Source organism: Glycine soja, chromosome 5, assembly GCF_004193775.1.
Source record: "Glycine soja cultivar W05 chromosome 5, ASM419377v2, whole genome shotgun sequence".
Classification (NCBI taxonomy): domain Eukaryota; kingdom Viridiplantae; phylum Streptophyta; class Magnoliopsida; order Fabales; family Fabaceae; genus Glycine; species Glycine soja.
Window position 1 is genome coordinate 28,998,403 of NC_041006.1, and position 72,089 is coordinate 29,070,491.

Sequence of the window (72,089 nt, forward strand, 5' to 3'; positions counted from 1 at the left end):
CGTCGTTGCTGGGGAATTTCTTTCCACTTAGATAGTATAATTCAGTTTGGAAACATTTATTCTCTATTCTTTGATTAATTTGTGAATAGATAGTTAGAATTCAATTTTTCTCTTGACTTGGTTAACTGCTGCTCTGTTTAGTGCTTCTTGTATGTGAGGTAATTCTTCAGCAAGGAATTTAGCTCCATTAGATTTGGAGATTGAAGCTACTTGCAGGAGAAACAACGCGGAAAGGAGGAGAAAAGCTTTGCAAGAGAAGACAACACAACTAAGTTCGGAGGGAGCTCATTCGTCTGAATCATCTTCAGCATTTCCAGTAGACTTGAGGGAATCCGAAGTTGGTGCGTCTGAAGCACATATCACCGTAGAGGACCAACCGCATAAGGTGACTCTCGAGGACTATTCTAGCTCTACCGTGCCACAATTTTTCACAAGTATTGCGCGACCGAAGGTTCAAGCTCATAACATCACATATCTTCATTCCTTGATCCAGCTGATTCAAGGAAATTTGTTTCATGGTTTGCCTAATGATGACCCTTACGCACACCTTGCCACATACATAGAAATCTGCAACACAGTGAAAATTACAGGTGTGCCGGAAGATGCAGTGAGGCTCAACTTGTTTTCATTTTCTTTGGCTGAAGAAGCCAAGAGGTGGCTGCATTCTTTTAAGGGAAACAACTTGAAGACGTGGGAAGAGGTAGTAGAGAAATTTCTGAAGAAGTACTTCCTAGAATCAAAGACAACTGAAGGCAAGGTAGCTATTTCCTCATTCCATCAGTTCCCAGATGAATCCTTGAGTGAAGCACTTGAAAGATTCCGTAGCTAGCTGCGGAAGACACCTACTCATGGATTCTCCGAGCCTATTCAGTTGAATATTTTCATTGATGGTTTGAGACTGCAATCCAAGCAATTATTGGATGCTTCTGCTGGAGGAAAGATTAAATTAAAGACTCCTGAAGAAGCAATGGAACTTATTGAGAATATGACTGCCAGTGGTCATGCTATTTTGCGTGATAGAACTCATGTACCCATAAAGAGAAGCCTATTAGAGCTCTTTTCACAAGATGCATTGTTGGCACAAAATAAGCTGCTAGCTAAGCAGCTAGAATCACTTACGCAAACATTTAGTAAGCTGCCAACACAGTAACAAGTGGCTCAAGCTTCTCATTCAGCAGTGATGTAGGTTGGAGGTTGCAGCATATGTGGAGGAGCTCATGAGTCTAGTTGTTGCATACCCCTAGATGATGCTACAAAGAAAGTGAATTATACAGGGAATCAGAACATATAGGGATTCCATGCAGGCGATTTTTCAGGTTACCAACAAGGTGCAAATTTTAATCAGAATCAAGGGCAAGGATGAAGGTCCCATCCAGAGAATCAGTTCAATAAAGACCAAGGAGGACCATCCAATAGACCTCAGAATCAGGGGCCTAGCTTGTACGAGAGGACCACCAAGATGGAAGAGACTTTGGCTCAGTTCATGCAAGTTTCAATGTCCAACCATAAGAGAACTGAGTCAGCTATAAAGAACTTGGAGATCTAAGTGGGACAACTAGCCAAGCAAATAGCTAACAATTCTTTTAGAGGTTTTGGGGCTAATACAGAGAAAAATCCAAAGGAAGAATGTAAGGATATCATAACTAGAAGCAAGAGGGAGACCATGGTGAAGGATGAGAGGAGGATTAGTGATGAGAATGAGTGGGAAGCTGAGAGAGAATAAGAAAAAGAGGAAGATCAGATGAGGGAGAAAAAAATAAATAATGAGGAGGAAGAAAAAAATGAACAAAATGAAAAAAATAGAGAAAATGAGGAAGAGAAAAAGACAGAGTGAGTTGGCCAGAGAAAGGAAGAATGAGGTTGTTCCATGTACAGGGAAGGAAGCACCATACCTTTTGGTACCATCCAAGAAAGACAAGGAACGACACTTTGCATGTTTCCTTAATATCTTCAAGAAATTGGAGATAACTATCCCATTTGGAGAAGCCTTGCAACAAATATCACTCTACTCCAAGTTTCTTAAAGATCTGCTGACCAAGAAGGGCAAATATATTCACAGTGATAACATTGTGGTGGAGGGAAATTGCAATGTTGTTATCCAGAGAATTCTTCCACCAAAACACAAGGATCCAGGGAGTGTCACAATCCCTTGCTCGATTGGTGGGGTGTCAGTTGGAAAAACCCTTATTGACTTAGGGGCCAACATTAATTTGATGCCTCTATCCATGTGTAGAAGGATTAGAGAGCTGGAAATCATGCCAACAAGAATGACATTGCAACTGGCAAATCGGTCAATTACAAGGTTGTATGGCGTAGTTGAAGACGTATTGGTCAAAGTGTGGCAATTTACTTTCCTTGTAGACTTCGTGATTATGGACATTGAAGAAAATGCTGAAATCTCGTTGATTTTAGGCCGTCCCTTCATGTTAACAGCCAATTGTGTGGTAGATATGGGGAAAGGTAATCTTGAAATGAGTGTGGATGACCAGAAGGTCACATTTGATTTGTTTGATGCAGCAAAGCACTCAATTGACCAAAATATTTGTTCTAAGATGGATGAGATTGAGAATGGGATAGCTTAGATGACCAGAGCTAAGATTACACAGGACCCTTAGAGGTAAAAATGCGTCAAGCTAGTGACGTTAAAGAAGCGCTTACTGGGAGGCAACCCAGCTTTTTCTTTATTTTCTCAATCATTATTTTCTGTTCACCATTGCATATAGCTAGGTTTCAATTTATCTGTGATTGCCAGAGTAAGACATCAACATGTTTTTGTATGATAGAGGGGTTGGCAACAGCTTCTATGAAGCAAAGGATGAGGAAAAAACTTAGAAAATTTTTTAGTCATCCACTCGCTCAGCGCACCCTATGCGTTAAGCGAGACATACCTCATGCACTGAGCGAGTATTATCTCTCGCTAAGCGAGCCAACCCCCACCTATTGGCTGAAAGGGTCTTGCTAAGCGAGACAGTTGTGCTAAGCCCAAAAACCTCTCGGGTTGTGCAATTAATGGAATAAGGCTAAGCGAGCAAGCTCGCTAAGCACATCAAAACGTCTCACTAAGCACATCTGTGCGCTAAGCACACATCACTCTCTGCGTGGACCCCCATGTCAATTGGGCTAAGCGGGTCATACCCGTTAAGCCCAAAACTCTCTCTAGAATGGCATTGTGCTAAGCGAGACCATCTTGCTAAGCGTGACCCCACTACTGCATCTTGAGGCATTTAATCTGCTAAGCCGGCCATGTCCCGCTTAGCGAAAGTTACAGACCAATCAGAGCTGCATAACTCACTAAGCGCGCACCTATGCGCTGAGCCCAAAACCTTATCGAGTTTTCTAATTTTCGAATTGGGCTAAGCTAGCATGTCTAGCTAAGCGCATGAGTTTAAATCCTAAAAATTCAAACGTTATTGAGTGGTCGCTTAGCGAGTCACTTGCGCTAAGAGAGACAGTTGAAACTGCCAAAAATAAAACATAATTGCCTTAAGCAGTTACCATTTGCACAAAATATAACTCCCACTCCCATCATTGGCTTTCAATTGCATTGTTGCACTGTACTCATCTTACTACTCTGTTTCTTTGCCTTCATCTTGCTCATCACTTCAATTTTCTACAATCCAAGTAAGTACCCCTTGCTTTTCCTTTTTAATTTCATTTTTGAACCCTAGGGTAGAAGACACTTTACTTTCTCTATGATTTTTGATTTTGTGTTGTTGTTGCTGCTGATTAGTTAGTTGTTTGATGTTCGGAGTTTAGTTTAGCGTATAATGTAGGTTTAATTGATGGGTTTTGCTTAGATTTCCTAGGCCTGAAAGTGGTTAGGGAGTTGAGGCTTCGAAGCCCTAATTTTTTTTTTCTGGAAATTTCGATGTACCGCTAAGCGAGCCTACTCGCTAAGCAAGTTCATCCATTTTAGATGAATTTTTGGGATTTCAAATGAACTCCCTAAGTCGGCCATGTCCCGCTCGGCGCGTTCATCATTTCTGTTTGAATTTATGCTTTTATTTATGAACTCGCTAAGCTGGAATTTCGCGCTTAGCGAGTCAATTTAGTTAGGTCTAAGTCTTAGAGGTTGTTGGTATTCTAATTGGGGCTAAGAGAGCCACGCTCGCTAAGCCACCATGCCTCTGAAGTTTGAATAAGCCTAGGCTAAGCGAGTCTGTCTTGCTAAGCCCAAGGCAATTTAGTTTTGCTGAATTGTGTTCATGTGTTAAGCGAGTTGTGCCCGTTAAGCGCAATTTCTTCTTTGTTTTTGAATAAGGCTTAGCGAGCCTACTCACTAAGCCATTTATGTTCAAGTGGTCAAGTCAGGCTAAGCGCCCACTGGCGCTAATCCTATGTAGTGTGTTGCGCTAAGCGAGCCATGCTCGCTAAGCGCAATTACCTCTCTGTTAGAGAATAAGGCTTAGCGAGCCATGCTCGCTTAACCATTGTGCTATTTTAGCTAAGCGAGGGTGTCTCGCTTAGCCAGAGTCTTTATTTTTCAGTAGTCACGCTAAGCGCACCCTGCGTGCTAAGTGTATCATGTCATTTTTTTAAGACGCACTAAGCGAGCCAGTCTCGCTGAATGCCCAGTCCTTTTTCCTGTTTTATTTTTCTGCTTTCAGTCTTGAGTAAAACCTGTGTAATTGTTTTTCCTGTGATTCTTTTGATTCAGATTGCCTCCAGAAAGAGGAAATCATCCACATCCCAGCCTCAAGAACCCTACGACACGATGAGATTCGTTTCTAAGGTTGCTTGGGAGCGATATGAGCAGAATGCTCATTCCAGGAACATCCTCCCTAAGAGGAGTGTGGACCTCTATGTTACGCAGTATGATGAGTTATGTAAGGAGCTCGAGCGGAGGCGGTGGCATAAAGCCTTGACCAGGCAGCCTGATGGTCGCATTGATGTGGTCCTGGTTAAGGAATTTTATGCCAACCTGTTTGACCCAGAGGAAAAGTCCCCCAGACAGGTTAGAGTACGGGGCAAGCTGAGAAAGTTTGATGGGGAGACGCTTAACGCATTCTTGGAGACCCCGATGGTTTTGGAGCCAGGGGAGCGCTACTCAGCCTACTCCAGGTTTTGCCATACGCACCCAGACCCTCAGGAGCTCGCCGCCAGGCTATGTATCCCAAGGCGCGGTTTTGTTCTTAATGCTGAAGGAGCATCCTAGAAGCTCCTGAGGAAGGATCTCACTACCTTGGCCCAAACCTGGAGTGTCTTGTCCTACTCTAACCTCGCCCCCACCTCTCATACATCCGATCTTAATATGGACAGGGTGAGGTTAGTGTATGGTCTGGTGACAAAGATAGATATGGACATGGGCTCGTTTATTTTAGGCCAGATTTCTCAGATGGCCCAATCCAACTCCTCTCGGCTTGGCTTCCCTGCCCTCATCACCGCTTTATGCATCTCCAGAGGAGTTTTCCCAGACTCATTAACCTTCGAATTCCTCAACCTTGCCATTAATTTGGCATATATCAGAAAGAACTGCTAGAACCCGGATGATCTCACAATCACTTTTCCGGGGACCCGCAAGACCAAGGCTCGGGGACCCTCTAATGCTTCCACTTTTGCTCTCATTACTGCTCCTCCTACTTCTACACCAACTCCACCACCAGTTCCTGCTCCTGCCCCTTATACTTCAGCACCCTCCGACACCTCTGCTCAGAGCTCAAACATTCTGGTGTCGATGCTATAGAGCCTTCACCATGACTTATGCCTAGTGATGTAGAGCATTCATGATCTGGCTTAGCATCAGCCCATCATCAGCATGGAGGACTTTATGGCCTAGGTGGCCTGGCCAGGAGTCCAGCCTTCTCCTGCGGGGGGAGGTGAGGCTCCTACAACCTTGGAACCGACGCCAGACGCCACACCGGAGGAGATGCCTCAGGACACTCCTGCCGCCACACCGACCGAGGCTACTGAGGAGGGAGATAGCACTACAGACACAAATTATGTTGCAGACATGGCAGCAGCACAGAGCACTTGGGATCCCTGGCCTACTCCAGCACAGGACACGTCTTTGCCAGCCCAGGATGCTCCTTCCTCACCTCAGGACGACCCTACACTGGCACAGGAGGACTGAAGACAGGATTCATTTACATTTTCTGCTATTTAGATTCAGTTTTTAAAATTTCAGTTTAGTTTTAGTTTATTTACTTATTTAGCATAATTTATAGTTTTTGGAACAATTTACAGTTTTTAAACTTTATGCAGTGGTAGTTTTTGAAACATGTTTTGGTGTTTGTTGAATTAATTTGAATCCGATTGATTGCATGACTTGAGTGAATTGTGATGTTAGATCACGTGCCTTGAATAAGTATGCGGTAGTTAGAAGAGAAAGAACATGAATTAGGCGTGTGAGTGAAAATGTTAGTTTGTTTGACAAGTAAATAGTGAAGGTAATCATTGGCCATAACCCGGTGAGTTGTGTGAACTTAAATTGTGAGAGAACGACTAGTATCAAGTACCGATTTTTGCATGAATCTTTGAATACTGAATGAATGCATGATTTGGAAATGATGAAGGCCATGATTGATTGATTTATCCACTTAGCCAAATAGCTTTACCCTGTTCATGAATGATGAAACCTTTGCACCCATTTTGAGCTTTAATCTGATTGAATGAATTGAACCCTAAGCCTGTTTGAAATTATAATCTCCATCTACCTTTCTTTAGGTTGTAGGAGAGCATTGTGGTTCAAAGCAAATTTGTACCAAATTTGGGGGAGTGCATTTGGTGATTTTGATTGTGGTAAGGAAAGAAACAACCACAGGAAATTGTTTAAAGAAGCAGTAAGTAAAAACTGCTAATATAAAAAAAAAGAGAAAATTAAAGTTTCAAGAATAAGCAAAGCTTTTGTGTGCTGTTGCTTAAGCTAAGTGTCTTATATGATTGTGAAGCTGGAAATAAAAGGGAAAAGGTGATCTAAGGATGAATGCTCTCCTAGAACCTAAGTTTTGCATCCTAGAAAAACCATGAATTGTTTGTAGCCCAGCCTCATTACAAGCCAAGAAAGTCCTTCAGATTCAATTTGTGTGTTTGTGATTGTTGACATGAGATGAAATGCAAAAGTTGAGACTTGTGTTGGTTGTTAATTTGAAGAATTACCTTAAACACTTGTGCTTATGAGAGAAACAGTTACCATGAGGATTAGGCTTGATGAACCTTCCTTGATACCTGTCTTGCTTGCTAGCTTATTTCATTTGTGCTACATAATGAACATGTTCATATCTTTGAAATATTGCATATCTTTATGAAGGGCTATTGGTTGAAGTATTGCTAGCCACTTATGTTCATGCGATTGAATATTTTGGAGCAAACACATTTTTGGTTAACCACTGTGAATTCTGTCAATTGAGGACAAGTAAATTGTTCTTTCTTTTCTTGAGGACAAGCAAAATTGTAAATTTGGGGGAGTTTGTTAGTCACTATTCATTAGTTAGTTTTATGTTGGATATTTGCAAGGAAATAGCGCCTTACCTCTAATTTATGGTTCTTTTTGTAGGAATTATACATATTTTTATGTTTAGTGTGATTTTATAGACTAGATACTACCATTTTGTGAATTAATATTGAAACCACTTCAGTTTCAGGCAAAAGAAGATAAGGTTCAAGTAGCCAAAGACTCGCTCAGCGAGGCAGATTCGCTTAGCGAGTGACATCCGCTAAGCAAGTCATACAGTTCGCTTAGCGGGTTGGGAAACCCTAGAAGAGAAAAAGTTAGAGATGTGCTTGCCCAACACACAGCCAGCCAGCCCAGCAAGGATGTTGTCTCTTCTCGCGCTCAGCGTGCCCAGTCTCACTAAGCCAAAATTCACTTACTCTCGCTTAGCGAGCCAATCTCGCTAAGCGAGCCTTCAGAAGCTAAAAGGTCCAAGAGCTTTTAAAACATTGAAGTTGACAGAGTTTTAGAAGGGAGGGAGTCGAAAATAGAGCACAAGGAGAAGCTGAAGCGACAAAAAGAGTGCAGCAAAGAGAGCTTAGGTTAGAGGAGTGAAGTTTAGGGTTTAGAGGTTGTAGGAGACATCCTCAACCAGCCTTTGACATTCTCTTTCACTCAAAAATCACATTTCTTGTATTGAGAGCATATTTCTTGTAATGGAAGGCTAAGCCTGTTTGTTGGGGAGTTCTGCTGAAACCTTGATGTAACATTCTTTCACTATCTGTTTAATGTTATTTTTATGTGTTCATTGTTTCTACCTATGCTTATTTTTACATGCTTGTGGCTTGATCACCCATTTATATGTATAGTTAGGATTTTTTGCATTGGGAAATGCTTTAAAGCCTTAGAACTTGGCAGAGCAAGCTAGAAATTTGTATGTCTAAGAATGGAGTGCAGTGATCTAGTTCATATTATGTTGTTGGCTTAATGCAACTCTTTTAGACTAAGTTTGTTGAGGGATTAAGGATGAAGTTTAAAGAGAGTTAAGCTCATTCAGTAGAGGGATCTTGGTTTGAGTAATTTCTTAACATAAGAACACTAGGATAACGTTAGATAGAGAAAAATACATAACAACATCAAGAGAAATTCAGTAGAACGACCCAACGCCTTTTTACTTGATTGTTTTCACTTTCAAAATTCTAGATCTTTAGTTATATTAAATAGACTATAGTACAGAATTCAACTTAATATTTACTTGCTTTTAATCCATACAAATGTTTGCATACTATATGTACAATGTCTGAGTGAAACAAATTTCCTGTGGATTCGACACTCGGTCTTACCGTTTTATATACTACTTGTGTAAATCGATACACTTGCCGACCAGTGAACACTATATGTTTTTGCTGGTTCAAAAGTTTGGAAATCTAATGCTTCGTTCACTCTTACATTTTAATGTGTAAATTGTAGTTATGTCATGCATACTTTTTGTTAGATAAAAAAATGAGTTCAATTGTATGTGACATTAATAAAGATAACATGCTTTATCTTTAGAAGATGTTTTAATGTTTTAGGGGGTGTTTGTTTTAGGTTATCCTACTCTATTCTTAGGAATACAAGGTTAGGAATATCTATTACTATGTTCGTTAAGAGGTAATAAGATATTTAGTCCTGAGTATATTTTATTCCCAGGAAACTATTATACCCATGTTCTATACATTTCTATTATATGCTATTTTGTTTTAAGAAAGTGCTTGAAAAAGCAAAAAAAGTCATAGGATTGTTACGAAAGAAGCTTAATTAGGGAAATACAAGTTCGTAGGATTATTTTCATAAGTGATGTGGCTTGTATTGAGAATACAAGGATGAATAGAGCCACATCCTATAAACTATGCAACATTCTGAAAATCATGGGTGGGTTGCGTCCTTCTAGAGATATGTGTGTTAAAGAGTTGTGGCCACATTTTTACACATATTAGCACATCATGTTAAGAATAAAGTGATAAGAAGATAATTTGTAAGGTTTGGTGAAACAATTAGCAAACACTTTTCAAAAAGATAAAATTATTTTTTATATGTCTTTGGTCATTTGTAACGACCCGCTTCATCACTATGATCATCATTCTAAACCGTGAAAATTTCAATTTTTAAATGAAAATTCCGTTAATTTGCTTATGAAAAATGAAAGTAAATTTTTTGCGATATATATTCACCAAACAATGCGCAATTACTTAAATGAATACATATATAGATATAGTAACTCAGTACACATCATCCACATAATGGAAAGTAAATTAACTTATACATATAATTAAATCTATGATTTACATTCTTAATTTTAAAAAAAAGAATTATAGAACCAACTACGGAGGAGTTGATTAACAAAATACAACTCTTTTCCAAAATAATCTCAATGTCATCACGTCAGCTTGGCAGCTTCACAAAAGAATCACACTTCACGTATTCTACTGTTGTCCTTCTACCCCATGAACAAAGGTTCGTGATCATCATAGGTACCAACTAAATGGTACAAAAATTGCAAGGGTGAGTTTATTATAAAAGAAATTAACACAAAAAAATCAAATAACCATGATTAGTAAGAAAACATTAATAAATAGCATAAGCATGCACAAACATTCATTAGTCCAACTACACTCAACAAGTAGTCATCATCCATCCATAATTCCAATCAATCATGCTCAATATGAAGCATGCACCTGACCTCATCTCTCAAGTGCAATGTGGTACCATTCATCAAGGAAATAGCCTAAGCATGTACGCATGAAACTCTCACTTAGGAAAACTAGGCAGCAAGTGTCGAGGTCACCCTGTCATCCATAGGCAACTCCCCCCCATGATGATCAGCCTGAGTCTCAAGGTAGTTCTAAACCGAGTGACATGCCCCCAAGTACAAGTATTCCCCCTCATGAGAAACTACAAGTACTTACTAACAAAGTTTATACTATTTTCATGCAATATGAAGTATGAAACATGGGCACCATCAATGTACTGACCGTGGATAATAAAAAAATTCTAAACCATCCCCCTCCAGAGATGCTTAAAACTCTTTAACCATTATATTTCCCCCACCAGGGATATCCAACATGGGCATTGTACCCCCATGTACATACACAACATACATAATCACAATGGCATTTTCAACATCATCAACATCTCATCTCAATGTCATTATCAACATGAAAATTGTCTCATCTCAATGTCATTCTCAACATCAACATCATCTCATCTCAATGTCATTATCAATATCAATATTGTCTCATCTTAATTTCATTCTCAACATCAACATCATCTCATATCTACATAATCATCAATAACAACATCATCTCATATCAATATTATCATAAACACCAACATAGTCTTGTATCATCTTCAATAACAACATCATTCTCTATCGACATTATCATAAACATCAACGTCACCTTATATCAATTAATATCATCAATAACAATATCATTGGCAAATCATATTCTTCATATACATACATATATAGTTCATGCCTGAGATTCACACTCCCCAGGTCTTCAGATAACACAAGTTTAATAAAAATAATAATGTCATCTATCAATAATAGACGTATCGCATCCCATTAGTCAAAAACATTGTTTTCTTGAAAACTAGCGTGCAACAGGGACAAGCATACATCCCCATAGTTAGGTTCCCTGACCCCAACTATGGTATCAAAAGCCGTAAATTATAATAAACTCCCTTCACCTATCATGAGTTGTCTGTCAATTCCTCTTTGCGTCACTCAGAGACCTCTCTCGTTCATGTTTGTCAATCCAAATGCAAGGTTCTATATACCAAATTGAAGGAAATTTAGTATAGATTTCAAAAACAAGGTTAATAACAACATTTAGGATCAATTACCCCTGTCAAAACATAAAGGGCTAAAGGGCATTTCAGATTCTACTAAAAGGAGATGTCATTTTGAAATTTCGATCATGCCAATGTGACTGAGGTTTAGTTAAGGTCACAAAAATAAAATTAATTTTATAAAAAGATAACTTTTACAACGTCTCATTTTCAAGGGTTTTTAAAGGAAGTATAAAAACACCCTATTACAGTACCAAAAACACAAGAGACACTAAGAGAAACTCAAACTAACTAAGGGAAAGACTTAGAAGTCATGATTACCTCAGAGAAGCTACGAAAGAAAGGATTGGGAGATTTTTCTCCACCGAATCCTTGAGGTGGATTCTGAGGGTTCCTCTCCGATTAAAATGTTCCTCTCGGTGTGGGAGTTTGGCGACAAGCAATGGTGGCTCATAGTGGCCACCAGTGGTCGTGGGTGGTGGAGGAGGAGTTTGTAGGGTGGTTTGGACAAAGTTTTGAGAGAGAGGCTTGAAATTGTGTTTCTCATGCTGAAAAACGTATTAATAATTTGCATATCTCACTAAGCAAGAATCCACTTTTGGCACTAAGCGCGAATTTTCGTGCTTAGTGCAATTCCTCTCAGGTTGGGATTTGTGCTGAGTGCGACAATTCATGTTAAGTGCAATTCCTCTTGCGCTAAGTGCGACAATTTTCGCTCAGCGCAATTCCCTCTAGGGTTGAAATTGCACTTAGCGCACTTCTCGTGCTAAGAGAGAGGTTGAAAGTTATTATTTTGTAAATCCCAACAGTCAAACCGTGGGGAAATATCTTTGGAATCTCTAGTCAAAATTGAAGATGATCCAACGGTTAACGAATCCAAGATCATGATTTTACTAGAATAGGTTTAGGTAAAATTTGAAATCTCATAATTTCAACTTAGGTCAATAAAACTCCACATAACTCAACATCCACATCAATCAAATCACACATGACTAATTCCCACCATACCTAAACTCATTCAAGTCAATCATATAATCAAATAACACGATAAATACAATTAAACATCGATTTATAATTAACGATATTTCAGGGTGCTACATCATTGCCTTGTTAACTTTGGGTTATACAATGTGTACTGTCATTGTATTAATGCTCATTTGAAAATGATTTGGTCTTATGAGAAATATAAACCTTTTATTCTCATCCAATGGTAGTGTTGCAACCAGAATTGAGAAAAGGGAAAGGGGGAGATTTTTCTATAAAAAGAAACTTTTGTTCAAATATTTGGAGGGAAGTGAAGGGGAGTCCATAGCGTCTACCAATTTTTCCATATCCCCCTCTTTCATCTATACTCAATACCATTATTTTCTTGAATTATAAATGATATTATTATTTATACATTCATAATTCAATATATATAGATATGAATGGGATCAAAATTATTTTCCTCTCATTTTTATTCCTAGTACAATTCTAGGAGGCTTAACGTCCCAAACTTCTGCCTTATGATAGATGGCAATAGCACCAATCCAACCCACTCATGACACAACCTGTAAGGAACCAACATTTGCAAATAATTCCAAATATTTACTTGAGGCTTTGTTTTGGTAAGTTAGTTTTATGAATCTCAAGACAACTTCTTGTAACACTTTGCAACAATCTATACACTTGATGTTCGCCAAGATTAGTTGTACAATCATATGATCAATTCCCTTCCCCATCAATACTAAATTCAGTCTGATAAGATGTATAAAATAACTGTAAGTTTACATGACTACATAACTTAGTATTTTTCTATACACAAGCATTAAACCTCAGGCTTTGTTGCAGACAAGATAACATGTTCGTTGGTTAGATACTTAGATTAATGTACAATAAAGAATGTGATTGTAAGCGCCAACTCTTTCCAATTTTTGTAGCTAACACTCAAAGTGCCACCTACTAGAGCATCCAAAACATTTTTAGCAAAAAACATACTTAAGCCAACTTAAGCCACATACTTAAGCCAACTTGACCCACAAACTTAAATTAGTTAGATAGTCAACCTGCAAATGGGTCAAAAACACTTTGAAAGCTAATGGTGGTTCCAAGCTTATTTTTGTCTAGATTTTCCTCCTTTGATTGGTTAATCTTCACTTGGAAAACTAAGAAGCTAAAAATTTTGTTATTTGATAATTGATTATTCAATTGCTCTCTGCATAGAATGAGTTTTGGGATGAAACCATTTCCCACAATTTTGTATTACCAAAGTGTAGTTCTCCACAAAATTCCATAGCCATCAGACTTATATAACTCATTTCAAACCCCTAAGTTTATTTTGACCCAAAACTAGTTCATTTGGTGATCCGAAAAGCCTAGATTTTGATCTGGGATGAATTTCAATGTGAGACCAGGTTCTGCAATCCTATTTTTAGGTGCACAAAATCCATTTTGAGGATTTACAAAATTTCTTCCCTCGGATTTTAAATTCACCTTTGAAAACCACCTATTTTCTAAATCGTTTTTAACCCAAACTTTAAATGGATGCCATTTTCAAACTACTTGAGCTTTTCAAGTGAAACCAAAGCCCACAAATTTGTTTTGATACCTTATAATTTGTTTTGATACCCTATAAAAAAACCTGTTTTCTCGAAACTTGATAATAATCTAAGTGGAGTTTTAAAACCAATTTGAAATTTGTAAACTTGAACTGTATTAAATTTCTTTGATTTAAATTGATTTGATATTCTCTTTCTTGACAACATTATATGTCTTTGATTTTTTATGTTAAATGGGAATTACGTGGTTGACCTGAATGGTTTTAGGGAAAAATTTGTGTGGACTTGTGTATACTCCTTTTTAGTAATAAAAGATTCAACATTTATAATGTTTAGTAAACATTTGAAAGCATGATTTCAAAGAGAAAGTAAAATTAGTTACAATGTGAAGCAGACTATTTAGTCAAACCATTGATCAAGCCAAAGTCATTTAGTCATATTTAATGCACACTAAATCTATTTTCTAGTTCCAAAATGTTGAGTTTTGTGCTCAAACTTTGTGGATTACGTATTGACACGAATCTTCCCTAACTTCAATGATTTAGTGTGCATTAAAATACACACACACACACACACAGATAGATATATATATATATATATATATATATATATATATATATATATATATATATATATATTCTTAGCTTCTTGATCTTTATAATTGGATAGCATTACTATATAAATTTTAGGCACTTTAGAATGTGCATTTGTGAGTCTTCACACCTTTCAATATTAAAATATAGTGTAGCCATATACTGGGGAAGAGGGTTTTTGAATCTCTGGCTTAAATTCTGATTCATAGAACATAACAAATGAAGGAGAGATGTTGACCCATAGAGAATAAATATATATGCATGCATTTTTTTGCTTTTGATCATGCTCTTCAATTTTCATGAGCTCAAGATTTAATAATATATAGGAAAAACTTGTAATTTAAACTTATGGACAAATATTAAAAAAAAATAGGACAAGACTTGTTTATTGAAATAGAAAACAAAATAAACAGATTAGTGTTATAATTGATAAGAAAAGTGTGCAAAGAAACATTTTATATATGACTTAAATATGTTTTTGATCCCTGATGTATACCCGTTTTTGACATTTGGTCTCTAATAAATTTTTTCTTCGAATTGGGTCCCTAATATTTTAAAAGTTTTGTTCGAGGTCTTTGCCGTTAGTCAGGATCCGTTAACTACTTATGTGAATGTTAACTGGCCATGTAGGCATGTCACATGTGATGCCATGTGTAATATTTATGTGAGTGGGATTCCACGTTGAATTTTTTTTAATTTTTTAAAAGTAGAAACAACATCATTTTTTATTCCATTTTGGTTGTTTGTTTCTCTCTTTCTCTTTCCCTGCTAGGTTCAGAAATCACGCTCTATCTTTCCTCCTCAACGAAATTATAGTTGGCGATCGATGTGCTCGATGAATCTCCACCATTCGTCAACTGTTGCATGAACCACCAACCAAAAATCAAACCTACGTTGGAGGTACCGTAAATCGATCAACAAACCTAAACTTAGGAGGAAAAAATCCAAATCTTAAAAACCAGGTTGCAGTTGTGGTGTGTGACAGGTTTAGAGAAGAAGCCGCAGGCAAAGATGACAAATGTGTTGTGTCGATGGTCCTCTTGTAGTGTGTGGCCTCCATATGCTCTATGAACTTGGGCTCATTGGAGAAGTCGAGGTAGTCATAACCCACGACGGTGCATGCGACCATAACGGGCTCACTGTGGAGGCGGAAAGGGACTACACAATTAACGAGGGGAAAAAGGGAGAAAGCATGTAGAGTTTGGGTTTCAAGCTATTGTTGTTGAGTGGTTGGGGTTGGCTTTCACAAAGGAGGGATCAACTTGGACGAAGGTGGAAAGTTTGGGTTCCAACCCCCTCGGTTGCATCGTCGCCTTTACCGTCGCACCTCAGCTACCCGGACTTCGTGGGCGGTGACACACACATCATCGTGTCTGAACATGCTGCCTCACTCGCAGACCTTTCCATGTGCCTCTCGAAAACTTTCCTGAAAGGAAGACCCTTCACGCTCAAGTACCAACTTCCCAATGAGGACCTCGATTCCCTCATCTTTGTCACCACCAACAAGGACCTCGAGAACATGACCGTCAAACCCTCCCGAATCCACCTCTTCCTCTTCCCCACCAAACTTGAATCCACTCACTCTATCCTTCCCCAAATTCATGACACGTTAGCCAAATCAGATGATTGGTTTTTGAATGCGTTAAATGACATCGTTTAGCATTAAACAAATTTTAAAAGAAAAAATTCCAATGTGGCATCCCACTCACACAAATATTACACGTGGCATGCCTTTTATATATTTATGTTATTATAACCTGGTTCCTAGTTATTTGTAAGCTATGGTTTTATCCTTCATCACATTTTGTGCTTTGACAAGTTAATAAATTTTTTTTATTTGACTTATCAATAAAAAGATATTTTTTAAGTAAAAATATGTTGGGATTTCCTCACAAATGATTATATAATACAAGACATCTCAATATTAAAGGCCAATGAAGTTATAATAGTTAGTTGTGAGATCATGCCCATGTTTAATTTTCTAAATCAAAAATAAAAAATAAGAATTTGTTGCATAAAATTAAAAGGAACCATAAGTGTAAATTGTTAATAAAAGGATATTAATAATTGATAAATATAAATGATATTAAATATTAGTTATAATTTTTTTCTAAAATAATTTATAAACATAAAGGAGTATTAATTATAAAATATGTATAGTTGTAATATTTATTTTATTTTTTATGTATTATAGTAAAAATTAATATCTTTTATATAATAAGGGCATTTTGATAATTATAACATTTATTCCTAGAAAAATATATTTGAACCCAAACACATGTTTAATGCTACCTGGGAATATAAAAAAGATTCCCATGAATTTACCAAACATGTTTTATTACAACATTGGAATGCTATTCTCGGGCACATTATTCCCTAGAATGTTATTCCTGAGAATAAAAATAGATAACTTAAACAAACACCCCCTTAGTTACTGAAGAAATCTTATTCAAGGAAATATTGGTTCTTAATTTGCTTGGGGATTATTGCATCAAGAATTGAGGAACTATTTTCTCTCTGTACTCCGCATAGTCTCTATATATATTTTTATTTGAATAGTAATATGAATCGTGATACTTCTTTTTTTATTTAAAAGTTTAGCGGAAATATATTTTTGATAGAAAGAAAAAATAGGCATAAGAATTGTCATAGATACAATGATGAGCACAAAAATTCTAAATTATAAGAACAATTATATATAAAAATTTGTGGAAGTAATAATAGCTTTTTACATGGTACCCTTTTAGTGTCACATGATACCCTTATGTTAATAATACCATTTTGCCAAACGAAAGCTAATATGCCCATGCTAAAAGTGTGACACCATAATGGACCAATTGTGACAAATTTCAAACAAAACTAACCACAAAATTCCAACAACCACATCATGAATATTTCATTGTATTTTACCTCATAATTTGACCAAATTCCAAATGCATAAGCCATAACACAATATTAAACATATAGTTTTCATGTATCAACTACAAAGTAGCAAGACAATCTCATTTGCTCTAAAATGGACAAAACTACCTCCACATTGTCTACACACAATGAAATAGTGATAAACCATTATTTGACTGAGTTTGAGCCCCATATTTTCCCCCAATTTATCCTTTTCTTTTTTACTGAATTTCTTGCCAGAGCCCATGTTTTGATGTAAGTTTGTGTTAGACAGGAGATCAAAGTCAATTGAGGGGGAAAAAACTGAAAAAAGGAAAAAAAAAGTGCACTATGATGAAGAATGGTCGTGCTCATTTGAGCACACTCGTGCTCTTTGAAAGCATGGTTGTGCTCGTTCCAGCACACTTATGCTCCTCCTCTCGAGACACACCTATGCTTTGATTGAGAATTGGAAATTAGTGTCAGATTTTTTGAGAACGACCGTGGTCCTTAGAGCACGATCGTGCTCATCCTAGAACATCCACAAGATGATCCCAACACACCCATGCTTTGATTTTTTTAAAATTGGAAATTAGTGTCAGATCTTTTGAGAACGACTGTGGTCCTCATAGAAGATCGTGCTCATCCTAGAAAACCCACAAGATGACTGTTCTCCAAATTTCATAAAAGGGTCCTTAGCGTCAGTAGTATTTTCTGAGAATGGTTGTCCTGTTGTTCAACACAGTCATGCTCCCTTCCACGTCGAATTTTTTTATGCATTTTAATTATAAATTGGAAGGGAAAAGGGGAAGAGGGGAAAAGGGGAAAAGGGGAAAAGGGTATCTTTTACTCATTTTTGAACACTAGAGGGTTCTTGTGCTTAGGAGTGCGCAAGGGACAATTGGAGTCATAATCTATAAGGGTTTTCGATCTCTTTCATTCTTAATGATATTTCATACATTGTTTGGTTGTATTATGACTATGATTGACTAAACCCTTAGGTTCAAATTCTATATTTTAATTGATTTTTTTGATGTTATTCAACTAATCGTATCATTTTATTATCTTAACTTTCATATTGGACCTAATCACTCTAATTCATAGTTGATTGCATGTCAGTGATCATCTTTTCATAATCAACTAATTTGTAGAATGATAAAGTTCATAAAAACTTGCATGATTAAACTAGTGGCTTGAATCCCTTTATGAATCTCTATATTATTCATCATTAACCCTAAATTAAATCCCAAATGACCAATTGAGGTTTAATTTAGGGGGAAAAGTATTTTCAAACCTTGACCATTGGTTGGCAATTAATTTAACAGGAAATCAACAGTTACTTGTTAATTTAGGGTTCTTAGTTATAATTAGAATCAGGGGAAAACGGGTACATGATAATTCATAATTTGACTTATCTCCATTCACACATTTCTTTCTCAAAAACTTTTTGCTTAGCTTAATTTATTTTTTTTAGTACAATTGGTGAAACAATATCAAACACAAGATAAAATCCCAAAATTATTTAGTTTGTGCAAATTGGATTATTTAAGAACACAACTAGTTTCTAGGATACTTTATCTAATCTTTCGAGTCCAGAATACTATTGCATAGAGTACACTTGCCCTTTAACAAACATTTTACTCATCAATTAGAACACTACAAACTCCCCCTTTATTTGTCTCGTAACCACAAAGGCACTTTCAAGTCTTTTGAACCAATTTTCAAGTTCCTTAAACTATTTGAAAGCATATAGATTGCATTTCTTATGAGCCTATTGTTTAATTGGTGGCATTAATTTTTTTATTTATCATGATATATTTTTTGGGCTTTTGTTTCTAACTTTTTCTCATTCAGGCACCCCAAATTAATCATATAATTAATATAATAATTATTATTCTTATGTTTTATATGTATAATTCCATAGAAAATCATGAAAGTTATAAATAGAAAAATAACAAGAACAATTCCCCTTCTTTCACTTTTACACATGCATGCTAGTATTCAATTATCTTAAAATCAAATTACACTAGCATCCCTTGAGTTTTTTTTTTTTTTTGTTTTTTTTCAAATTACACATAATGTCACTTTTTTTCTATTCCAACACTAACCTCATTTATGTTTTAAAACATTACACTTTATTTGGGTGAGACAATTGTATAAGTACTTTATTTATTACAAAATTACAGAAAAAACCTTATAAACATGATAGAATCAATATACAAGTATCAAATACAACCCCTTAACCAAGTACTGTAGCCAAAAATTAAGCAGAGCAAATGAAAATAACCTACATCATCTTATGAGCTTGTAAATCAATTTAGCATGTAAAACAAAGCTACCAATCAACTCTCTACATGTAAGTTCCCTTCCTCTATAGAATCATGCAACCTTTACATCACATCCCTATATTATTTAATGCATTAGCAAATTTTCCAATCCATTGTTGCAACACATCATTCAATACCTGCAAACATTGGAAGTCAATCTCAAATTTCCCAACTCATTACATTTGAAACCAACAAAAAATAACAAAAGCAAGAAATATCCCCATCACCCTTCTAAATAATAATTATGTATCTTTGTACTAAATACTAACATTGTGAGCATTAAATCATGTGTACACTAATAATGTTTTAGTATAAATCACCAAAACAATTCAACCCCTTCACTATTGTCATCAAATTGATGCAACCACAAAAACCATAAAACAAAGCCTCACTCCTCTTTGGAGCATTTTATCAAACAACTTTTCTATTACATCCAAATACATGCATTTCCTAAACACCATGAGGGTGGCATTATAGAGAATTTCCTCTCAGGTGGGTCTAATCCTACGCTGAAAGTAATTAAGAACAAAGGGTACAACATGGGATTGGACGTGCCTCACGTATAAACCTACCCCCTAAATCCTTCAAAACTATAGACATGTCTTCTTGAGAGGGATTGCAAGAGTCCAAGGAATGTGCGACATTGATAAGAGAAATGTAAGGCGAGGATTTTGTGTCGAGTGGTTGATGTTCGGGAATGGGCGTGTGCAAGGACTAGGAGACATGGAGAAGGGTTTTGGAATAGGAAGTAGGAATCGTGTGTTTAGAAAGAGGGGCAAAATTTTTCATTTTGAATTTTCTCTATGACATTTTTGTCCAAAAGTTTCATTAAGACATCTCATTGTGTTTCCCTAGATCTGCTTCCGCACCTGCTTATTTTGATAAACAACTTTGATAAACAACTCATTTTATCTATTTGCATCATTAACATCTTTTAACAACTTTGGCTAGAAGAAAGTATAACTAACCAAAAACTAAGGTCATAATAAAAGCATTTACCATTTTTCTAAAAACAATTATGAGAAAAATGGATTGCATAGGCATCGGGGATGGATCCAAGAAGGCATGAAAGGCGGCCAAAATGTATTTTTTAAAATAAAAATAAAATAAAATAAAAGAAGAGAAAATAAGTTTGGTGGTTAAATAAAGATAAAATAGAAAGAAACTAACAATGTAACTCCCCCCACAATGAACAACTTTTATTTGTTAATGCTCAAATTAAGGAAAATAATATAATCGAGTAATTGATATTTTCCTAACCTGCATTATAATTCTATAACATTCTTTTGAACAATGAAAAATTAAATTTTATTAGTAAATGTCATAACTTTGGTACAAGTTGTGCCAGAATGACCAAAATACAACAATACAAAAGAAACATAAAGTCAAACGACTATAATTCAAAAGATTCCCCTCCCCTCAAAACATTAGAAAATAATACTACCACACAATGAGCCGCTCTCTATATATGAGTGCCGATCCACACTTAAAAATAGATAACTTGCACAAAAATAATGTACTAAGTCACACTGTGATGTGTCCATAACCAACAAGGGAAAAAACCAGGCCTCAATCCAAGTTAATGAAGACCAAGTTACTGTTACTACTAGGCCCAATAGGATTATAAATACACCTAAGAGTTGGACTAATTATATAATTTACAAATAGGGAAATTATGAATCACTACTACAAAAGGGTTTTTTAAGTCGGTTTTATGAGATATTTAACGACGGTTTTTAATCGTCGTAATCTGTAGTGTCGTAAAATGGTATATACTTTCTACGACGGTTTTTGAACCATCGTTGTATAGATGGGTGTCTAAGACGGTTATTCGAATAACCGTCTTAGAATGTATCATTTATCAAAGGCGATTTTTGTGTTATGTCCGTCTTAGTATACTAGACTTTCTAAAACGGTTATCAATAGAACTGTCTTAGAAAGTTAGACATATTAAGACGGTTCTATCAATAAACGTCTTAGATTCCCAAGTCTATGCGAGACATACTAAGACGGTTCTTTAAATAACTGTCTTAGTATGTGTTGCTTTCTTAGACGGTCCTTCTAATACCCATCTTAAAAAGTCCAGTTGACATGAGACATACTACAACGGTTATTCCAAGAACCGTCTTAGTATGTCTCACAATCTAAGACAGTTTTTCTTATAATCGTCTTAGAAAGTTTAATAATTTTTTTATATTTTGCAACGGTTTTATTTTTTGTAATATTTTTTGCTATTGTTTTATTTGTTGTAATTTCTTTAACTAATACAACACTAAACATTAATTTGAAGCAAAAGTATACTTATTATTTTAAACAATTGAAAAATCATTATATTACATAATACAAAAACACTAGAACACAATTCCTTAGACGAGAAATCAATGCATCATAATTCATACTTACCAGGGAAGGAAAACAATCTTCAGCTGCTCGATGAGGAACTGAGAATCCACCATGAGTGATGGTGTCTGAAGCTCTAAGAGTCTTGCAGAACATACGGGGAGTTGTTGACTTCACCATAGCTCCAGTATCCTCCTCTTCCCCATCAACAACAATCCTACAATAAAAATTAACAATAAGAGAGCTTTCTGTGCATCTATTTCTCCTAGATAACATCATGTGGAAAGGACGAGTAACATGGATATAGAAAGAAAACAAAACTTAGTTCACCACATAGTCTATTTTTAGTCTACTTTGGTTTCCAGAGCCATGACATTCTGCTTTTGCTTTCTATTTATAGTCTCAAACAAGAAGAGGATCACCTGCTGCATTTGCTTTCTAGATAAAAGGGCAGGCAACATCTAATATGTAAGTCCTATACAATGCCCAGTCCATGTAATGCATTGCAAAAATGAAAAGTTCCGTTGTTCTATCCTTAAAATTGTCAATGGTTCTTAACAAAGACAGTAAACTAATGTCATTCATAAGGAAGGAACTTAATCTCTGTTTCATTTACTTGGTGAATGAATTTCACACTTCTCAAAGCAAAAATGCACATTCCAAGATAAACAGATTCCCTTGTTTGTCTACCATGATTTATTATTCCAATTTGCATTTTTTTGAAACTATAAATGTCGATAACAAAAATATTATTGGAATTTAAACAACCTGAAGTAAACACATAATTAGTTATTGTATCTAATATTGGTGGTTGATGTATTAAAGTCTCACCCTCATCTATAGCCCGTGACAAAGAACTTTAAGAAAAATGAAAATGAATGAATGTATAAAGAGAAAACAAAGAGGGAAGCAATATTTATTTTTTTCTTTTTATTTAAAAAAGAAGAACAAGGAATTAGCCCCTCTTTTGTTGAAAAAAAATAGTTACAAGATTTTTTACTCCTTCAAAAAATCTGTTCAAACTCTGTTATTAGGAGTGAAATTATATTTAGGTCACCTCAAGTCTTGTTAACCTTACCTACCTATTGTAATTTCAATAATTTCTTCTTCTTTTTTTTAAAAGAGTAAAATTTTATGGGTAACTTATTTGGGGCCTAAATTTTACTTTAGGTCAAGGCCGGATTCTCTTTTGTTAAGCTAGTTTTTAAAAGTCTATAAACTTGATCCAGTTTTAATATAGCATTAGTTGTCCATAAAGCAAGTCTTCATTTAAAACATTAGCGTGAAGATGATAGTTATTTATTTATTATTTATTACTTTGGTGAGAGCGTAAAGAGGATTGTCTAGGAAATGAATTTCATGACATTGATGAAATTAAATAAAGTTAACTAACATTTTTTACTATTGTGAATTTATATTTTTTGGTTTATATTCGAGGCCAAAGTAATAATTTTTTTATTGAAAAATATTTTAATTAAATTCAAAATTAAATAAGATTTTTTCTAATTTAAAAAAATCATGGTTGAACCATCCTAAAACTAACTAACAAAGAAACATAACAAGGCATGGAATACAACAAAGCATCAAACATCCCTTTTAAGCATTCTATAACTGCAGATATACAAGTAAATACCATACCTGTCTCAATCACAACAGCTGCAGGATCTTCCTTGATTTGAGGTCCATGGCATTAATACTGGAAAAACACAAATTACATAATTAGAGGTGGTCAAGGTTGGAATACTATTTGAGCGTGTAACACTTCTGCCTCCAGTGACAGCATTGATAAGGATTATTTAAACAAATAACTATCTCAAAACCATGCAATATGTTTGGTTTCTCTAAACTGCTTGAAACATCATCTATCACATAATTTAGAAAAATATTTTAGAATGCATGAATTATTCTCTAAACTGCTTGATACCACACTATTGTCAAGAGTCTAAACAATATTTTAGAAAAATCTAGAATGCATGAATTATTTCATGGAATATTCAGCCCACACTATTGAGAATAAGGATTTACTGGGACACTTATGAGTTTAATTTTCATCAGTAAAGATTTTTATAGTATTGCTAAATAATTATTGTAGAAATTATTTTAGATGCTATAATTTTTAAAATAATTATTAAAAAACCATTTATTTTATCATACATAATAATTTATAATTAGATGATAATATAATTTTTTTAAATATTATGTATGTAGTTTAATTAAATTCATTAATTATATATATACTTATCGTGATGGGCATACACTAAAGTTATTTACTGCATCAAAATATATATATATATATATATATATATATATATATATATATATATATATATATATATATATATTTTGTTAAATTAATACATTAAGATCAAATAAGCAGTATTCAAGCAACGTTAATTAAGGGACAATAAAATGATACTTTTATTATTAAATATTAAACGTTTACTATTATTTATCTTAGGATACTGATTTAAAAATAAAAAAACTGAGTCTTTTTTTTAACAGAAATGGAGTTTTTTAATTAAGTTAAATAGACATGAAAAATAAAGAAATAAAGAAATTTCTCCCTGTTTCTTTAGAGGTAGATGCAGAGAGTAAGTCAAACATAAATAAATTTTATAAAATGGTTGTTATACTAGTTAAAAAATTCAATTAACTAAAAAATAAAATGGAAAGGTAATTGATAATCATGGCTTAATAGAAAATGATAGTATGTCACTATATATCACCTTATCCATATAAAATTTAACGGCATAGCATCAATATTAATCAGAGTCTTATCAGGTTCCCTTGGCTGAGGAGAACTACTTTGTTCATATTATTTTAGAAACTACTTTTTTTCATATTATTTTTGTAAATAACTGCTTGAAGCTGCGTACGTCTATGTCAATTTTGTTATTATAATTTTCTCCTGTTAAGCTAGAGTTTTACGTACTTCAGTCTCTGGGATGACTTTGGAGAAAGAGGAATAGTTTTCCTTTCGGAATAGTTCATCAATATTAATCATTACAGCATTTAAAAACTACTACTTAATATTGATAATACAACATAAAAAAAACTAATAATTATCCAAATTAATAAGATCCATGTTTTTTGTTTGGTATTTGGATTGATAATTAACTTTCTACTAAATTATTGGAAGACCGTCATTAACAATTAGTAATTGTATATAAACACACACTTAAGCTAAAACACACTTGATCCTGTAGATATATATACCTTAGGAAGAGCACTACATCACCGGAGACAAGATTCTTTTGACTGACAAAAAATGCTCCATCTAGTAGTGAGTAGATGCCGCCTTGGCTGACCTGACATGTTACCACATTGATTTTGTGTACCAATTAGTGTATGCTTAGATTAGATTTTTAGTAAAATTGATATTGAACACTTGGACATGATTTAGAGTTGTAGCCAGAGATTTTATATTCGAATGTTGTACAGTGTAATAATTTGATTGTTAATGTAAACCAAATGGGGCCTTGGTCAATATATGAAGTCACACACACAATCACACCTCACACACTACAAGAAAAATGACATATACCTACGGAGACTTTTGCCTACACACATAAATTAGTGTAGGTAAAAGTCAAAAAATACTTATACCTACAATTGTTTATCATAGGTAAAATTTAAAAATTTGTACGGAGACTTTTGCCTACACACATAGTGTAGGTAAAAGTCAAAAAATACTTATACCTACAATTGTTTATCATAGGTAAAATTTAAAAATTTGTACTTACTATTATTTGGTGTAGATAAAACTCAAAATAACTTTTACTTACAAATGCTTAATGTTGATAAAATTTCAAAAAACTTATACCTACGATTATTTGGTGTTGGTAAAATCCTATAAAACTTATACCTACAGTCCATTGGTGTAGATAAAAAGTTTCTACCTACAAATAATAATGTAAGTAAAATACAATAAAACAAATACATATTAAAATAATTATTTTAAGAAAGTTAATCAAAAACTCAATAACATACAATATTTTCACTATTTTTCTCATTTTAAAATAATTCGGTTGAACTAAATAGATAAATCAAAAACAAATTAGGGCCTGGAGCCCATATAGTGAAGCCTAATATGATAGAGCGTGAGGATCATGCCCATGGAATGAAGTAACTAACCCAGTCCCTTGACTTGGCTCGCTAGTTCGATTCGATTCGATTCTCGGAGATGAAGAAGGGCTTGTGTTGGCTTTGAGTTTGTGTTTGGGTTCATCATCGGAGCAATTAAATTCGCGAGAATGCGAGAATCTCGGTTTCATCGGACTTGTCTTGTGCTCCGACTGCAACACTCTCTCTGAGTACGTCAAGGACAAAGGTTTATTCCGTTTTGAATCTCTCTCTCTCTCTTAATTTTCATTCAGAAGCAATTTTATTGTTCTATGCCTTTTCGATTTCACTGTTATTATGTCGCTCGAGGAAGCGCGATTATCAAATTCGATTTACTAAAGAAATATTTCAAGATTACAAGTATGAAGTATCTTTTTTTTGTTCATCTTTTTTATTTCTACCTTGCCTCTCTTTATTACTTTGAATAAACTAATAGCAAACAGTGATTGAATACTTTAATGAACTTTTTTTCCTATTTTAGATTATTTGTTTGACGGTTGGTATTCCTTGACATGTACTAGTGATTATTTGAATCGTCTAAATCAATATCGCCAGAGGGTTTGGACTTGTAAAATTACTGGAAAATCTGGCTTGACTTATGAAGAGGCTCTGGTGTCAGAGAAGCATGCTGCTGAGAAAGTTCAACAGATTCCGGAAGAATTAGTGGCACCTGCTCTAAGGATTATCCATTACAATAAGTACTGTTTAGTTCTAAGATGAAGAATTTTGTGTGTTAATAAAATAAGCGTCTGTTTCTTCTTTGAAGTTACATGGTTTCATTAATTTGTTTTTCAATTTACTGAGTTTATAAGAATGTACAATTGTTAAAAGCTTAATATACAATAATATAAACACACGTGATAGAAAGTAAGATGCTTGTGAAGAATATGGTGTGCAAATGCACATGTAAATATGTAATAGGATGTGTATGTTGAATGCTGCAGTAGGGTAGTCACTTTAAGTTGGAACATTGCTTAATTGAATGGTTGAACAAAAAAGTATATCATGCTATCCACAATAATATTTTGAAAGAGAATGACTCATTATTGTCTAGGAGTAGTTTTAAAGTGCCTACCAAAGAATTAAGTGTTCCATTTTTTATTACTGAAAGTCATCTACCAATTTGTAACTTAACAGTTCAATGCATGCATTATATAAATTATTATATTTACACTTCCTTCTTTGTGTGTCTATTTATATAACATAGTGTTTATGAAATTTTTTCTGAAAATAAACATAGATTCTTTTGTTTCATTCGTTTCTCAACACCATTTAATTATTGTTGTGCAATTAATAATTAAGGAAATAAGTCATTCTCCGTAATTCTATTGTTTTCCGTTGGCATATTGTCACAATTTTTGCTCAGTGATTTTCTTTGATAGCTAACATATGCAACTTTTTATATATACATGTGAAAATTTTAGCACTGTGAAATTTAACATAAGATGATTCCCTGTACCCAGTGCTTAAATGCGTTAAGGATTTAGTACACTATTTTTTGTAGTCATTTTTTCTGTTTCCTTTTGAGAATTAAGCCACTTAAACTCAATCGAAATGATCATGTAGTCATTTTTTCTGTTTCCTTTTGCTAATTTTAAATGGATTTATTCGTGTTCTTATTTATCCTCCCCTGTTTTGGTGTTCAAGCTTTGTTATCATCATGGTCTAAACCTTGGTCACTTTTTCATAATTTGGCTGCATTTTTTTTATAACTATATAGACATAGCACATAGGGTTATAATATGTGTGCGTAAGCAACTGGCCCGTGACCTACCCACACTAACTCATAATTGAGTCATATGATGATATACAAAGACCCGCACTCCAAATCAACAAACAAGGTTTTGAAATTTCACGAGCACTTTCTATGTTGGTTAACTATTTAGAACACCCGTTCTTAATTAATTACCATTAGTGCATGGCCAAAAAAGTGAATTCACATTAGTGTGTAATTTTCTAGGGAATAGAAAGAATCAGAGTCATGACACCGGCAAGAAAGAAAATCGTGAAGTTCAATGCAACAGAACTAATCATCTCAATATATGCACTGAAAAGTGGAATGACATGCGTTGTCCAGCTCTCTTTGTTGGGTTCAATATTGTCCAATATGTTACTGGTGCTTGGGTGTGCATTCTTATGTGGTGGGATTGTTAATCACGAGAAGGAGCAAGTGTTTAACAAGGTAGACATGTTAATTTCTGCCTTTTTTATTATGTTCCTTAGTTTCATTTTGTATTACCTGTAGCTGATTCAATTTACCATGTAGGCAGCTACTTCCGTGAACTCAAGATTATTGCTAATGGCAGTCATGGGCATACTTTTTCCTGCTGTTCTACACTACACTCACAGTGAGGTCCATGTTGGGAAGTCAGAGTTGTCACTTTCAAGATTCAGCAGCTGCATTATGCTTGTGGCTTATGTTGCATACCTATTTTTTCAGTTAAAAAGTCAAAGAAATCTCTACGTCTCTGTGAACGAGGTTGGCAGTCTTATATCCAGTTTCCTTTTTGTTTCCTCAGTCATTCTTTTGTTTGTGGATATGTGGTATGCCATGTGATATTATTGATTTTCTTATGTAATCACAATTATAATTTTGTTATGAATAGGAACTGTGACACATGCTTATTAATAGGTTTTGGACCGAATGGATGCTCTTTAATCTAAACGAGCAGACAACAAAGTGATATTTAGATTCTAGACTTAGATAACCCAAGTTTGATGTATATCAATCAAGATTTTGTGAATCTTCAGATATTTCTAAATGGGAAACAACTCAAATGATGATGAATCTTCAGATATTTCTAAATGGGAAACAATAATCTGGCTTTCGGTTATGACTGCTTGGATATCAATCCTGTCAGAATATTTGGTTGGCGCTATAGAGGTGGGGATAATATTCACATTTTTTGTTAGAAGGTAGTTAAATTGAAATAGATTCCCTTCAAAGTTTACCTTTCAGCCTAATAATATATTTCCTACTCAGTATATCATGTTTATATATTTATGCAAGTCTTAAAAAGCTGGCCTGGCAAGCACTAAGTTGTGTGTCATCGTTAACAATGTCCGAAGAACGAGCATGACCCATGTTTGTCAGCATTAGATAGGTAAACTATTTTTGTCCACTAGGTGATGTTGATTTTGTGAGAGGTTCCCAAGGGGAGAGAGATAATCAGAATTGCATGAAGAGAGAAGTGAATATGCAATTCAATTGGGAATAAGGAGAGAGAACTCTTCTAGGGAGATGTCGCCTTATTATTGGGTAGAGATCTGTTATAGCCTTTACGATTTAAGAACCTACTACAACATAATAACTGTCAACCTAACTGATTTCTAACAAGTCCAAATACTCACTCCCATTTTCTGACAAGAATCTAAACCTTCCAAATTCTAGCTGTCTCCGGCTATTGTCCTTAAGCGGTTCAAGCAGTTTATCTTGTTCTTCCTTCATCCTTGCCTTTGTGCTTACCTATTTGAGGTCATTCAGGTTTTTGGCTTGCTTTTCAAATGAAATGCCATTTGTCCTTTGTATATTTTTACAAGAAAGATAACTTCTCTAAGGTATCATTAAATGTTTATTATTATATGAAATTTATTATTTTTGTTTTGTTCTTTTTAGGACATTTTTCTAAGAAATAAAATTTCTATTTGTTACAGGGAGCATCTATGGCATGGGAAATTCCAGTAGCATTTATTAGTGTCATATTGCTTCCACTAGTGGGGAATGCAACTGAACATGCCAGTGCTATAATGTTTGCCATGAAAGATAAACTTGTGAGGTTTCAGTTCTTGTATTCACACATGTGTTCCCATATATATTCATATTAATAAGTTTTATTCTTGCAGGACATTTCCTTAGGAGTAGCAATTGGGTCATCCACACAGATATCTATGTTTGTGGCAAGTATTATATATTTATATTGTATGGATGAGATTGAATTACTATATAGAATTACTGTTGCTATGGTAAATATAAAATGCTTTTTCTAATTTTAGTTTTCATGCAAGTATGTGTGACAGTCTTTGCTTTCTTATGTATCATGCATATATTCAGGTAGAATTAAGGTAGAGTTTTGCACACAGAATTTTAGAGATGCATTTTTCTGAGGAGTACAATATGCTGAAATATTTGCATGATGTCCAAATAAGAGAAAGCAAAATTTAGTAGGAGTAACATATAACATGATAGTAGGATCGAAACCAAGTGATGAAACAACTGAATATATTCAGTTTCTTCCTATATGTAGTAGAAGATGGCCTGATGCAGCATTAATGGACTGTCATCTGGTTTTTTCATTCATAAATTCCTCCTTATAAATTATAACAAAAATCTAGTGTGTGAAATTTCATTTCGTTCACATTTTCCTTTTCATTATGAAGATACCATTTTGTGTTGTTATTGGCTGGATAACAGGGCACCCTATGGACTTAAACTTTCAACTTTTTGAGACTGCAGTACTATTTCTTACTGTTATAGTTGTTGCCTTCATGTTACAGGTTTGTATTCAAACATAAAAAAAACAAGTGAAAATTAAAAGTATGGTATTACGAACCTAAAACACGTAGATAATGACACATGTTAACAACGTCTTGATTATTAGTATGGTGAAGACTGAAGAGACAACACTGTGACATTTATTATGCATTTGCAGGAAGGAACTGCTAATTACTTCAAAGGACTAATGCTTATTCTTTGCTATCTGATAGTGGCAACCAATTTTTATGTACATGTAGATTCCTCTCAATAAGTTAGACTTGTATTAATGAATTGACTTTCGCTTTAAATATACCTTCTCTTGTACATTTAGTTTTCTGAAATGAGGCTGTGAAGATTTTGTTGTTCCCCTGATGCAAATCAAAGAAATTAATTTGTTTCAGTTCTGATTTCCATCTTGGCAGCCGGCAGGTTGGTTGTTCTACCTATTGATGATAGGCACACACATTTACTTGGCAGCCGGCAGGTTGGTGAAAATGCTTTTTTTGTATGATGTTTGACAAATTATTCAAACATGGTTTCTCTATTTTGCATGATTTGCAAACGAAGACCACCAATTTAGTTTAAAAAGGGCCTATAGATATGTTTAAACAGTATATTTACATATTCTTCCAATTCAAATGTCATCTTTCACATGATAATTAAAAAAAGCATATGAATAGGTAAGTAGCAGGGAGCATAGCTAGAAGATTTATTATTATTATTATTATATGGTTTTTACCTAGTTGAAGATGATAGGTATATATTAAAGACTTTTACCTACAGTTAGGAGATGTAAGTAGAAGTTAATGACTTTTACCTACACACTATACATAGTAGGTAAAACCTATAGTGACAGACAATTAACTGTCATTATACGCCCCCTCAAAGTTGACGGAAAAAATGTCCGTAGGACAAAGTCTATCATACATTTACCTACGGATTTTTTGTTTCTAGTGACAGTTTTTGTCTGTAGGCATAGGTCATTTTTCTTGTAGTGACACTTAATTTTTCTAATTACATTACCTCTGTAAATGTGATGAAATTTCCACTCCACACCATGCAGGTCTTTGGCAACAAGCTCTTTTGATGGCCTCTGCTGCTTATAATCCTGTAGTAGTGTCAAAGTAAAAGGAATACTACAGCAATTTAAGCAAGGCTAGAAAATCAAATTATAATTCCGTTTGAATAAACTTCTCCTCTTCCTTTGCTTATGAACATGTGTTTAAAGGATATAATTAAAAGTTAAAATGCACAACCTGTCTATTGATCTATAGCCAATAAATAAGACGCTCATAATTGCCTTAAGTATGCTAGCTATTTTCCTAGCTATTATTATGTTGGAATACATATTAATTTGAACGTGAAAGGCATTAAAAAGTAACAGCACTACTCTTCAGCCAAGGAATACAAGATGGAAAAGTTTAGAATCACTAATTTCAAATATGAATTATTTGTATTCTCAAATCAATATATATATTTTAAAAAATAAAGAGTAGTCAGATAAGTTATTATCTTAAAATCATATAAATAATAGTTTTTAATTAGTTGACAATGTAGTTTTTTATACATGTAAATTAAATTCATTTTTAAAATAAGTCATGTAAATTAAATTAATTAGTTGACAATGCAGCATGACCCTATCCTCTTTCATTCCTCTCCACCTTACCTTCACTCCATCTTAACTCTTAAGTAAAGATTATAGAATAATTCAAAACTGAGATTAAATAAGTCATGTATGTTTTGACCAAAAAAAAAAGCAATGTATGCAAGGTGTATGTTTTGACCAAAAAAAAGCAATGTATGCAAGGTGTATGTTTTGACCAAAAAAAAGCAATGTATGCAAGAACATTTTAAAAACAGAGCTCTCTCTCTCTCTCTCTCTCTCTCTCTCTCTCTCATGTTCAATTCCACGTAAGGATGTACAATTCCCTCTTGTCAAATACAAAAAAGAAGAATAAAATTAGTTGAATATGTTCAATACAATTCATGCTATGAACTATGGGAGAATATTAATAAGTTCATTTGAACTTGATCTAATTTATATAAGGTAACGACTTTAAAACCTGTCAAATTCAACAAGGTATCACTAGCATAAACAGTAGGCATGTCTGGTAAATGCGGATTAGTTCTGCATGGAAACTCAAAATCATACAAACAACAAATTAAGGGTCTGCAAAAAAGCATAAAGCTTGCGGTAAAGTAATAACAAAAGTAGACATTTCCAATAACTCACAATACAAAGCTTTGTTTGATTCTACCAAGAGAAATAATCAAGGATGTGCTTAAAAGACCCACGTCAGGAATGCTGGACCTCTTTCTACACACCAATCTCCCTGTGGCCTCACCGTAATGGGTTAGCACAGAAAATATACAGTCCATGGCAGTAACAACACTTCGCTTCTCATCATCACTCGCCTCACACGACTCTTCTCTCTCCAATTCTGCATCCCACAAAGCTAAAAAATCAGTACAACCCAAACACTAGGACAATTACTGGGAGACCAAAAGGAACTATTACAATTCTGCATCAAATATCAAGTTTAAAATACATTTGAACTTTTTTATTTAGCATAACCTAACATGATAAAAAAGCACATGTATCTACGTTGTCCTAAAATTATTTTTAATTATTAGGGTTGGTGAAGCAATGTTTCAGTACGAAGCACTCACTTGACATGCATGAAAAAGTAAAGAAAAGGAAGGAAAAAAAACAAAACAAAGAAATAAACCTCTAACATCAGGTTCGAGCAATTGCTCCAATGAACAAATGCGATCATCTCCGCCAACGAATCCACGCACACTTCCTTCCGATAGCACCCGAACCCGAAATCCCTTACTCCGGACCCTCATTCCTTTTTCTGAAGCGGTACCTGTACAACAATAAAGTGCACGACAGCGCCACCGTCGCTACTGAAAATAGGGGAAACACAAAAAAGCATCCAAAACGGCATACCATCTCTGTGGTAGTTGAGCAAAATGACCTACGCGTTTCGCTCCTCTCTAACGATTTCATGAATTTTGATTACAAATTTTTGGGATGTTAATGGGCCCGAGAAGATGGCTGCGGGCCAGCCCAGGACTTCGCGGAGGGAGTAGCCCGTGAGCTTGAGGAAGCTTGGGTTGGCGAAGACGATGGGGTGTCCCGGGATGGAGGGGTCGGTGATGGTGAAGCTGTTGGAAGGAAGTGAACTCATGTTGCTGCTGTTGCTGCTTCTTGTTCTGCTTCCGGAGAATTATGGAGTCATGGAAACGACGACGTTTAATGCTGTGAGAAGAAGGAGGAGGAGGAGAATATCTGAAGGGTAGCCATTAACTGGTGTTTGAATTATTGAATGGAAAATGAAAGGGTGAGTGAGGTGCGGCACGATATGAGATTGAAAGCACTATAAAGCTAGGGTTAGTAATAAAGAAACAAATATAAAGGCGGTTTTTTAAGATACCCGTCCTTGTTTAACTCTTTTATAATTACAGAAATGCCATCGTGCCACATTCTAAGACGGTTCTTGATAACCGCCTTAGAATGTGCGTCGTAAAAATAAAAAATAATGATTTTAATTACAAAAATGCCATCGCGTCACATTCTAAGACGGTTTTTGTATAACCGCCTTAGAATGTGCGTCGTAAAAAACAAGTTTTTTAGTAGTGAATATTCTAGAAGAAAGTTTGTTACGATTATGTTAGGGAGAATAAAGTAGACATTATTTTGTAGGATAAGGATAGTTGTAAGAGCTCAGACTCATACATATACATACATACATACATATATATATATATATATATATATATATATGATTGGTAACAAGAATTTAGTTGAGGTCAACTATACGGGAGGAGGAAGATTGGGACAAGCATTTACAACAATATTAGAGGAGCCGACTTGTATTAGATCTCATAGTGATAGCCAACCAGTTTTAATAAGTAATGTTGTTGTTCTAGTGTCTAGATCACCTAAGTTAAAAGTTCTTTGAGATTGTGGTGGTCAATTTGGATGGTGAAGAAGTGACAAAGTAAATATTGTTGCCACTTCTTCACTCCACAAGTGATAAGATGTAGTTCCCTCAAATAAGTATATGCATATGTCACTTGAGGACAAAATAACCTGCTAAAATAAGAAAGTGGGTGCCCTTTTTGCAATAGGACAATACCCATGGCAAACCCAGAGGCATCCATTTGGATGACAGTCAAACTTAAAATGGGAGCCTGAACTAAAGCACATTTCAGCACATCAAAGGAGTTATGGGCAGCGGGGGACCATTTGAACCCATCTTTAGTCAAAAGGGTTATTAAGGGTTGAGCTATGGCTGTATAGTTATGAATGAACTTATAGTAAAACCCAGATAAACCAAGGAAACCTCTCAAAGCCTTAGCAGAACTTGGGTGGGCCACTCCTTCGCTGCTGCTATCTTCCTAGGTTCAGGAGCCACCGTACCATGAGTCACGATATGACCCAAATAGGTAACCTACAACTAACCAAACACACATTTCTACAAATTAAAGAAGAACTAATGTTCAGCCAGTATAGTAAACACTTGAGCTAAATGGATAACATGCAACTTTGGGGAAGCGCTGAAAACCCAAATGTTGTCAAAGAGGACAATAACATGTTTACGGAGCAGCGGTCGGAAAATATAGTTCATGGTGGCCTGGAACATGGCAAGTACGTTACAAAGACCAAACGACATGACCTGGTACTCATTAGTGTGGAAAGTCATCTTATGCACATCCTAAGGTTAAAGGTGAATCTGGCGAAATCTGGAAGTAAGGTTGAGCTTGGAGAAGATTGAGATGACCCCAATTCATCAAGTAACTCATCCACCATTGGCAATGGAAATTTTTCCTTAATCGTTAATGCATTCAAAGCTCAGTAATCTACACAATTCTCCAAGAATCGTATTTCTTCTTAAGGAGGGGAACTGGAGAGGAAAAGAGGCTTGTGCTAGGTGGAATCCAACCTCTGGCAAGCAATTTGGCCACCTATGACTCAATTTCGAGCTTCTAGGCATGCGGGTAGCAGTAGAGACGCACATTCACATGTGAGGCATGAGATAGGAAGGGAATGGAATGATTAGAAAAACGTGAAAGTGGAAGCTATGTTGGGTCGTGAAACAAAGGAGCGAACTCTTGGAGAAGGTGTTGAAGCTCAAGGGAATTAACTAACAAGGAAGAAGAAAAGGTTGGCCTAGCTTCATAAGGCCCAAAAACTCTTAAGGAGAAGAACTGAGTTGATTGGTCACCCTGAACCAATGGCTCCATTTGCCTAAAACTCACAAGTAAGGGGTGTGATTAGTGTCACCTTTTAATTCAATGTAATTTTCCCCATGAAGGAATTTCATAGTGAGGTTTTGATAGTATATCAAAACTAGACCGAACTGTTTCAACCAATAGGCCCCCAAAACTACATCAAACCCATCACCATTGTATTAAAATTCTCTTGTATTATTGATTATAGTTCTTTTATGTCTTGCATGGTTTAACTCCTTGAAATTTTATTTATGTGCTTGTATCTCTTTAGTTATAATTGTGTTTATTTTATGCAAATTTCTTACGTTTATAATTATGATTATTGTTTGATTTGTTGTTATTTAATTAATTGTGTGCCATTTTATTGCTATATGGGTAAGATTAAAATAATTATTAGTTTTGGGACTAGGAAATAAAAATAAAAACAAAAGTGATGGGGTGCAAATAGCAGAAAAGGGAGGTTCTTGAAGTAAAGCTGACCAATTTCTATAGAAGGGTGCAGAAAGTATTTTAGGAGTTACAATTAGTAGCAGAATTGCTATCTTAGTTAATTAAAATATAAACAAAATTATTAAAATAAAAACAAAATACATTATAAATGAAGAGGTGAGGTAAAGAGAAGAATGGACGATCAAATTAAAGGCTTAGTAACCTTAGTCCTCACTTATGAGTTCCCATCCACCATTAGTCTTATTTATCACTAGGTCTCCTAACTTAGCCAATAAATACCATCTCTGATTCTTCACACTTGAATTATTCCTAGAGAGAAGTTAGAGATTAGAGATAAAGTTGAAGAGAAGGAGGATTTTGGATCTCTAAGTGGTGGTGGTGGGTGTGAGCTATAGGAGAAGGAGACTTTCAACTTCAACCAAGCTTAGGAGAAATAAGGAGTCAGATTGTATTTTTCAATGGTTTTTCTTTTCAGGAAATTGTTAGGATTTACTTTCATTTCCATGCTTTGATCTAGTTATTATATGTTGAAGTTCTTGTGTTGTGTGTCAAATATATATTATTCTAATTTATAATGAATCAAGAGTACAATATAAGGAAACATAATAATGAATAATAATCAATATAATCCCTAATTATCAACTGAGATATTTTCCTATTTATTATGATAAAATCATATCTTTAACATTCCCCCTCAAGATGGAGTATATGTGTGATATGAACCAAGCTTGTTCCAAATGTAGTCATGCTGGTAAAAACTAAAGGTGATTCAAGTTTTGTGGTTGCACTGGATAAACATGGCTTGACAACAACCAACGAAGGCCTGCAATGACGATGGAGGCCAATGTGACGCTTGTTAGAGATGCGTCACACGTCATGTGCATGAACTTTACACACCAAGGCCTTGCGGGGAGGGGGGCTTGTGAGTGATGGTGTTTTGAGTTGGTTGTGCACATGGACAACACGAAAATCTTCGACAATGGGCAATAATATGGAAGGCAAGCATCAACAGAAAGGATTCTGAAGTCTGCCAAACAGGGGCCGAGTAGCCGCACGATACTGTTTAATGTGAAGAGAGGATGCATGAAAAAGTAAAACAAAGGAAAAACTAATAAAGTGCGAAAAATAAGACTCGACAAACAAAACATTCCCAGTTATTACTTAGTGATTTCCTTAGAAATATGATTATGAAGGTTTATTATTTTATGTGAAAAGTTTTTATTTTATGTGACAAGTTATTATTATATAAACTATTTTATAATATATGAAAAAGTATTATTTTATGTAATACACTATTTTTTATGCATACTCTTTCATAAGTTATGACTCTCAATCATATAGCTTACATAATTAACTTATGATATTTTTTTATGTGAAAAGGTGTTATGTGATTCTCAATTATTATTATTATATAAATTGTCTCATTTAAATAACTATTTAGAAAAGAAGTTGCATGATTTGATGTTGTCAAATTTTGAAAAATAAATTATTATATATGTTCAATATTCATAAAGAAGGCTAATATTTCATGTGAATTATATTTAAGAATAATTTTTATAAGTATATATAGTATTTTTTATCAAGAAGCAATAACCTTGTTATAACTATTATTTTATGCAGCTTAAAATTGTAACAGTTTTACTAAGATTGTTGCTATATAATTTGGTAATGTGCCAGATCTATATAAAAATAGAAGTCTTTTTTACTATATTTTGAAGTGTGTGATGAGTATATGTATAAATATATTCATTATGAGAATGTGATGCCTTGAAATGATTGATGGTGTACCAAGTTTATGGTTATGAGCATCATGATGCGAATACTAGCATTGACGACGAATACGTATGTCCGCCTCTATCAACTCTTATATCTATGAGTGAGCCACGACCAACATCCTATTAAGTTTGATGATGAGAAAGAAGGGTAGGCTAGTGTCAAAGGGTACTGCTCTGATGGAGTTTGGGTGTTTTATAATGTCATGATAGTTGTTTTCTAGCGACTACCGATGGAATTTTTTTTACCATTTTTGTTCCCTATGTGTTATGGTTCTAAACCTGTAACTGATTTACAAAACCAAACAGAACAACACAACAGCAAGTATATAAAAGCTAATAACATAAAAGAAATTGAATCAAACAAAGATAAGGGATAGAAGATGAACAAAGGACCTACATCCACGGGAAGGAAGCAAAATCGTGTTGGATCGAGTGGCCTCAGAATAATTAAGAAGGGGGGGGTTGAATTAATTATTCCTAAACCTTTACTAATTAAAAAATTACTCTTCTAAGGCTTTTACTTATGTTATTAAGAGAATAAGGAGTAGAAGAGAAACTTAACCAAAAGTAAAAACAGAAATTAAAATGCACAACGGAAAGTAAAAGAGTAGGGAAGAAGGAGACAAACACACAAGAGTTTTTATACTGGTTCAGCAACAACCCATGCCTACATCCAGTCCCCAAGCGATCTGCGGTCCTTGAGATTTCTTTCAACCTTGTAAAAATCCTTTTACAAGCAAAGATCCACAAGGGATATACCCTCCCTTGTTCTCTTTGAACCTAGTGGATGTACCCTCCACTAGAACTGATCCACAAGAGATGTACCCTCTCTTGTTCTCAGTCAAACCCAAGTAGAAGTACCCTCTAATGTGTTAAGACAAAGATCTCAGGCGGTTAAACCTTTGATACTTTGTGAATGGGGGTACAAAAGAATTCTCAGGCAGTTAGTCCTTTGAAAACTTTTGTATAAGGGAAAGGGAAGAATCAAAAGAATTCTCAGATTGTGTCATTTTGAATTCTTTGACAAGGGAGAAGGGAGACATAAAAGAATTCAGGCGGTTAGTCCTTTGTTCTTTTGGAAAAGGGAGAAGAGAGACACAAAAAGAATCCAGGTGGTTAGTCCTTGGCGAATTCTTTTTGGCAAAGGGAGAAGGGAATGAAAAAGATGAATAGCACAAGTTTTTGAACAAGGAACTTTTCTTGGAAGAAAAAGTTTTGAACAAAAACTTTTAGAAAGATGAAGAGAAGATGAAACAGAAAAATTGTTGAAAAAGATGAAAGAAAATATTGAAAGATGATTGAAAGAGATGATTGAGATCATTAATTAATGTTGCATGCCAATGTCACATATTTATAGTTTCTTAATGACTCAAGTCAAAACTTGTAACTCTTGGCAATTCCTTTAAAACTAATCACTTAAAAAGATATGACTTTTGAAAGAATCTTCAGAAACAAGTCACTTGAAGAAATGTGACTTTTGGAAATGAATTTTTCGAAAACAGTCACTGATAATCGATTACCATAAAGGTGTAATCGATTACACATCAATAGATGTGACTCTTCATTTTGAATTTTGAAAATCTTAACGTTTTAAAACCACTGGTAATCGATTACTATAATTTGGTAATCGATTACCAGAGAGTAAAACTCTTTGGTAATGATTTTGTGAAAACTTCTTGCGCTACTCAATGTTTTGAAAAACTTTTTAATACTTATCTTGATTGAGTCTTCTCTTGATTCTTGAATCTTGAGTCTTGAATCTTGATCTTGATTCTTCTTGATTCTTGATTCTTGATTCTTGATTCTTGAAACTTGATTCTTGAATCTTGAATCTTGAAACTTGAAACTTGATTCTTGAATCTTTGCTTGAAAACTTTGCTTAACTCTTGATTCTTTGGCATCATCAAAATAACCTTGGAAGGCATTGCTTCCACAAATAGATCTACTATGGTACAAGAGTTACAAAGATCTTTGAGTACAAATAGAATTTTGCTTGGTCCTTTCGCTATTGAGATAACAACATCAAGGATCCCGAGTTTCACTCTATCTCTCTCATACACCCCAATCTTCCTCTTATTGTGATTAAATGAATGGAACCTCATTGTTGCATCTTACCCATAAGGAAATAATTCTATGTTTATATAGCATTCAAGAAAACAAACTATCAAAGAGAAACTACTAAACTAGAAAAACTGAAAAAGAAAAAAAAAAGATAGTTGTTGGCCACCAACTAACTTATCAGAAAATTGTTTCTAACTAACTTGCCAACTTGCAAACTAATATTAGAGACATATCTTCACAAATCTCCACCTTGTCTCTAGATCACAGTTTGCTTCTTCCCACAAAACTTCTACTCTTCACAGAATCCAATCAAGTCCAAGTAATGCTTGAACTTTGATTGTGGTATAGACTTGGTAAGAGCATTAGCAGGATTTCTTCAGTTAGAATTTTCTCAACCAAAATCTCCTTGGTTTCAATAACATCTCGAATGAAGTGTAGTCGACATCAATGTGCTTGGATTTTTCATGGTAAACTTGATGTTTTGAAAGCTCAATTTCACTTTGACTATCACAGAAAACAATAACATTGTCTTGAGTTATCCTAACTTCACCTACCAACCCTTTGATCCACCTAGCTTCCTTGATAGCTTCTATAAGAGAAATGAACTCAACCTTAGTTGTAGATAATGCCACAATTGATTGAAGGATAGACCTCTAGCTAACAGCAGTACCAAAAAAGGTGAAGACATATATAGATAAAGATTTCCTGGTATCAATGTTTCCAATGACATCAGAGTCTATGTAACCTTTGATAGGTTCTTCACTTTCCATCTTCCTTTAGAAATTTAAACTAGAAGATAATGAACCATTTAGATATCTGAAAACCCATTTCAAAGCTCCTCAGTGTGTTGGTCCTGGATCTGTCATGAACCTGCTAACCATGTTGACGACATAAGCTAAATTTGGATTGTTGCAAACCATGCTGCACATAATGCTTCCCACTTCGTTAGAGTAAGGAATTAATGCAATCCTTTCCCTTTCTTCATCTGAGTTGGGTGCATCCTTGGTTGACAGCTTGTCATGTTGTCCCAAAGGAGTTGAGATAGGTTTGGACTCATGCATTCTGAACTTTTCAACGAATTTCTTCATATAGCCTTGCTGAGACAGAAAAAGTTTGCCTTTTGATACATTCCTACTATCCTCTTAGCCTTCCTAAGTTCCTTCATTTCAAATTCAGAGCTCAACATGGCCTGAGTCTGTCAATTTGATCTATACTAGAACTTGCCAATAAGATATCATTAACATACAACAACAAATACAAAACATCTCTTCATATCTTTTCAGAATGTACACACAATTATCGTAGTTGGATCTATGAAAATTCATCCTCATCATGAAGTCATCAAACCTCTTATACAATTGCCTAGAAGTTTGCTTTAAGCAATATAGAGATTTTTTTCAACAAACAAACCTTCCCATTCTCTTTAGCAAAGTCTTTAGGTTGTTGCATGTAGGCAGCTTCTTCAAGGTCTCCATGGAGGAAAGCAGTTTTGACATCTAACTGCTCCAATTCAAGGTCAAACTGAGTCACTATGGCCAACATTATTCTAATGGAACAATACTTCACAACAGGTGAGAAAATTTCTTTGAAATCAACCCCTTCAACTTGAGAGAAACCTCTTGTAACAAGTCTTGTTTTGTATCTAGCCTTTTCACCACCTTGAACACCTTATTTCCTTTGGAATATCCCTTTGCACCCTAACATTCTCTAATTTCTTGGTAGATAAACTAGAATCTAGGTTTTGTTCTTCTCAAGAGAAATAATTTGTTCTTCCATGGCTGAGATCCATTCTTCACTTTCCTTGTTGTTCAAGGCTTCTTTGAAGTTTCTAGGTTCAGTAGCTTGAATCTCTTCAGCAATTGTCAAAGCAAGGTAGATTAGATTAGCTTGTTCATATCTCCTAGGAGGCACAATGTTTCTTCTAACTTTGTCTTTAGCCAAGTTGTAATCATTAACTACAGTTTAAAGTTGTTGATCATTATTTGTTTCCTCGACTTGACCACTTTGAGTTGGTAGCTCCACCTCAACTTCATTAATGTCTAAGTTGTTGCCTTAATTGCTAGCGTGCTTCATAGCTATTCTGGTTTCAACAAAGATTACATCTCTGTAGAGGATACACTTTGGTTCACCCGGTTCCATCCTCCAAAGCTTGTACCCCTTGATTCCAAGTGGATATCCTATAAAGGCATATTTGATAGCTCTAGCCCCAAGCTTGTCTTGCTTGATATGTGCAAAAGCAAAAGCCCCAAACACTCTCAAATTTGAGTAATTTGCTGGTTTTCCACTCCAAAGTTCTATAGGGGTTTGAAGACCTAATGCAAAAGAAGGACATCTATTGATTAGGTAGGCAATATTTGTAACGGCTTCTCCCCAAAAGGTTTTTGGTAAACCCACACTCAATAACATGCATCTGACCATTTCTAGGATGGTTTCTTCATCCTTTCTACCAAGTCATTATGTTTTTTTTTGGGAGGGGGGTGGTTAGCCACTGTTTTATGCCTTTGGATTCTTAATTTATTGCAAAACTCATTGAATTGCTCTGAAACAAACTCCAGGTCATTGTTTGTTCTTAAACATTTAACCTTGGTTTCCATTTGAGTTTGTATTTGAGTATACCATCCCTTAAATTTTCCAAAAAGTGTCACTTTTATTTTTAAGAACAAAGATCCAAACTCTTCTGAAATAATCATCAATGGTAGAAAGAAAATAAGAGCAACCACCACGAGTCATGGTCCTTGCAGGACCCCAAAGATTAAAATGAACATATTCAAAAGGTCTACGTGTACCATGCAAGCATATTCCAAAACTAGCCCTTTTAGCTTTTCCTAAAATGCAATAATCACATAAATGCAGTTTTTCTATTTTATCACTATTTAGAAGATTTCGTTTTGCTAGTTCAAGTTATCCTTTTTCATTCACATGTCCTAAACTTATATGCCATAAACTGGTTTTATCATGTTGGTTTTGACTAGCAACATCAATTTGTGCTATAACAATAGAATCATCTAGGATATACAAACCATTCATTTTAATTCCCTTAGCAATTATCATAGAGTTTTTAAAGATTTTCATCATGCCATGTTCAATTTGTGTAGTGTATCTTAAAGCATCAAACATATTGATAGAAATCAAGTTTCTTTTAAGTTCAGGCACATACCTTACAGGTGTTTCTTGACCATTGAACATTTTTAGTAAAATTGAATCCATATCTTGGACTTTACATGGTTTGTTGTTTCCTAGCATCACTACTCCACCTTCATTCAAAATCATGGATTCAGAGTAGTCACACCTTGGACACAAATGGAAGGTACAACTAGAATCCATAACCCAATCCTTCTCAATCTTAGAATTTGAGACAACCAGAACATTAACAGTTTCATAACCTGCTTGAGCAATGTCTACATCTCTTGGTTCTTGAGATTTCTTTGAATCTTTGCCTCTTCTTTCAGGGCAATCCTTCTTGTGAGAGTGAAAACATTTGAACTTGCTTTGGGATTGACTTATGGATTTTGATCTGTGCTTGTTTGACTTTGAGCTCCTTTTCTCTAATCTACCCCTTATCACATTCAATCCTTCTGCATTGTTGTCTGTCTTAGATTCTTGTTTCCTTTACATTTCCTTGGTTTGAATTGATGATTGCACTTCTTCAAGGGTAATGGTTTGATCCCTTCCAAACAATATAGCATCCTTAAAATGCTCATAGCTACTTGGAAGTCCATGGAGCAACATTAGAGCTTTGTCTTCATCCTCCATCTTTACATCAAGATTCTCAATATCATCGAGAATCTTGTTAATGTCATCAATTTGATCTGACAACATTCTTTCCTCTGTCATCTTGAAAAAATAGAGTTGTTGTTTCAAGAAAAGTCGATTTGCCACTAACTTTGTCGTGTAGAGTGATTCCAGCTTCAACCATATTGTTGTAGCTATTGGTTCCCTTGCTACTTCCCTCAAAGCTTTGTCTCCAAGACACAAGATTATTGTGCTCTTTGCCTTTTCAATTAAATCTTTCTTTTCTTTATCTGACATTGTTGCAAGGAGAGAAGACTCACCTTTCAAACCATCGTCCAATCCTTGGTGTACCAAGATTGCTTGCATCTTGATTCTCCACAAGCCAAAATCATTGGACCTAGAGAACTTTTCAATATCGAACTTGGTTGAACCCGTGGTTGATCTTCTTTTTTTTTTGTTTCCCACAGATGACGCCATTATGGTTCTAAACCTGCAACTATTTACAAAACCAGCAAAAAGAACAACACAACAACAAGTATACAAAAGCTAATAACAGAAAAGAAATTGAATCAAACAAAGATAAGGGATAGAAGATGAACACAAAAACAATTATGTGGTTCAATCACAAAGAACCTACGTCCACGAGAAGGATGTGAATGATCTACAATGGTGCAAGAGTTACAAAGATCTCTGTGTACAAATAGAATCTTGCTTGGTCCTTTCACTATTGAGATAACAACATCAAGGATCCCAAGTTTTACTCTATCTCTCTCATACACCCGACCCGATCTTCCTCTCATTGTGATTACATGAATGGGATGGGACCTGCATCTTACCCATAAGGAAATACTCATATGTTTATATAGCACTCAAGAAAACAAACTATCAAAGAGAAGCTATCAAAACACAAAAATCGAAAAAAAAAATTAGTTGTTGGCCACCAACTAACTAACTTATGAGAAAACTGTTTCTAATTAACTTGACATCTTGCAAACTGATATTAGAGACACATCTTCACACTATGTTTGTTCTCTTTTAATAATTTTAGTTCTTGAGTCACTTAACATCGATTTTATGATGTAATAGTCACATTCGCAATCCAGTGGCTTGTTACATTATCAAAGAGTTTGACAAAACAATCACATATAATTTATTTTTGGTAAACTATATTTTAAATCTCTCATTAACTAAACTAGTTTAATGTCATCAACAAATATGAGTAGATGGACCAAAAATATAGTTTATCAAACAAAATCTTACATGACTATCACCACTTTTTGATTACATGACAAGTTTTTTTTTTTAAGGCAAAAGGGGGCAATTGTAGAAACTAACAGGTTGTTGTCATCCCAACTATGCTGGCACCATAACAACCATCAACAAAAACCTGCACGACCCGAATTCATTAACCAGAGGAAAAAAAAGAGCCATAGAAACAAGGGCGAGGGTGGGACATAGAATCTAAACCCCTATAGGAGAAGAGAAGGACTATCTAAACTTGTCGTAAGGTAGAGCTTGTCTATCCTATGCAAAAGATTTGTGATAAAAGATGGAATAAAATTCCACCAACAAAAAGTGTGTTAAGGTTGTTCTTTGAGAGATTAACCTATTTGCAAGTGTTAACCTCATGATAGATAATGTGATAAGTCATTAAAATGTCAATATAATTGTTATGCAGTAAAAACAAAAAACATTATAAGATTACAAAGATTAACACGGTTAACAAGAGGAAAGTATAAGAAATAAAAACAGTAATTTTTTTAGTAACTAAAAAGTTAAATTTGCACAAAATTTAGGAAAAAAATATAATTAACCCAAATAAATAAAATACTTATACTGTTATCGCTGCTCAATAGAACGGTGAAGAGGAGGGCACCGTTAACAATTGAACATTACAATGTCACCAAGTTGCATTCTGCACTTATAAAAGTATCAATTTTTTTGTAGTTTTCACAAGATATTTTGAATTTAAAAGGTGGAGGGATCTTTAGGGTGTGTAATACACGTGCGGCTGGTTTATGATAATTTCATATGGAAGTTTGATTAATTAATCATTGAATAATAAACAATTTTTTGTTTTTAAATATGGCAACCGAAGTTGGTTTCCTGATTCCTTTCTTGCCAGCTAGAACGCCAGGTAGCTAACAAGAAAAGGATAAACAATTGTGGTGCAAAGAATCAAAAAGGAAATATTCTGTTATTGAAATAAATTTTAATCTATCACTCAAATATATTTTAATGTAGCGTGTTATAATTAGTAAGCTTGTCAGTTTTTTTTATCATATATTAAGTTCTTTGTTGTATTTTTCAAATCACATAGTATATATTTTTGTAGTTGTTAGTTTCTGCAAGTTTCTATTGATTTTCTATTGGTTAAGATTCCCTTAAAACTATTATTTTATCTCTATAATTTAATGGGTAATTTTATACTTTATAAATATTTATAAAATGAAAAAAATACAAATATTAATAAATAATTAAAGATATTTTTTTAATTTATGAATTTTTTGTTTATTGTAGTTTAAAACATGATTAAAAAATTCATACGAATATTATTAATTATTGTATAAAACAAATCTACGTTTTAGCATGGAGAGATGAGAGGTGTGGAAGAAAAAGAAAATAATTTTGCTCTGTGATTGTGAGTAAAAATCACACTCAACGAAGAGAATCAAGAATATAAATATTGAATCAATTGAGAGAGTGAGAAAAATAACAAACTTATTCTTCAAATTGTGTATTTTAATTTACTTAAAGAAAGAGAAAGTGCTCACAAATTAACAAATAGTTTATGGTTATTTATAAAAATATTATTGACATATATTTAAAATATTATATTAGTGTACATAAAATTCACTTGATAAAAAATAATGACACTAAAGAAATATATCATATATTAATAAAAGTACTAATCATTGTAATAGTTTATGATGATATACAATATTTTAAAAATCAAAATCTTAGTATAATTGAGTTTAATGTTTATGTAGCTTTGCTGCAAAAAAAATTATATAAACCTATAAAAATTTATATCATGACTTTTAAAATATTTATTGTAAATGCTAAAAAATTACCATACATAATAATACGCTATGAATTAAAAAAAGATATAAAAAAAGTTTAGGTGACGTTTGGTTTGAGTGTTTATTTTTTTTTTATTTTTCATTTTTTGAAAATAATTTTTATTTTCACATTTTTAAGATTTAAAAAATAAGTTTTAAGAACAAAGTACTCTAAAGTGACACCGTATTTTCACTTCTTTTAAAAAAGGCTGAAAATGTTGATGGGTTGTTTTTTCAGTTTTGAGCCTATTTTTTAAAATATTTTTAGAGAAAATATTTTCTAAATTTAAACAAACTTATTTTTCCTCTTATTTTCTATTTTCTTTGAAAATAAAAATAAAAAATACTCAAATTAAGTGCCATCTTATATTATTAGTGAATATAATTTGGTGAATATATTTTTATATTGTCAACCAATGAAAAAAATTACCGTTAGCATAATTTTTAAGAGATTTTTTTGTAAAGGATAAAACTCTTACCTTATATGCATCACAGTATAAAACTAACTCATAATTTATTCTCTCTTATTATATTTATATTTATGGTTTCTTTTCTATCTTTTTCTTATACTCCATTATACTCTCAATGAGTGTACAATAATATTTTTATATTAAAATATGACCTTGATGTTTTGGTATAGGATCTCCCGTATTTTAGGTAACATGATAACATCAACCAGCATATTTGTCAGCTAAGAAATGTCAACTAGCTTGGAAAGGATTATATATTTTCCTTTTCGAGGTTTCCATTTGGTTCTTACGAGCTACATCAAGAAAGCCAACTTCTGTCTCCTAAAAAAACAAAACAGCTTCTGAAATGCCTAGATATACGCGCTGTTTAATCTACAAAGATGATGTTTTTTTCCTCTTAAAGGCGAAATTGTCGTTCCATAAGAGATTTTGTGAAGAAGTAATTTAGAAATCAAAATATATTTTATTGAAATTTTTTATAATATACTTTTATCATGATTTTTAATAAATTTTAATGTATTTTTATAAAAATATTTTATTTATTAATTTTTCAGTTGATGTCTTAAGACCCTGAAAAACTCCTTTCAATTATTTTTTGAGTTTATGGTACAATCTAAGGTGTACCACCATCATAGGCATTATGGTGTGGGGATTATGATGAGGAAGACGGTATATGGTGTGGAAGATGATCCACAGTGATGAAAGAGTGAGATTAATCTATGTACTAGAAGCTGTACAAAAAAAAAAAAAAATCTATGTACTAGAAATTGTGTTGCACCATATAACCACATGAAGGAGTGACTCATTGCAGTTTGCGTCTATTTTATTGTATCTTTCCATCAAATTCTTCTAATAATTCTTATTGTTTGATTAAAAAAAAAAAGATGAAAATAAATCTATTTAACATCTTTTTTTTAGAGGAATCTATTTAACATCCCATGGTGCTCGACTGCACGAACATTATTATTAATAAATTGACGCCCACTACTAATAAATTGCATCACCTACCACAATTCAATGGCATACAACCAACTAACATCAATCAATACACAAGATCGATGAAACCACGAGCCCCCATCCCCATTTCTTTTGGTCTTTTCGAAATGGACACACTCCAATTTTATTTTTTTTCTCAAACCCCAATATTGGACTCCCCACACCACACCATCAATCATAGATGACTCTATTTGTTTAAACTTCGAAGAAAATAATGAAATTCGTAAACATTTTCAAGAATTAAAATTAATTCATTCATAAGTTAAATTTGTAAGAACTTTTTCAATGTCTAGTTGCAATGTCGAGGCGAATGTGTTTAAGCAACATGGGAACAACGATATCGGGCGAACTCAATTGCGGCAAATGACCCTCCGTGGACATGACCTCAACGATGGAGTCGCCACCAATGTGTTGGTGGAGGTACTCTGCAACCACAACAGGAACCGCTAAGTCCTTCATGCTTTGGATGATGTGGCATGGGACACTGACGAGGTTCAGGATTTGCCTTATGTCGCTTTGGAAAATGGTCTGCAACACGCTTAGCGCAATGTCAGGTCTCATGTTGAACAATGTTCGGCTGAATTCCTGCACTGCCACCGACTCCATGTCTCCGCCAACAGCCATTGGAGCGAACCCTGAGCACCATGCTTTGTAATTCGCCGCCATAGCGTTGAATAGTTGGTCTAGATCTTCTTGCTCAAACCCTCCAAAGTATTCCATGTCGTTCAGATACCTACCTTGTACAAAACACCAGGTTCCATCCAGATTATTTAACATTATTATTTGTAATAATAATAACTTTTTTTGTTGATTTAGTAGGAACTGAACTTAGATATCAAAAGTTTACCATATCTTACGTGTATTATTCACCTAATTGAGCTAACTAAACTCCCTTAGTGTAATAATAACAAGAACTATTACAATAATATTGAGTTAAAATATAATGAATGTAACTCAATTGACAATAAGGTGAAATTGTGGTGAAAAGTCATGTTTGATTAATATATCCTTCTAAAGAAATAAAGAATTCTATGCGCAATTAAGATACCTCGATGTAGAGTCAAAAACTTTAATTAAGATGTTTGTATAAACAGAGTCTTGAAATAAAATTTACTAGGTAGTTATTACTATTACACAATCATTAAGCTGCAACTTTAAATCATTAGGTATTGATCATTACCTGGGGGAAGCTGAGATCATGATGATTTTGGCGAACAGTTCAGGCCGAGAAATGGAAGCAATGGTACCAATCATAGCGGACACTGAATGACCAACAAAGATACATGAATCCACTCGAAGCTCTTCTAAGATAGCAAGCAAGTCATGGGCATAGCCCTCCAAGGTTGAGTATCGCTCAAAATCGAAGTAATCGGGGTTGGTGGTGCCGGCTCCCATGTTGTCGTAGAGTACGACACGAAACTCGTCGAGGAGATAAGGTACGAGGTGTTTCCACACGGATTGATCCGTGCCAAACCCGTGAGCCAGAACTATATGCCGCGTGCCAGATCCCAAAACCTTCACGTTGTGAGCTTCTTCCACTATCCCCATTCTTTTTTGTTGCTGCTTAACTTAACTTTCTTCCTTTAATTTTGTGTTTTGTGGTGTTTCTCTCTCTCACTCTCTCTTTCTCTCTCTGCCTCGCTCAATGAGACTGACGCGTAGTTTCCCAAGTTTCAGACCTGGTCATCGTATTTGTACTTAAGAAGGCTAGTGATGGCAATGGAGAAAATGACCAAACCAATAAATGATACCCTCACGTCATTATTTCTTTGCATCATCTTTTAAAAAATGAATAAAAGAACCTCTTGAAACGTATTTCTTATTCTATTATTTAAAAATATGAAAAATGTGTGATTAAAATATTCTATAGCATATATCTGTGAAAAGTAGTTAAAAGTAATCCAAATTAAAAATAAAACTGTTGTGGTGTTGTATCTATAATTATAGGTTTTTTTTTTATAAAACAAATTAAAAATATTCCAAATTTAAAACAAAGGCATGCTCTTTCTATCAACAAAATTATATATAAAATCAATTAAAAATAAAATTAAATCCTAAAATGAAAAAATATTGAATATATTTTAATTATTTCTATTAGTAACTATTGTGATAAAAAAAATTTATAAAATGAATTATAAAAGCAAAACTAAATCTTAATATAATATAATACACTATTTTAGAGAAGAAGACTAGCTACAAACACCAACTAATAAAAGAAAAACAGATTGCTTAACTTGTTATGCCTTTTCTAATGTCTTTGAAGTTATGAAAAGAAAACAATTTTCACCACTTAAAACTTACTTCCTTTGCCCTAAAATAATTAGTGTTTAAAAATTTTATCTCAAAATAAAAGTTATGCTAACTTGTTAATGTAATATTAATTGATTTTTTCACTAGCATTCCTGATAACTATCACTTTATCTTTTCAATGTAATATCAATACTAAGGTTAATTTGTAAAAATACAATTCTCTTTCATCTATTTATTAGTTTTTCTTGGACTATGTTAGGCTCACAGAAACAAATCCTTAGAATTTTAAGACTAAGAAGACCTCCACAGAACAAGGTGAGGAAAGGATAATGATTTTCTTTATTGCCTCTCTTGATTCATACCAAAGCTATATATATATATATATGTGCATAATGCTAAATGACAAAATAACATAATGCAATAACAGAATATCAGGCAAGCATATTCCCTAATTTGTGCCAACCAATCATGTAAGGACAACACTGCAATTCTTCTAATAGAATTTGTTATAACTTCTTGAGACGAAATCCTCTAAGTGCTCGAGTGGGGTAATCTTCCTTTTGGGCCTTTCTATTAGACTAAATTTTCTATTTCCCCCCTCAATCCTTGTAAATTTTTGCTTAAGAATTTTGTTACATTTTATTATTTGTTGTCCGTAAATATTGAGCTGGACCAATTTTGGAATGCTATAGAAGTTTTCTGCGTAGTTTTCACGTCTTTTTTAAGAAGGAAAGCTACATTTCTGTTGGTTGTCAGGGTAGAGGGAATTTCGGTTGTGTAGCTTTAATATCCATATAAGGGAAAAGTGGAAATAGATAATCATTAATGAAAAATTGACAGAAACTTTTTAAGTTCATAAATTGCTATTATGCCACTACACAAAAAAGAAGAAAAATTGTTACTAGATTGTCTTGTATAACAATAACAAGTGAATCTCTATAAATTAACTATTGTTTTGATTAAAGATAAGACATTATCTGAATTGGGGTGAGAAAGCACTGCTAAGAAAATAAATGCAAATGAGGGCAGAAGGGGATGGTAAGAGAAGTTGTTTAGAAGGTAAAAGGCAAAAACGGTTGAAACTTATAAACATGAAGAACATGACATACCATTCTTCGTCATATACACTTTCCTTGAATTTGAGGTAATCTGTAGAGGATATAGGTTCAACTGAAAGATCCTCTGAGCTCACGGTTACAAATTCCCAAACTCCAGGATTTGGCCTTACTGCAAAGGCAACATAAGGCGGATCAACAACAGCTTCTTGAAAGTATCAACTGTCCAACATTAAAATCCAGAGGCTAATAATAATGTCACATAATAGCATTCACAGGGTGAATTAAAAAAAGCAAAGTAAAAACCTGTGTACAACTCAATAAGAAGCCAAGGTTCCCCTCCAACAATTGATTCCTCTCAATGTTGTCATCTATGACATGCTCCATTTCTTCCATCAAGTTATGAAGTTTTATGGTCCTTCTCCCCTTCTCAATGTACTTCGCAAAGCACCTCTTCACATGGTACCTACTTCGTCTCATTGCATCATCAGGCATGCCATTGGTTACGAATTCTTTGCCTCTCAAGAGCGGTGCAGAATATCATGCTACTTAGAATCCTGAATTTGATTTCAATCTAATTAAATGCTTGGTAGAATCAGGATAGCTAAGCAGAAACAAACAAAAAAGTAGAAATCTTACTGGTATGAGCAGTGAATTTGTGCACAAAATCACCATCCTCATCCTCTTCTGAAATGGTTTAAAATATATGAATTAACACACTTAAAAACAATACATCTCAATTCTAACATCAATGAAAGTATAATACAGAAAATAACAGTTGAGATTTTTCAAACCTTCCTACAATGTTGATAAAAAAAATAATGTTTACCCAGCAAAAGGATGGAACCAAATTAGTTCAATTCATAGAGGACATACCTCTCCTGGGTCAGAGGACATATCTACTAAGCCATCCCATATTTCAGTTCTCATTCCTCTTCAGGCTAGGCAACTCTATTCATTTTGGCTAAAAGCACCAAATGGGAAACAAATTTCCATAATTGATAAATAGAAATTAAAATAATTAGGAATTTTTCTTTGCTATGTTACAACGGAAATTCATTTATGTCTCGGAATCCATGATTGTCAAATAAGCTCAATACACATAACTCAAAATTTGTGTGTGCAATAGCATTTATATTATGAAACTTAGTATTGAAGAATCATAGAGTCAAAGAAAGAGAGTAGAAATCATATTTGCAGTTAATTAAAACCACCCTTCCGTTTATATTTGCAGAGAGTAGAATCTTTTTGTGCGTTTATATTTATCTTTGATTATCAGGATATAAAAATAATTACTATGGCTGAGCCCGAAGGACTAGACAAGTGTAGGGTCTATGCTTTCATGGTGAAGTCATAGGGATAAAAGCTGTACATTTCTAGGCTAATATTTTTTTTTATAATTTTGTATAAGTACCCAATGTATGCAAATAAGTTTTTCCAGCTTGTTCTCTGCAATAATGAACATTAGATATGAAACACAATGCAAACCTTAAATGACAGACTAAACACCTTTGGACTATTAAATCCCAACTGGACCCTTAAATTAATGATCAACAACCAAATATAACTAAGCAAAGTGAGCATCCATCTATATATGAGTCTGATCCCACTTCCTGTGCCAGACAAGTCAAGGATTAACAATTATTTACCGTCCAGGCATTTCTTGGTAGAACCCAAATTGAAAGCAAAGTCAGGTACACTACTAATCCAAATCGCATAATTATGTGTGACCTTGCCGGTAGAACACAACCAGAGCTAAAAGCCATACCGGTAAAATCAGACTGATTGATCACAAAAAATCACTTGCTTAAAACAGGAAGCCGAAACAAATAATTCAAATATTCTAGCTACAAATGAATCTACTAACAACTGCTGAAATACAAATCATGATTTATATTTGACAAGAACTCTGATATTGACAATAACTGTTGGAACTGTTGTTCCATTAATTGAGCCTTTGCTGGATCATTTTCAGGCCTCTCCAAGATTTTGATAGCAACATCTTCACCATTGTAAGTACCTCGGTAAAGTTTCCCAAAAGCTCCTTGAGCAAAAGGCTCACCCATATTCAGTTTCCTCAAATCAATTGTCCAGTCATAAAAAAAATTTAGCATTTCAACATAATAAAAATTTCAATTACAGCAACAAAAGTAACATTCATGGTATGCATTTGTCTCATTACCAATTGTTGAAACCAGTGCAAAATAAAAAACATTAAAGATACTCCAATTACAATCCGGATTTATGACAAAAGAAAAACATGAAAAAGCTGGTCTAGTTAACGTCAGCAAATAAAAAACACCTCCGATATCCAACACCGTTAGTTCTTTCAAAACTTAGAATCAAATGCATATGAAACAAGCTGTTGAAAAAAAGAAAAAAAACAATTAAACACGCATAAAACGCTCTATATAAACAAATTCCAACAGTGAACCCTCAAAGACCAGATTCACGAGCAATCCCTTGTGCAAATCAACGCATACCAAGACTTCTCTGATACACAACCACTTTCCAAGAGAACAATTAAAAAATTAGCAACAATTAAACAAAAATCATCGATTAGAAGCCACAAACTCTACTAGCTATACATGCCTCGCACATCAAACACAAAAGCAAGCAAAATTGAAAGAGAATTCGTCAAAACAACACACAGTGAGACCGAAACAACGACAAGGCACAAACGAACGCTAGAATTGGAAGAAAAATATAACAAAAGCTATAAATAGAAACTTCGAAACCTCTAAAACCAGCTTCGCAATCAAATCTCAAGTGAATATTCATGAACTCATCACTGATCTTACGAAAAAAGAGCAAAAATAGTGAAAACTTGAACAAACCCTAAAATCTGAAAAAGTCGTGAAACTAAAAAGGTTAAGAAGAAGCAGATATGCATACCTTAACATAGAGGGCTCTAGTTAACAAAGCAAGTTGTGATAAGAGAGTGGTCGAAAGGAAGGTGAAGAGATCGAAGAAAGAAAAACCAAAGGGAAATGGACAAGATTGAGCTCTTCCCATACCAAGGAAGCCAGAGACCAGAGAAGAAGCGCAAAAGAAAATGAAACAGATGACTTTCTTTATGGCTCAAGAAGCGCGGGTTAATGTCGGGGCTCACCTTCTCCAACGAACTCATCTCGCAAGATGAGGGGCTTCATTGCGACTTGACGTGTCTCTTGTACTCGCTTCTCACACTCAGGAAGAAGCTTAGTGTGTGCGAGGTCGATGGACGATGGGTTAGAGAACGACGTTGTTAGGTTTCTTTGCACTTTTGAACACCATAGCCCTAGTCTTTATGAAAGAGTCCAATGAGATAACGACGATGTTTTAATAAAACCCGTCGTAAACCAATACACATTCTAAGGCGGTTTTCAATAACCGTCTTAGAATATATGTGACAGAGAGCTTTTTCAATAAATAATTATAAAAATGCCACTGTTTCATTTTCTAAGGCGGTTCTAAAAGAACCGTCATAGATTGGCTGTCGTAAAAACACCTTTTTCTAGTAGTGAGGTGAAGTTCGATTGTGATATCTTGGTGAGGACTTAGTCCTTATAACAGGTGTGAAAGAGGAGAAGGTACAAGATGGGTTGTGCAATGAGGAAGATGAAGGAGTGTCAACAGTTATTCAATCAATACAATGATGATGTCCAGATAGACCTGTATGTTGGGGATAGGCTATGTTGGCTGAATATAGTTCTGGAGCGAAGAATATGTTTCAGAAGCCCAGTGGGGGTCTTTACCAACTTCATCACGTTGGATAAAGACATAGAGGAAAGGAAAACATTAACTGAAGCTAGTAGTCTCGTGAAGGCTTCATTGAACATGCCATTGGTTCATAACAGTAGTGTTAGAAATAATGGTAAAATTTGCAATGTTCGCCTAATTAAAGAAGTGCAACAAAAATAGATTTCTTGTAAGTGTTGGGAAATCTACAGTTTGGGGGGCTTCCTCGATGGCTAGTGATGTGGGGGTTGAGGTCATATCATCAAGTTCTGAATGTTTGGATGAAAAGGAGCAAGTTTTCGAGAATGAGCACAACGAACAATATGACACACAAGGGGCAGAGGAAGGATTCCAGCGAAGGTTGTCACAGTCATACGCGACTAAGTTTCTGCTGGGTACTAACCAAAAGTCTTGATCGATGAGACACAGACAGAGGACTAACAGTATGGCTAAGGGATCTTTTGTCAGAAATGGAAGATGCACTACAAGAAAAATGACATATGCCTACAGAGGTTTTTTCCTACACACATAAATTGGTGTAGGTAAAAGTCAAAAAATCTAATGCCTCCGTGGACCACTCACCTCCTCTTCCACTCTTCAATTCAATTAATATCTCTCTCTCACACTCACACACACTCTCACTCTCTCTCTCACACACACTCTCACTCTCTCTCTCTCTCTCTCTCTCTCTCTCATACATACACTAAGTTCCCTCTCCAAACATGGCGGCAATTTTCTCTTCTTCGCTCTTCGTTTCCTCGCCTATTCCCGAATCCATAAAGCTCCACAACTTTTCAGGTTCGTAGTCTTAACCTATCCTCGCTCTTTTCGTTCCTCTATTATCAGTTTCATTCTCTAATTTCTTCTTCTCTAGGGCTCGCTCCTTTAGGATAAAGAGGAAAAAGTGATCGTGTAGGATTCATTCCCCTCGAAAACCTCTCCTCTTCACTCTGTTGATAAATCAACTAGTGGAAACTCGATTAACACCTCTGCGTTCGAGAAACGGATTATCAAGGTTGAACAATCGGTGAATATCTTTCTCACGGTAATTTAATTCTCCTCCTTCAATCACTCAACTGAAATTCACCGTCGGAATCACCATATACTGTTGTATTGTTACGCATCCTTATTTATTATTCATCTTTCTAGCAAAACATTTTAATTGAGTTATTAAGTGTATGAACATTCACCAAGCATTTTCAGATTAATCGCGTTACTTGATATTGAGGGAAACTGCAGACAAATGCCGCCGATGCTGTCACAATTGCATTTGTGTTGTCGTCACTAACCATTTTTTAAAACCTTGATTTTACATATAGTTGAAACTTTCTTCACTCGTGGGTTCTGCTTTTGGGGATTTTTATTCCTAGGAAGAAGGATGTGAGTATTTGAGAATGTTGCATTACTATAATATTTGAGAAATAAGGACACATACAAGTTATAATTTAATTGGTGGACTAAGTTCATATATCTCTAAAATCTACCATATTTTTGAAGCAAATATAAGGAAAGTTAAAAAGCACTGAAACACGCATATATGCATTGTAGGAACTAAGAATAAATCTTATAAAGTTGAATTTTATGAAATTTTATTTTATAAAAATTGTGTTTATATCTTTTTCTACATAGAGTCTCAATGTCTAATCAATACTTGCAAATATTCTGTTAAATGTGCATAGGAAAATACATAATCTCGGTCCTTGAGGAGAATTAAATTAATAAATAATGTTTCAATACATTCATAACTTATCATATATGTGTACGTAATATTCACTATTGATTATTTCATCATTAATTGAAATTACATACTTTACCTTTTAAATTCAGAAGCTTACTATAGAAAAACAGGATCCGTTTTTTAAAGTTCCACTTATTTACTTTTCACTTTTATATATTTTGGGTCTTTGCTCTTGGTCTTTTTTGGATACTTTGAGTATATTGTGTTTAAAATCTTCTTTTCAATGTTTTGAAGTTTTCAATATGGAGAAGTTAACAAAAACGACTGCTCAAGGAGATCGACTTATTTGTTTCTCTCAATGAGGACAGGTTACGGGTCAATCAAGCCTTTTATGGTTTGGAGATGCTACATACCAAGCCCATATAAAGTGCCAGAGTCTAACTAGGTTGAGTTTTCTAGGTTTGTTTCATGAACTTTGGAACATTTCCCTGCCTTATTCGGTTATTGTTAAAAAGGAGCTTAAAAGCTGATAAAAAGTAAGAGCTTAAAAAAGTTTATATCTGAACTCTGAAGGATCGGTTAACCCCATTCAAATGTGGTTTTTGGTACAAGCAAATGTAATATACTCATCATAAAATAACTGCAGCAAGTTCCAAATGCTTTCCTAGGAAGATTTCCAAGCAAATGTTCACACAACCCTTCACAAGGATTGCAGGGGTTTCATCTCAACTACAACATTCAGCATATATTTGATGGCATATGGGACCCACATACAGTGATATGGGGTGCAAACTAGCCCTTGAAGACAAAACAAGAGTCGCATTTAGGAGGAGGCAGAGGCATGAACATGTTGATGCATCAAGGCATGCCAAACCTTGCAATTGTTCAAGTTTGGCCTCTCAGCAACAAAAAGGTCACAGAACCAAAGAGAAACTAATTCAATTCCTTTGTAGTAGTTGCTTGCTTTGTGTATGTTGCCCTTTAGCCTGTGTCTGTTGTTTCATCAAGCTACCATGCAGAATCTGTCATCAAGCACTGAGGTGTGCCCGAAAATGGGCATGTTATGGATCAAAGAATAATAGGGTATGTGCTTTAAATTGACTGCATAGGAAAAATCACCCTTTAGGTTTCTTGTTGAACACCATTTAGGAAAAATCACCCTTTTTCTTTTTCATTTAATTCTTTGTACTATGTCTTACTTGGAACTTTTATATAATTGAAGGCTAGTGACTGAAGCTTTGAAAAGGCTATTGTTGTTCCTGTTTCTGTTGAATGTATCTTCTTCTGTAAATCACTAAATCCCTTGTTATTTATTGAATAACTCTCCCCGTTTTTCAAACCTTACTTTTTTGTGCCATGTGATGTTTTAACATAAGCTTGCGCAGAATAGAGATTGTATACTTGTAAATTCGTACATAGATTTGTAGTTTTATGTAAAAAAATCAAGTTTTACTTTTGAAGTCAAAAAGTAACTTCCAAACATGCAATTCTTCATCTTTCTAGTGTTGGATTTACATTTGTACTGAGTTTTATTGCAGTTGAAGAATCCACTACCATTTAATTTATCCTTTTGCATAACAGGTTGGGTTTGTGAATTCCTTGGCTTTTGCAAAATCAGGAGAATTCTTAGTTGCTGGAGTTGGACATGTGAAAATTTTCTCAAACTGTGTCCTGCTTGTATGCTTCTTTTTTTTTTTTGTATACTATTTACTGAAATTTCGCTGGAAACACTGCCATGGACAGAAAAGCTATCTGTGATGTTGGGGGTTAAGATGATTATTTAATGCTTTTCTCTGCTCCTTCAGTCTGAATTTTCCCATTATGGTTGCAGACCGTTGTCCTCAAAGTTGGTATGTCATGTCAAGGGTGTGCTGGAGCAGTAAACAGGATTTTGGGAAAAATGGAAGGTATTTTTATTCCTGCAAGCTATCTCTACTATCAGATCCAAAATGAAAATGATCTAGTAATTGTAGCAACGTAATATCTTACATGTGAATTTTTTTTGTAGTAGTAAACTCAGAAAAATGCAGATCAAACCTGTGTGTTCTCTGTCAATTCCATTGACAAACTAGTGCCTTGCTTCTGTCAGTTTTATCACAATCAAAATATGTTGCATGCTTTACATTCTAAATTTTTAATTATCATAACTATTTGGTTTGTTTTGTTAATTTTGATGTTCTTTTTCATTCCTTTGTATAATTTCTTTAAATCTGTGTGTAATGCCATTTGTAATTTTAAACACCAGAAGTTCCAGTTAATATCTTTTTCTCTTAAACTTCTTGCCATTTTCTGTTGGGTGATTAAGTGGTTTTCCTGTTCACAATTAACTTTCGGACATAATCAAGTATACCCTGCACAAGTCAAGGGCTGTTAAGGCTGACTAAAATTTGCCAAGACTCAGCAAAATAACATAACATGGAGAATGTTAAAAAAATGTGTACTCATAACAAGGGTAGAGGCTGAGGACCACCCGCCGGAGACACCGGAAGAGACTTCTCAGCCTCTGCAGCCGCAGCCATTTGCTTCTTCTTCATTAATAATCTCTTCCCAGTCCTCACTCTTCTCATTGTTTGCAAGTCCCCAAACCTTACTATCACCATCTTTTCTTCTTCTGCATTTGTCCCCATAGTGCTCTTGGCTTCCTCCACAACCATTGATGTAAAATTTATACTCTTGTTTCGAATAGACGAATATAAACAAAAAAACACATTAATTAAGAAAATGAATTAGTACTGGCATTTAGTTGTATTAATTTTATTTAAAAATAAATATTTTTTTTTCTAAACTACCCTTTCTTAAAACTTGATAACAAACAATTTTAAATGAGCATATGAGAATGAGAGTTGCTTTCATATGGGAAAAAGAAATAATCTCAGGCTTTAATGGAAGCAGTCACTTTTAAATTGTTGAGTTGCTTTATTTATTATGGGTGGTGTCGTGATGCAGTCACGTATGTTTGTAATGCAAGCTTTCAAAAACTGAAAGTGCTTTAAATGAGCATGAGTTATCACAATATATAGGCCATCAAATGCAATGATCATCAAATGATGATGCTTTATTTATTAATGAGTTTTGACTTTTGAGACTCTTCTTCTACTTGCACTTGGGTTCTTTCCAGTTTTAATTCCAACATTCTAACTCCAACCATCAACTATGGATGCCACCTCCACTCTTCCAACACCGGCATCACCGACATTGCTTTGCTCTCCTCCAGGATCAAGTCAGAAAAAGGTATGTGATGTGTTACTTGTTGCTTCTAGTTTGCTGTATTTGTCCCTCTTAAGCAACTAAAAAATATTCTTGATTTTTTACTCTTATATAATTAAAGATTTGTTTGTTTGTTTGCTATGCGTCTTCCTTTCAATTCCCATCTCATCCTTAACGTTAAAATCAACAAGCTTATTCACAAATGGTTGATTGGTTTCCATAATCTAGATAGAGGATCGATAAACAAAACTATGGAGATTAGTGTATCTTATAATTACCTCAACAGTGGCCATTTGGAATGCAAAGAGGGAAAGTAATAATAGGATGAAGTATGAACTCGAAAGGAAAGCTAAGAATAAAAGAGAGTGGTTGTGAGTTGATCGAAGTAAGAGAGGTTTAAATATATAGTTGTAGAGTCTTCAACACTAATACCTTCCTAGAGAGTGTGAGGAATGGCCACTTCCAAGAATCTTTTTCAAGCAGACAACTCATGCCACTATATACCAAAAAATTAAATATAATAATAACAGAGATCACCATTTCCAGTTGTAAATGATTTTTGTTTCCTTTCATTTATTTTTCAAAAATATTACTTTGACAAATAACTAGAATAAGAGATACACGAATATATATATATATATATATATATATATATATATATATATATATATATATAATAAATATCACTATTTATATTCATATATTTTAATTTATAATTTATGCTAACATATAAATTAATAAAATAAATTATTATTATTATTATTATTATATTATTTTTAAATTTTTATTATTAATTAATTTAGTAGTAGTATGAACCAAAATTTTAATTCTTTAGAAAAAGACTCAAATAAAAAGATATAATAGAAATTAAAAGGTTATTTAAGCCTTAAAAATATTAACTAAATTTTTCATTAACATAAATTAATTATTATTTTGGCCTAATTATTCAATTTTAACTTTGGACCATTTAAATAAAGTAAAGACATTTAACTCCAACCATCAACTATGGATGCCACCTCCACTCTTCCTTTCAATTTTAACTTTGGACCATTTAAGCTTATTTTGGCCTAATTATTCAATTTTACAAGGAATATACACCAGACATATCTGGACTTTGTGCAATGTCGTGCTGCTTTCCATTTCCACCACTAGGATATACAAACAAGGGATATGAAAAAGAAGGCTACAACAGAGGATGTGGAATTACTGACAAAGGTTAACGTACTTTCCTTATATTCACAGGGTACATTTTGTTTCATTACCATGATTTGGGATGCAAAAATGAAATTTCTTGTCAATTGTGTAGCTCTTAAATATAAGATACATCTTTGCAAATGGACCATCAAATTGTTTTTTAAGAATATACGTGCTATGTGGCTATCAATATAACTCATCCATGATGTGGTTTAATTATGTACATCCCTTTGTTCTGAACCATAGATGAATTGGATTTGCTGAGGGTCCATTTTAATTGTGTCCTTACTCTGTTTTTTCCTTAGAGTTGGGCAGCATTGGCGGAGAAAGTTAGATTGGTGCTCAATGAGTATCCACAACTCAGGCTAACCCAAGGGAGAAAAGTGCTAGAGATCTGTCTAACCATTAAATGGGACAATGGCAAGGCTCTTGAATTTTTGTTAGAATCATTGGGTGAGTAGATAACTATATATATTAATTCATGCAAAAACAACCTTACTTTGATATCTCACCTACCTATGCTACATATATAACATATATTTGTTCTAATTCACTATAATAATACTATTTGCATATTTCTAGGGTACAAGAATTCGAATGATGTATTTCCAATCTATATTGGTGATGATCGAACTGATGAGGATGCTTTTAGGGTAACAAATGTTGCCACGCCTAGTTAGTTAGTTAGAGGTGTTCATGTTAAACATATACCTACAGTTGAAGATGATAGATACATATTAAAGACTTTTACCTACAGTTAAGAGATGTAAGTAGAAGTTAATGACTTTTACCTACACACTATACATAGTAGGTAAAACCTATAGTGACAGACAATTAGCTGTCATTATACGGCCCCTCAAAGTTGACGGAAGAAACGTCTGTAGGACAAAGTCTATCATACATTTACCTACGAATTTTTAATTTATAGTGACAGTTTTTTTCCGTAGGTATAGGTCATTTTTCTTGTAGTGATGTTTTGGGGAAGAAATAATGTCTTTTTTGGTTGTAGGCAGTGATTGAGTGCGAAGAAATAACGATAAGAACACGCGCGACGATGAAATAGATCGATCGTATTGAAAATTTCAAGCTTAAAAATATAGTTTATTTTAAAGAAGAATATTGATGTCTCACTCAAAAATTAAGTGAGAAAGTGAGTGATAATTTATAGTTTTGATTATTACAAGTTATAAACAAATTCAATTTTTTTTTTTACGAAAAACTCAAATTTTTATTCAGATTCAATCTCTCTTAAAACTTCAAAGTTTCTTATATTTATAGACTAGGATTTCCTTTAAATGGCTCACTACTAATTAATTACCACTAAAAACTAAATTTTATTTACATTTATTTTTCATTACGAATAAAAATCCCACTAAAGCTACTTAGAAAGCCTAAAAAACATAAAAAGTGATGAAAAAAACATATAATGAGTCATTCAAAATTATTACATGATAAATAAATATGAAATTTCATAAGAAAATTATAAAATGAGTCTTAATTAATTCTTTAGTCGAAAAATTATATAATCCATCTAAATAATTTTCATCCCACATTTGCATCTTCAGTATAAACTCTTGAGCTCATTGTGTTTTTCATATTATTATTTTAAGTTTGATGTTTATGTTCCATTTCTAGAAATGACACAATTCTTAGCTTGTGAACTTGCATCACTAAGCTTTGGAATGTCTTAATTTTTTTCGATCTTACTTTAGACATTGAATCCTTCATCAATTGTAAAAGATACTTAGAGTGTGTTTGGATAGGGTAATTTAAGTAGGTAATGTTAGAAGCGCACGTTACGTTCACGTTGCACGTTCTTTTTATATTTTATTATTTTGGAAAATTTAGTTATTTCTGAATCTGGTCCATTTTCCATCCACATTCAACCCATATCTTTGCAAATATATTTGCAACCACCTTCAGTAACAAATCACGTACCCATCCTTTATCTCACGTACTGATAACTTCCTATCTCACGTTCTGATAACAAGTTAAGCTCTGTGATGGACAAACTCTATAAATAGGATGGGGTGCTCTCAGTTTTGTATCACCAAACCCACTTCTCTATTCAGAAAAATACACCATCTATTTAGAGTGAGTAAAGGTCTGGAAGAGCAAAACTGTCTTTCAGGTTCGTGTGTGCGCCGCTTCGCGTTCAATTTGCAATGGCTGGAGGTATGCTCGTAATATTTTTAATTTCCGCTGTTTGATCTGAATATGCCATTTAAATTGATTTGCATGTTTAGATCAGTATATGCGTATTTTTACATTTGCTATCAAAGCCTATTTGTACCTCTGTCTTGCTTATTGGGTCGTTCTTATGCGGAGTTTATTTTCTGAGTATATGGGTGTTGTGTTTTAGACCTCCTTAATTCAAAATAACATCAAAATTAGGAATGATATAAGTTTTCTAATTTTTCTATGATTTATAACGTATTTTTTGGTGTCTAAAATGCATATAATGGTGTGGGTTTTTCGAAATCGAGGTAATAATCATTTTTTTATGACCCCCCCCCCCCCCCGCTGGAGGTTGAAGACGAAGTTTTGTGAGTTTTGTATTTAACAAAGCATGACTTAATCCAGTGGTAGATGTGGTTTATATTACCTCTCTAAGGTGGGTTCAAATCTCAGTGGAAGCTTTTTCTTCCTTGTTTTCGTTTTTAATTGATTAAAATGAATGCATAAATGAAACGAAAACACCTTGGGCTTGCCTTGCAGCATGAAAAGACTCCTTTTGCCGCTAAGCTACTACAATTTAATTGTTTATTAGGTGCAGTTCATGTGTATTTATAACTTTTGAAGGATAAATCATTTATGCACAAACTGTTTAAAATTGTGTGTCTCTAAGTTATGCTGAACATGCAATATTATGTTAAATATTGGTATGCATTGGATTTAATCCTTTAAAGTTTATTACATGTTGAATGGATATACGTACAATGTTATTTTGAATTGGTATACATGTAATTTTTTATGATTCAATATTGAGCATATTTGCATTATTAAGTATGTTTATGCAAAAAAAATTTATTTTTGAATGTTAAGTGATTAATATAATTTTATTAAATTAGAGAATAGCCACAACATCTTTAATTAAGTAAAATTATATGCTAAATTTATAATCACATTAGAAATATTAATTGTGATTAATCATATGTAATGTGATGAAATCTACCCACATGAATTTTGTTGTATTTGTATGATTAATTAGGATAAAATATTAAATTATATTTCTTAATTTACCCACAGGAATTAAGGAAAAGAACATGATTTAATAGTTTTATCATAAAGTTGCATGATGAATCTAATTGAATAGGACTTTAGCCCACAGACAAGTTTTGTGTCACTAGATTCATATATTGAGACATGATTTGCATTGGCAAAACATGACATTTGTTTAATCTCAAATTTTATTAATGAGCATGTGTGTTTATTTGCAGTTTCACAATCTATGAATATTTCTTGTGACCTTCCCATTTTGAAAGGTGATAATTATAAGGTTTGGAAGGAAAGAGTTCTCCTTCATTTGGGCTGGATGGATATTGACTATGCTATAAGGAAGGATGAGCCACCGGCTATTACTGAAACTAGCGAACCTGATGTTGTTGATCTTTATGAAAAGTAGGAGAGATCTAATCGTCTCTCCGTTATGTTCATAAAAACTAACATATCTGCTAGTATCCGGGGTTTAGTTGACCAACATGATAAGGTTAAAGATCTATTGAAAGCCATTGATGAACAGTTTACGACCTCTGAGAAGTCGCTTGCTTGCACACTCATTATGCAATTCTCTTCCATTAAGCTTACTGGAACGAGAGGTGTGCGTGAACATATCATGCGCTTAAGGGACATAGTGGCTCAGTTGAAAACCCTGGAAGTTACCATGTCTGAATCCTTCCTGGTACATTTCATTTTGTGCACCCTACCTCAACAGTATACACCCTTCAAAATCTCCTACAACACACATAAGGATAAATGGTCTATTAATTAGTTGATGACCATGTGTGTTCAAGAAGAGGAGAGATTGATAATGGAAGAGGGTGAGAAGGTAAATTTGACTACTTCTACTTCTGGAAAGGATAGGAAGAAGTCTGTAGGCACCAATAAAGGAAAGATTCCGACTCAACCAACAATTAAAAAGGAGTCAAAGTGTTTCTTCTGTAAAAAGAAAGGACGCATAAAGAAGGACTGCCCCAAATTTAAAAGTTGGTTTGAGAAGAAAGGTACATTATTGACTTTCATTTGTTATAAATCTAATATGATTAATGTGAATCATAATACATGGTGGATTGACTCTGGTTCTACAATCCATGTTTCTAATACCTTGTAGGGTATGGAAAGCCTAAGGAAGTCAGTGGGAAGTGAGCAGTGCATCTACTCAGGGAGTAGGATGAGCTCGCATGTAGAGGCCATTGGAACGTGCATCTTAGTTTTAAGTAGTGGCTTTAAATTACATTTGGAGAAAGTTTTTTATGTTCCTAGTTTCTGTAAAAACTTAATTTTTGTTTCTAAACTTGCACCTTTGGGATTTTATTTAAATTTTACAGACTTTGGTTTTAATTTACTAAATAAATCTGAAATTATTGGTTGTGGTCAATTGGTTGATGGTCTTTATTTGATTGAATTGAAAAACGACACTACTTCTATGCACGTTTTTGTTGGGTTAAAACGATGTATTGTGAATGAAGAATCCTCTATGTTGTGGCACCAGAGATTAGGACATATCTCTATTAAGAGAATCAAGCGATTAGTAAATGAAGGAGTACTTAGTACTTTGGATTTCGCTGATTTTGAGACTTGTGTAGATTGCATTAAGGGTAAGCAAACTAAAAAGTCTAAAAAGGGTGCAAAGAGGAGTTCTAATTTATTAGAAATCATACATACAGACATATGTTGTCTAGACATGGACGCAAATAGTCCGAAATACTTCATAAGCTTTATAAATGATTATTCACGATATATGTATCTCTACTTACTTCATTCTAAGAATGAAGCTTTAGATGCCTTTAAAGTTTTTAAGGCTGAAGTTGAGAAACAATGTGGAAAACAAATTAAGATCGTGAGATCAGATAGAGGTGGGGAATACTATGGTAGATACACAGAGGATGGACAAGCACCAGGTTCATTTGCGAAATTTCTTCAAGAACATGGGATTGTTGCCCAATACACTATGCCTGGTTCTCCGGATCAGAATGGTGTGGTAGAATGAAGAAATCGAACCTTATTAGACATGGTGAGAAGCATGAGGAGTAATGTAAAGCTTCTTTAATTTTTATGGATTGATGCTCTTAAGACGGCTGCGTATATATTAAACCGAGTTCCAACCAAGGCTATCTCAAAGACACCTTTTGAGTTATTCAAGGGTTGGAAACCAAGTTTGCGACATATACGCGTTTGGGGATGCCCGTCTGAAGTAAGAATTTATAATCCACAAGAGAAGAAACTAGACCCTAAGATTATTACTGGGTATTTCATTGGATATGCTGAAAAGTCTAAAGGGTATAGGTTCTGTTGTTTATCCTACAACACTAGGATTGTGGAATCAAGGAATGTAAAGTTTCTTGAAAATGACTTGATAAGTGGAAGTGATCAATTTCAGAACATTTCTTCTAAAAGGGATCACTATGAAGCTGAACCTTCTGGGACAAGTAATAGGTTGGTAGTCATTCCCACCCCTCAAGTTAAAATGGGTGTTAGACAACCAGTGATTGAAGTTCCACAAGCTGTTGAAAGTGATCATGTAGATCAAGTTGTTTGTGAGGAACAACATGATGATATTGAACAAACTGGTGAAGAACCAGTTGAACAAGTTCCTCAGCAAGATGACCAAACAACATTAAGAAGATCTACTAGAGTAAAAAAGACAGCAATTCCTAGTGATTATGTAGTGTACCTACAAGAATCAGACTACAACATTGGAGCCAAAAATGATCCTGAGACGTTTTCACAAGCCATGAGTTCTAAGGAATCAAATTTGTGGTATAATGCTATGAGGGATGAGATGGATTCTATGGCATCTAACCAAGTTTGGGATCTCATTGAGTTGCCTGTTGGTGTAAAAGCCATCGGATGTAGATGGGTCTTCAAATCAAAGAAAGACTCAGAAGGCAACATTGAGAGACATAAGGCAAGACTTGTTGCTAAAGGATTCACTCAAAGAGAAGAAATCGATTACAGAGAGACCTTTTCTCCTGTATCTAAGAAAGACTCTCTTCGAGTAATTTTGGCATTAGTAGCTCATTTTGATCTTGAGCTGCATCAAATGGATGTGAAAACGGCGTTCCTGAATGGTGATCTAGAAGAAGAGGTTTACATGAAACAACCTGAAGGATTCTTATCTAGTGTTGGTGAGCACTTAGTCAGCAAGCTTAATAAGTCCATTTGTGGATTGAAACAAGCCTCCCGCCAGTGGTATTTAAAATTTCATGAGGTAATTTCTTCATTCAGCTTTGAAGAGAATGTCATGGATCACTGTATATACCAGAAGGTCAGTGGGAGTAAGATTTGTTTCCTTGTATTATACGTAGATGATATTCTGCTTGCGACTAATGATAAGGGTATGCTATATGAGGTGAAACAATTTCTCTCAAAGAACTTTGATATGAAGGATATGGGAGAGGCATCTTATGTCATAGGCATAAAGATCCATAAAGAAAGATCTCGAGGCATTTTAGGCTTGTCTCAAGAAACCTATATCAACAAAGTTTTAGAGAGATTTAATATGAAAGATTGTTCACCAAGTGTAGCTCCCATTGTGAAGGGTGACAAACTTGCTTTGAGTCAATGCCCCAAAAATGATTTTGAGCGGGAAGACATGAAAAATATTCCATATGCTTTAGCAGTTGGAAGCCTTATGTATGCTCAGGTTTGCACTAGACCTGACATTGTGTTCGTTGTTGGAGTCTTGGGAAGATATCAAAGTAATCCTGGTATTGACCACTGGAAAGCTGCAAAGAAAGTGATGAGATATCTTCAAGGAACAAAGGATTACATGCTCATGTACAGACAAACTGATTGTCTGGAAGTGATTGGCTACTTCGACTCAGACTTTGCTGGTTGCGTTGATTCACGAAGATCAACATCTGGTGTATGGTTGAAGAGTTTCATGTCTAGCCTTAGAGTTGTGGACTCTATTTCTAGGCCATTAAAGTTGTATTGTGACAACTTTGCTGCAGTGTTTATGGCTAAAAACAACAAAAGTGGAAGTCGAAGTAAGCACATCGACATCAAGTACTTAGCCATAAGAGAACGTGTTAAAGAAAAGAAAGTGGTCATTGAACACGTCAACACTGAGTTGATGATTACTGATCCTTTAACTAAAGGCATGCCACCAAAGAATTTTAAGGATCATTTAGTACGAATGGGACTTGGTTCCATGATGTAATTTCATTGTACGTACATTTGTTATTTTCAATGAAACTCTTATTCAGTTAGATATTTTCTCATATGGTTTTGTGCACATATTTATTTATTTCGAGAAAAATCATTCGGTTTAGATACAGAATAAACATATGGTTTATTCATTAAGTTGAGAGCTAGTGTTGAGAGACTTGATATATTGTGGTACATGGAAGATACTACTCATCATCAGAGGACCTATCGCCATGACTCATGTATTAAGTTTCTTGTTACGGTTGATGTTGGGTTAAATGGACCAAGTGGGAGAATGTTGGAAGCGCATGTTACGTTCATGTTGCACGTTCTTTTTATATTTTATTATTTTGGAAAATTTAGTTATTTCTGAATCTGGTCCATTTTCCATCCACATTCAACCCATATCTTTGCAAATATATTTGCAACCACCTTCAGTAACAAATCACGTACCCATCCTTTATCTCACGTACTGATAACTTCCTATCTCACGTTCTGATAACAAGTTGAGCTCTGTGATGGACAGACTCTATAAATAGGATGGGGTGCGCTCAGTTTTGTATCACCAAACCCACTTCTCTATTCAGAAAAATACACCATCTATTTAGAGTGAGTAAGGGTCTGAAAGAGCAAAACTGTCTTTCAGATTCGTGTGTACGCCGCTTCGCGTTCAATTTGCAATGGCTGGAGGTACGCTTGTAATATTTTTAATTTGCGCTGTTTGATCTGAATATGTCATTTAAATTGATTTGCATGTTTAGATCAGTATATCCGTATTTTTACAGGTAATGTATTTTTTTTATCGGGAATTAAATTCTTTTTTTATTAAAAGTAATTGTTTGGATATTTTAGTAAAAGGAATTCAAAATGTTAGAATTTTAAAAGGGATTTTAGTTAGTTGAAAGAATAGAATTTCAAATTCTATCTTCAAGAGGGTGAATTTCAAATTCTGGAAAGCAAGTTTCTCAGACTTTGGCGGCTACCGCCGCCGTGGACTGCGTCTCCACAGTCAAAAGTCAACGTGGCAAGATATGCATTCTCGCCATCAACGACGACGGCATGCGCGGGATTCTCGCTGGAAAAGCCCTCACTTACCTGGAATTAGTCGCGCTGAAGAAGAAATCCGACGACCAGAATGCCACCATCGTAGACTACTTCGACGTGGCCGTCGGTGCCGGAGTCGGCGACATCTTCACGGCGATGCTCTTCTCCATCAAAGTCCTCGCAAACCTGTTAGAGAATAACCACCGCGATTTCCTTCTACTGTTGCGTCCCAACCTCCATGATCTCCACCAGCACCAGCACGCCTCCGGTACTGCCACCAGCACGCTCACCACGTACGTCGACTTGTCCACCATGTTCGACTCGAAGTCCGCCATCAACTCCACCAACACCTTCATGATCCCCGCCTTCACCGCCCTGATCTTGTTCTCCTTCACCATGCACAGCGAGTATAGCGCCGTCGATGTGTCCTTCTTCGCGCGGAACCCCCCACTCTCCAGGAGGCTCACCAGCAGTGGAATCGCGCCGGACCACCTGATCGCCACCTTGCTCTCCTCCACCTGCGAGAGTCTTAGCAGCGTGCACGCCGCGTTCTCCTTCACCGCCAGGCTTCCCGCGTGCACGTGCGATGCTCTTCTTCACGAGGCTTCGACATTTAATAAAGAAATCCAAATACAAAATTTTAAAAATAAAAGAATTTAAATTAGAGCATTTAAAATACTAAGAATTTAAAATTCTTTTTCTCATCCAAACACACTCTTACAGTAATTGGATCTTAACGCAAAGGATTGACGTAGTGGTTTAAGATCCCATTGTGTTGACATAAGTGAGAATAATCTATTTAGTAGGAGATTTCATGTTCGATTTCCACTTTGCATAAAATTTTCTTGGATCATGGACAATCACGCACTACAAATGGGAATAATCACTAATCTAATGAATTGAGAGACACTCATGATATGTAAGCTAGAATAAAAAAGTAATTTCAAATAACCAAATTGGAGAAAGTCACGAAGTATATATCAATTGGGTGGCACGAAACGCGAGGGATGTGGAGATAGCAGGCAATTCAACACTAGTGACAATTACGTTTTGGGTCGAGGGAAGCAAAAGAGGTGGTCCCAGCAGCATTGCCTTACAGGGGACGTGGAAAGCTATGAGAAGATCGGCAATGTGCAAATTGAAGGGGTCACTAGTGGTTCATTAAACGACTACTCGGTTTTGAAGATTTGTTCATCTTGATCTTCATCTCCTTCTTTGGGACAGTCACAAAAAAAAGGAAGCATTTGAGAACTGAATCTCTTCTTCTAAGAAACACCTTGTCAGACAGTGTCATCAAAGAACTGTATATTCTCATTTAACACAGGCTGGAATGGAGTATTTAGAACTTAGATGGGTTCTGGATAGATGAATTTATGCTTCAAGGTTCGACAGAGAGAACAAAGTGGTGGTTGTGATCATGCAGGGAACAAGTAGAGGGGGAAATAAATCACGTCTTATTGGTTTTTGGTTATCGGGCCAATGCTTTTACTTTGTGCTTTTGGTTCTCATTGGTTGGTGTGGGGATTTTATGGCTAGATATAGCATAATGTGTTTTTTTGTAGTAAACTGGTTACTATTTTGTACGTGCATTTATGAGCATAAATTTGTAGTAAAGTAACCAATTTAGAGGATGGGTTATGTTTGTGGTGCTTACCACAAACTTCGTATTTACCTCTTGGTACCACTGGTATTGTTTTTTATTTATACATTTTAACCTTACTGATAAAAAAAATAAATAATAATGCCGGCCCCTTAATAGAACCCAACAAAATCTGATACAAACTCACTGATAAAAAAAAAGTTAGACTTATGAAATATCAGGTACCATGAACTATAGTGTGTGTATATAATGAATTTCTCACAGTATTAATTAATTAGAACGATAATGATGCTAAAATTGAAATTTATTTATATGAATAAATTTACAAAAGAATTTATATTTGTTCTCAATGTAGGTATTGTTGGTTGGAGGACATTCAAGTAGACCTGTATAGCCTAATTACAATGGGCCCCAAGTTTTTACTCAACTTGGAATAAATGATCAAGATTGATGATAGCCAAGAAAATTTCTTAATAGATATTCTTTACAAAAGCCACATGTATCTTCTAGAACCATACATTATGATTGCCAACTGACAATAACACGAGCAAATAAACTTTATAATTATGTAAAATAGATATATACGTACCACGCAATTAATGATTCTATAAAGTAGTTATCAAATTAAACGATGGGGTCATACCGGGCCTCTAAAGTCATAAACTCAATGAGATCAAAAATTAATTTGACTATTCTTCTCATAAAGC

General features: G+C 34.5%; 4 protein-coding genes and 1 pseudogene across 8 annotated transcripts; 3 read left to right on the forward strand and 2 right to left on the reverse strand.

Moving 5' to 3' along the window:
- The first annotated feature begins 1,808 nt into the window (after positions 1-1,808).
- LOC114411261 lies at positions 1,809-2,582 on the forward strand. Its single transcript, XM_028374997.1, has one exon. It carries the CDS (start codon positions 1,809-1,811, stop codon positions 2,580-2,582), a length of 774 nt encoding a protein of 257 aa, XP_028230798.1.
- Positions 2,583-5,251: 2,669 nt separating this feature from the next.
- LOC114411262 (lysine-rich arabinogalactan protein 19-like) lies at positions 5,252-6,070 on the forward strand. Its single transcript, XM_028374998.1, has 3 exons — positions 5,252-5,404; positions 5,480-5,668; positions 5,777-6,070. Exons 1-3 carry the CDS (start codon positions 5,252-5,254, stop codon positions 6,068-6,070), a joined length of 636 nt encoding a protein of 211 aa, XP_028230799.1.
- A 19,862-nt stretch (positions 6,071-25,932) lies between these two features.
- LOC114412457 (vacuolar cation/proton exchanger 2-like) lies at positions 25,933-31,781 on the forward strand. Of its 5 annotated transcripts, none has more exons than XM_028376357.1 (9): positions 25,936-26,210; positions 26,524-26,700; positions 27,963-28,184; positions 28,269-28,481; positions 29,657-29,773; positions 29,846-29,899; positions 30,652-30,729; positions 30,899-30,960; positions 31,540-31,781. In XM_028376357.1, the coding sequence occupies exons 3-9, from the start codon at positions 27,984-27,986 to the stop codon at positions 31,580-31,582; spliced, it is 768 nt and encodes a 255-aa protein (XP_028232158.1). In that variant the 5' UTR covers positions 25,936-26,210; positions 26,524-26,700; positions 27,963-27,983; the 3' UTR covers positions 31,583-31,781. The 5 variants fall into 5 exon arrangements, with proteins under 5 accessions (XP_028232159.1, XP_028232158.1, XP_028232161.1 ...); XM_028376360.1 differs by having other exon boundaries at positions 30,652-30,723; XM_028376358.1 differs by lacking the exon at positions 26,524-26,700 and having other exon boundaries at positions 25,933-26,210.
- A 332-nt stretch (positions 31,782-32,113) lies between these two features.
- Positions 32,114-33,688, reverse strand: LOC114411263 (annotated as a pseudogene).
- Positions 33,689-48,194: 14,506 nt separating this feature from the next.
- On the reverse strand, positions 48,195-53,328 carry LOC114412458 (probable esterase D14L). The gene is made up of 7 exons (XM_028376363.1): positions 53,218-53,328; positions 52,445-52,532; positions 52,208-52,255; positions 51,875-52,125; positions 51,623-51,740; positions 49,444-49,942; positions 48,195-48,996 (listed from the first exon to the last, which is right to left on the reverse strand). Exons 6-7 carry the CDS (start codon positions 49,809-49,811, stop codon positions 48,546-48,548), a joined length of 819 nt encoding a protein of 272 aa, XP_028232164.1. The 5' UTR covers positions 49,812-49,942; positions 51,623-51,740; positions 51,875-52,125; positions 52,208-52,255; positions 52,445-52,532; positions 53,218-53,328; the 3' UTR covers positions 48,195-48,545.
- Positions 53,329-72,089: the final 18,761 nt, after the last annotated feature.

Bases quoted from the DNA above. Each gene is read 5' to 3' on its own strand.
- LOC114411261 (XM_028374997.1), top strand. From the start codon at position 1,809: ATGAGGAAGAGAAAAAGACAGAGTGAGTTGGCCAGAGAAAGGAAGAAT.
- LOC114411262 (XM_028374998.1), top strand. From the start codon at position 5,252: ATGGACAGGGTGAGGTTAGTGTATGGTCTGGTGACAAAGATAGATATG. The intron at 5,405-5,479 runs GTTTTCCCAGAC...AAGAACTGCTAG, and splicing joins CTTTATGCATCTCCAGAGGA to AACCCGGATGATCTCACAAT. The intron at 5,669-5,776 runs GTGTCGATGCTA...TTTATGGCCTAG, and splicing joins CTCAGAGCTCAAACATTCTG to GTGGCCTGGCCAGGAGTCCA.
- LOC114412457 (XM_028376358.1), top strand. From the start codon at position 27,984: ATGACACCGGCAAGAAAGAAAATCGTGAAGTTCAATGCAACAGAACTA. The intron at 28,482-29,656 runs GTTGGCAGTCTT...TATTTGTTACAG, and splicing joins TCTACGTCTCTGTGAACGAG to GGAGCATCTATGGCATGGGA. The intron at 29,774-29,845 runs GTGAGGTTTCAG...TTATTCTTGCAG, and splicing joins TTGCCATGAAAGATAAACTT to GACATTTCCTTAGGAGTAGC.
- LOC114412458 (XM_028376363.1), bottom strand. From the start codon at position 49,811: ATGGGGATAGTGGAAGAAGCTCACAACGTGAAGGTTTTGGGATCTGGC. The intron at 48,997-49,443 runs GTAATGATCAAT...TGTACAAGGTAG, and splicing joins ATGATCTCAGCTTCCCCCAG to GTATCTGAACGACATGGAAT.